This window comes from Lathyrus oleraceus, chromosome 5 (assembly GCF_024323335.1).
Source record: "Lathyrus oleraceus cultivar Zhongwan6 chromosome 5, CAAS_Psat_ZW6_1.0, whole genome shotgun sequence".
Taxonomy (NCBI): domain Eukaryota; kingdom Viridiplantae; phylum Streptophyta; class Magnoliopsida; order Fabales; family Fabaceae; genus Lathyrus; species Lathyrus oleraceus.
The window spans coordinates 325,137,349-325,209,437 of NC_066583.1; the positions used below are offsets into that span (position 1 = coordinate 325,137,349).

Genomic DNA, 72,089 nt, shown 5'->3' on the forward strand with positions numbered 1-72,089 from the left:
ATACGATGTCAGATTCCTTAACTCTTTTACATCGGGCTGTCTAAAGCTGTACTTCTTTGTATGCCTCTTTGGTCTTTCCATGTCTGAAAATTTTGCAAATAAACCCTTTTTTAAGTTCCTCGAAAATCTTTTTTTTTTGTGATGACATGAATGCGGATGAATGCGTGAATGCATGAATGCAACAAACACACTCAAGGATCAAGCAAAGCACACCAAACAAAGGTCGTGGGAAAGCTCTATGTATCCCTAATATCAATCATCCATTTTGGTGGATTTAGGTTTTCACCTTATCGACACCCAAGTTCCATTGATATTAACGGTACATGAACCGGCTCGAACATCCTTAATATCAACCAGCCGCTTTGGTGGATTTTAGGTTTTACACCTGATCCGGGATCCATTGATATTAACAATGTTTGAACGACTCAACCACGAATCACGGGTTTGTTGAGAGTCACGATCATGGAGTCTCGGTTAAGAACCACCCAAAGGGAGTGTACTAGGGTTTAAACCTGCCAGACATGTTCTATCAGAGGTTCCCATAATCATCGTTCCATCTTTCGAATATTATCGGAGGAACGAATACTCGTATTCCAAGAATATTCTCAAGAGAAACTCTCATGAGTGTAGTATCGCGTGACAATCGTATCAGAACTGACATCTGAACGACCTCCGCACTACGGTCCTAAAAAATAGGCCAAGATGGGTTTGGTAAACTACGGTCCTTGGCTTCTGCGGCACATGATTGAAAGAATAATGCCTAACCACAAATGACTTGTGTGACATTATTAATCCAACATGACCTCCACCAAGTGAATGGGCTCGCAAGTCAACTGGCTAAGGAATACTCCACACCAGTCAACAGGACTATGCCATTCTCCTATCCTAGAGTGCACTCGAGTTCGGGTATAGAACTCATCTCACAGATCACCAAAGCAAACAACAATTGTATATCAAGCAATTCAAACATTACAATCAATACAGTCATCCCAAATTGTACAAAAAATATGTCAAATAACAGATAACAATATAGCACAACAAGGGTGAAAAGTAGGCAATACCACCAAGGATCGATATATCCCCAGCAGAGTCGCCACTTTTCTGTAGCGGTGTATTCGTCGCTATATGATTTATCGATTAAACCATAAGCAAAGCATACAATGATTTTCGAGTCGCCACCGCACTTTTATTTATCCAAAGGACTGGCTAAAAAGCGAACAAAAGCCTAAGAAGTTTTACACGTAGAAAACTAATAAAAAGATCAGAGAGTCTGGGTAAGGGGTAAATTACGCAATGGGAAGGTGTTAGGCACCCACTACGTCCTAGGTACTCCTAGGGAGCCCTTTTCACACTTGTTGTACTAAATTGTTATTTGTTATGACATAAGTATTGTGCAAACATGATTGGGATGATGAGAAAAGAATATACAATTTTATTATTGGGTTTGAACGGATGAACCCGCTGCCTACGTACCTTCCATCAAAGGTAAGGATCAAAACGCCGTAGTTCGGCTAAAAGATTTCAAAAAGGTTGATGGATTCAATTTTAAACAATAGCACTGAGGCTTTTCATTATCAATGGGAGAAAACTCGACCAAAACCAACATCCACCATGCGAGGATAGCTTCGACGTACTGGAGGGGTTAACCCTGTTTTTAGTACGGAAGTCTTACTGTCGACTCACTAAGAATAGGCAAGATTTACATCAACCGCAATGATAATTGAAACCTATGGCTAATGCATGAAAAGATTAACAATGGACAAAGCCAAAACAAGTGAATGGGTGAAGTTAATTGATTGTGATTATGAAAATGGAGTCAAAGTATGATTAAGATTAATTCAAATGAGTATTATGAAATGAAGTTTGAAAAAAGTCAAGGACTTGGGTCCAGGTTTTTAGTTTGGAAAACATGAAGATGTTTGCACAATATCTATGTTAAGTTTGAAAATTGAAGTGTGAAAAGGTTTAGGACATAATGAGGATGAATGGATGGATATGGATTGTAAAACTTCTTAGAAGGTTCACTTCTTGAAATCATATGGGAGATGATTCAAGTGTGTCCTTTGGAATAAGCAATAGGTAATAATAATGTAAACAAACAGGTGATACCGGATGCCACTCAATGGTCTTACTCCAATCTCACAAACAAAAAGCAAAAAGCGGACACCGGATACCACTCAATGGATTTATACCGCGATCCTAAAACAAAACTGGATATCAGAGGCCACTCAATGGACTTATACTAATCTCCTAAAACAAAATGAAGCTTGGATACCGGATGCCAATCTGTCTGGACTTATACCAATATCCAACATATGATCATAGGAAAGCAAATGCCAACTTGCAGGGACTTACAATTGCATCCTCACATAAACAAACGAAAGCAAAACATGGATGTTAGATGCCAATCTGTCTGGGCTTACTCTCACATACACAGTATGATCCTAGGAAACAAATGCCAACTTGCAGGGACTTACAGTTGTATCCTCACATACAATCAAACAATGCAACATGATCACAGGAGAGCAAATGCCAACTTGCAGGGACTTACAATTGCTTCCTCACAATCAAACAAACAAAACAGAAGATATGAGTGACCAATGAGGTCTTACACTCTATCCTTCCATATCATAGGAGCAAATGGCCAAAAGAGATGGGCTTACAATTGTCCTCAATGGGCAAACAACAATGATAGCATCACAAAAGTAAATGAGATGATCATGCATTAATGGCAATTGATGATGATAAATGCATAGCATACAGGCAAACAAGTGCATATGAAGCAATCAATCAATCAATGAATAACAAACAGCACACTCTATAGCCAAACAATGGGGGGCTCACACAAGAGGGTTTGACTTTGAAAGTCCACTGTAATAGGTGAAGGTCGCTCTTAACCTTGCCATTGAGAGGCTAAGGTGAAGCAGATGAATAGGAGATGAGGGGTGTGCCTCATTGCTTCTATCTCAGGTCAGAGAGAGCATCAAATAATAGAAAGTGGGGGAGTTCAGAAAGATGGAACTCTTTCCCCTTTATTGACTCTATAGATCTTGGGTATTTATCTCAATGCTTCAACCATGTAATGGGAGCAAGGAGAGGACTCACTGAATAGTAGGGGATAGGTTGCTTATCCCTTTGATCTACCAATTGCCTTACTTGAAGGACTTTTCCTGCTTGGGACAATTTTAAACACACACAAGCATTGCCTCTTAAGGAGGACTTCAGACAGTTTGCCCGGTCAAATAACAGACCGGGACTCCAGACTACATGAAGAAGAAAGGTTTATACCTCAAAGCAAATGCTAAATAGCAAAGCAAAGCAAGTTCAAGGAACTTAAGCAACTAAAGTACCTGAAAAAGTCAAACTTATTAGTAGACAAGTTAACAGTTCAAATCAAAGGAAAATGAAACAATAGTCAACCACAGAGGGACCAATTGTGCAAGGCACAAAGACTCAAGTTACATGAGTCAACCTACAAAACAAGGGTTAGCACATGATAAACAATTCAACTCAATCAAATTTGAATGATCTTTGAAGCACTGGTACTTAACCTGAAACAATAGCTCAATTGTAAGCTCAGAAGACCACTAGGACTAGCCTAGGGTCAAGGGTGAAAGAAAAGAGTCAAACAGCAAAGGAAAGTCAACCCAATTCATGTTCAAACATTTAAGAAGCAATCTCAATTGGATTCATAATCAAATCATGCATCATTGTCATTTCATATGCAAAAGAATGCAAAGCATGGCAAGAAAGAGCACAAATAGGTCAACAGCAAGACTTCATCCAAAAGTCAACCCAAACAATCTCAAAAATTATGAAATAAATCACATTCAAACCTAACATCTATCATGGTAGACATGTCAAATTTCATTGCATTTGGATGAGAGGAAGGCAGTCAATTAAAATCAAGAAGTCAACAAAATTCAAGTAAGCATAATGAAAGTCAACAAGCATGGGTCAACTTCAAAAAATCATATCAATTTGAAAACAGAAGAGAAATGAATGAGGTTAACACCAATGCAAAGGTCAAGATGTCTAGTTATCATATATGAAATTTCATGGTCATACAATAAGATTTGAGAATTTCACAAAAGATTTGGCAATGTGTATCACATAAAGTCCACAAATGACTAAGCATGGAAGAAAATTCACAATCAAATGGAAAACAGCATGATTAATTCCAAGAAAATTCATACACAAACTAGACATGTGATAGATCATTCATGCAAAATTTGAGATCATTTGGAGGCCAGGAGACATGTGAACAAAAATTGGGAAAATGCATATCATTCATGTAGCACCAAATGTAACACACAACTTCAGAAAATCATAACTCTCAATCCACAAATGATAAATGCACAAACTTTATATGGAAATGAAGGTCAATGTGTCTAGTTTCACCAAAAACAATTTCAGGCTCATTGGATGCATCATGACAATTTCACAAAAGGAATGGCTCAATGTATCATTTATGCATACATCTCAAGAAAATAATTATCAATTAAAATCCAACCAGTGAAAAATTAATTAAAAATCACAATCAAATACTAGACATCTTTGTGATCATCATGCAAAAAATTTCAGGATTTTTGGAATTAAATTGAAAGAGAAATTAATTTTGCAAGTTGGAGAACAATTGGATGAAATATGAGCAAATGGCATGGAGAATTGGTCAACATGGGGGTCAACGATGGCAAACTGGTAATTCTGCGCCTCACTAATTGAAACGGCGTCGTTTCAGGGCGCCCCAGGAAATGTTCTTATTGGCTACTAGCCAATGGAACAGTGACAATAGCAACAACAGCCAATCAGTTTCGAATTTTCTGGGTTTCAACCATAAACCCTTAGGGTTTAGAACAACAGCATGGCATTGCAAGCAATCAGCATCATGTAATCATCACAAACAAACTTAAGCAAGCAACATGGCAGTAGTAATGTTCTTCATGCAAACATGTTATACACAACAAAACCAAGACAAACATGAGAAATTTCTGGGCAGCTAGGGTTTTAGAAACAGCAGCAGGGTTTTAGCAGCATCTTCATATTCATCATCCATGTTCATCATTTAAATCATCAACACATGAATAACAGCATCAACCAAAAATCGTGGCCATGAAATATCATCATTAAGCAACATTAATCAACAACAAAACACACATAAACATGGGAATTCTGGGCATGGCATAGGTTTGAACAGCAGCAGCATAAAACTCAACATCATCATGCATCGAAATTTCCATATGCCCAGAAATTGAAATCAAAGGTACCAATAGCATCATCGTACACCAAGCATCACAAATATGGTGTTCATTTCCATTAAAACAACCTAAACAAACCAAATCGAAGGAAAACATGTTCATACACACAAATGAAAATCCAGATTTCTTGGCCATGACACCACCATTTTAAGCATGCTTTAGTTCTCTAGAATCAGCATAAGAATATCTTTCATAAACATATTCTGGCATGGCAAAAGGAGAAGGTCGATTACTTACTTGTTTTGGAAGAAAATCGAAAACAGGGCTGCTTTGATGGATGCAAGGGCAAACAGGTGAAGATGATGCTTGGCAATGATGAATCCTTGAGGAAAATGAGCTCGATGATGCTTGGAAGCTCCCACGATTCAAACTGCCATTTGAGCTGCTTGGAGAAAACAGGTTCTGAAGATGAAATTCTAGCTAAGATTTCATACTTGGAACCAGCTCATAATGATGATGGATAATGAAGAAATGCAAGAGAAAGCTCGAGTGTTTTGGAGGATTTGACAGAAATTCTCAAAATGCAAAAATGCAAGAGTGAGAGAACCAGAGGATTTTTGGTCTGTGGCTGCTGCTTCTTTTGTCTCTCATGACAGAAACATGATGGTAGATATGGTATTGAGCCAAGCCAACTTTTGTTCTCTTTGGAGTTTTACAGAAAATTGGAAAATTGCCACAAGCCAAGTGAATGTTCCTATGAATGAGTTCTGTTGGTTCTTTTTTTAAGCAAAATCTTGCAGTTTTTTGTGGAGGTCCATGCCAAGTGAGAGAGTGAGTATTTGTGTATCAGTTAGTGTTTGGTTTTGTGTGCTATCTATTGCTGCTGCCAGTCCTCACAATGACAGAAAAATCCTGCATTTGCTGGACAGTACAAGGTAAGGTGTGGAAGCATGGAGGATATGGGGTTTTTTTACAGCTTTTTTCCAACAGTCCCAAAGCAAGGTGGATTAAGATGAGTGAAAGAATGGTTCCTGCTGTACTGCTACTGTCCTCAATATGCAGAAAATATGATGAGGAGATAGGTTGTTATGGTCATGGTACAAGTATGGTTGTGGAAGCATGGTGAAAACATGTACTTTTTGCCCATTCTTTGGCAACTTGGCAATGCCTTTGTTTTTGCTGGTTTTTTAGGCTGCAACATGTTCAATTGACAGCAAAATGGCCTTCTAATTTTCTGTTTTGAGAGTACAAATCATGGTATGGTGGATGGCATGGACAATTATGGTGAAATTGTACTTTTCTTACAATTCAAGCAACCAAGCAATGGCCTCATGTCCTGCATAATTTGAGCTTGCAAACACACTTAAAATGATATTCTTGAGCTGTTCCAATTGGCCAAATGTTAGAAAAAGGTTTACTTCAAAAAGTCAACTCTTGGTCAAACTTGCATTTAAATGAGAAAAGTCAAAATATGCCATTTTGATTGGTGAAGTTTTGGCTCATGAAATTTATATTTTTGGAAAGGGGGGATCAAATGTGACTTGTAGGAAAAAACCCCACCAAAATTGGCCAAACGGTTTGGGAGATATGGCCCTTTGAAGTTCAAGATTTTCTGAAATCGATTCGATCATAACTTGCCAACCACACATGGGAATTGAGAGTTCTTGGACTTTTTGGAAATGGGAGAACAAGATCTTCAACTTTCATGTTGGGCAAAAATTCATTTGAAGCTTTTATCATGATGTAAGTTTGAGGATCAAGACTTTCCATTTATGGCAGGTTTCAGTTACAGGTCCAGTTTCCATTTCTGGAAATTTTCTGTTTGACTTCAAATTCTTCCATGATGAGGTTGGACATGATATATGAGGCTTGTATAGACATGAATGAACTCCTTCAAATCAATTCCATCCATCAAATCACTGATTAAATGGCCAGTTGACCAAGTTTGACTTTCTGTTGACTTTTCTAGGGTTTTGCATGATTGAACCACTTCTGATGAATTCCAGACCCTAATTCCTTGAGACCTTGATTTCCAATGATGTCCCAAGTTGTGTGAACTCTTGATTATTGGTCATGGTGCCCAAATTCTGCAAGAATGGCCATCATCCATTGCTTTGACTGACTGTTGACTGTCTTTGACCTAATTGCTGATAATTGCTTCAACTGCAAGCAACAAGGTTAGACTGACAATATTTTTGTACTTTTTGGATGATAAACATATGAAAAGCAATAATATACAAATGCAAAACATGCTTGGTGATCAAGAACCATACACACAAGGCAACCTATCCACTAGGAGGGAAGCAAAGGCATGCAATGATCCTTGAGGCTATGATATGAGATGATATGGGCCATGAGGGATCTTAGGGCCAAAATTGGGGTCTTACACATTTCATCTTCATTCTCATTCTTTCCCATCCCTTTCGTTGACCAATGAAATATCAATATCCTAAGGCTAATTGGTTCATCAATGACTTTGTGTCAGATGAACCAATACAAGTATGGATGAGATAGGTCCATCCCTTGTGATCTTTTCTTTTAGTGTGTGGTATGTTTTAGGAGTTTGGTTCATTATATCAAATCTCTAACATGCATTAGCACCTAAATTTTTATTGCCTGGCCTAAGATAGTTGTGACTTTTACATAAGTCCAATTACAATTGCTTAACATATAACTAAATTTGATCCTAAAGGCATATCATTCTAGTAAGTGAGATTGTAACTCTCCTATCTCTCACGGTATTGTGTGGAAACTTGGCCTTTTTTCCTTCCTTTGGAATATTTCTTGGTTCAAGGATCCATGCTTGTGAATAGATAGTTGAGTGTTCTCTAAAGAATGACTTAATCAATTGAAAAACAAAACACTACTAACATTTAATTAACTTTGACTAACATTTGACTAAGTCTTATTAATATTGTTTTACTTTCAAGTCATTTACTTTATGCAATTTAATTCCAAGTCATTTACCATTCGTCGTCATTTACATATCATTCACCTTGTTTATGTTTATGCCATTTTCACTTTGCTCATTTGAGCCATATATTGTGTTTGTATATATTTTTTTGTGTATTTTCTTTGTGTTTATGGTCTTAGGACCTTAAAATACCTAATAAACAACAAAAACCCTAAAAAATTATTTGATGGACTGTTTGATTTGATCTGAACTTTTGGACTTAGGATTAGGCAACATTCCATATGCAAAAGGACTTGGCCAATGCCAACATTTTGAGACCAAGTTATTATGATTTAAGCTTTCATCTAGTGCAAGTATTGGGATCTACTTGAACTTATCTGCTACATGGTCTTGATACAACTGTTATTTTGATCTTGTGTCTATTGCCTTACTCTGAGTTAATTAAGGAGTATTTCATCTGATACATGAGAAGACAAAGAAGACTGCTAGCTATGAAGTTGCTTGCTTGGATGTGGCTATCTTTATTTGATGCATTGATCTTCATGATGTTTAATATTGCTAATTGCTTGCTGACTATTGCTTGATCCAAAGTCCAAAGGGAAAATGGGTTTTCTATATGACATTCTTGTCTATTGGATTCCATTCCATTTGGTCAGATCTTTTCAACTCTTAACTTTTAATTTTATGCTTAGGATTAGTCTCTTCATCTTCTCCCACTTAAATTTCAAAATCTCCACCCCTTTTCAAAAACCTTCTTTGTTTGTGATTTCAAACTTTGACCTTATTTCAAATAGAAACTTTTGCCTTATGCCATTGAATTTTCAAACTCTTTTCTCAAATCAAACTTGTAAATGAACTTAACCATATTTAATTTAAAATTTAAAAAGACAAAAGGAACTAACACTCATTCAAATATTTGGCCCTTTTACGTCTCTTTTAACTTAAATTTTGATTAAAAGCAATCCACTCATTTTGAAATTGTTACCACAAACTACGAGGTTTTGATCCCTGATTTTTATGTTAGTACGTAGGCACAAGTCTGGAGGTCTTGTCAAACACAAAAATAAATATAACTAATAAATTTTTTTCTCATCCCCACACTCTATTTTTTTCTCAAAGATCATTTTATACCAAAAACATATACACACATAAAAAAGGGATCCCTATGAGTACCTAGGACACTTTGGGTGTTAACACCTTCTCTCTGTGTAACCAACCCCCTTACCTGTAGTCTCTGGCATTTTAGTAGTTTTGATTTGAAAACTTCTTATCTTTGGGTTTTGCTCGTGCTTTTCCCTTTTCCTTTGGAAACAATAAAAGCGCGGTGGCGACTCTGGTTTTATTGACGTTAAGCTCTTCCATATCTTGATGGTCATGAATTTACCGCTATACAAGAGATAAGTTAGTCAACCAATTATCAAAAGAAGAACCGAAAACTGAAAAAATCATCCATGAACACTTCCATATGCTTTTCGAGCATGTTAGTGAAAATGGATGTCATACACCTCTAAAATGTAGCTGGTGCATTACACGGCCCAAATGGCATTCTTCTGTAACAAAGATACCATATGGGCATGTGAATTCCATATTCTCTTGATCTTTAGGAGCTACTGCGATCTGATTATACCTTGAGTATCCATCAACGAAACAATAGTAATCGTGACTAACCAATCTCTCCAACATTTGATAAATGAATGGCAAAGGAAAGTGATATTTTCTTGTTGTAGTGTTGAATCTTCTATAGTCAATGCACACTTTCCACTCTGTAACATTTCTTGTAGGAATGAACTCATTTTTTTCATTCATGATAATGGTAGTTTCTACCTTCTTTGGTACCACATGCACGGGGCTTACCAATGAGCTATCATATATAGGGTAAATAAGACTCGCATATGATAACTTCACTACTTATTTACGAACCACTTATTTCATGGTGAGATTAAGTCTCATTTATGGTTGTATGACCGACTTGTGATCATCCTCCATCAGTATCTTGTGCATGCAAATTATTGGTCTAATACCTTTCAAATCTTTTATGGCCCATCCAATAGCACTTTTGTATATTTTTAGTACTTGGATGAGTTTCTCCTCTTGGAAAATTTTGAGACAAGAATTTATTATGGCTGGGCACTTCTCTTTAGTGTCAAGGAAAACATATTTGAGATTCTCAGGGAGCTGTTTCAACTCCGTCCCTTTTTAGATTCTTGCTTCTCTTCTGATGATTTTGGGGGTCTTAAATCTTCCCACCAGTGTGGTTTAGATCTAATCCACAGAGGTTGTACTTCTATCATGGCTAGCACTTCTGAATCTTTCTCGACCCTATCTTCATTACTTTCAAAGATTGATAGGCTCAAGACCCATTCCAAAGGTAACTGTGGTGTTTTGATCGGACTACCCTGAGAAATCACTTGATCTATTACTTCTATTGTATGACCCGTACCAACATCATTTTTGTAATTCATAGTGTTTCGAACATCAATTTACAATTCTTTATCATAGACTTTTAGAGTCGTCGTACCTTTCAATCTATTGGGAAGACAAATATTTCTATCTCTAAAAAAGGTTTGCCTAAAATGAGAGGAATCTCTTCATCTTCATGCATCTCAAGAATCATAAAGTCTATTGGGAAGACAAATATTTCTATCTTCACCAGAACATCTTCTACCACTCTATAAGGTCGCTTAACTGAGTGATCAACAAACTAGAGTGACATCCTAGTGTCTTAGATCGTGCCAATACCAATTTTTTTTGTAAATAGATAAGGGCATCAGGCTTACATTAGCTCCCAAATCAATAAGCTCCTTTTTGAAGGTCCTATTCCCTATAGTGCACATAATAGTAACTGATCATCTATCTTTCTTCTTCACTAGTATCTTTATTCCCTGCAAAATAGCACTACAGGTTTCAGTTAAAAGAATAAGTTCAGTGTTAGTGGGATGCTTCTTTTAGACGATGTCTTTCATGAATTTGGCATATAAGGGCATTTGCTCCAAAGCCTTTGAGAAAGGAATGTTAATTTCTAGTTTCTTATACATCTCCAAGAATTTCTCGAAATTTTTCTCATTCTTCTTCTTCTTTGTTCTTTGGGATATGGAAGTCTGATGGTTGGTTTAAGATCTTTAGGTTTCTCTTTCTCAACCACTGGTAACACAACATTCTCCTGTTTCCTTTTCTCATGATCTCTAATTTATAAATCCACTTCCAACAACTTGTCTTCTTCCACTTGTTTATTCTCAGAACACCTAGCAGACTTACCACTTCTGGTCACAACAACACTCACATTATTACGTTCTCTAGGATTTATCACAGTTCTACTAGATAGTGTACCTAGTGTTTGGGAATCGGCTAGTTGTTGTGCTATTTGTCCCATTTGAACTTCAAGATTTTTTATAGAAGATGTGGTGTTTCTCTGATTATTTATGGTCTCTTCTTTGAATTGAATAATGTGAGTTGCAATATTTTCAATGTCTATTTCCAAATCTGCTTTCTTAGGAGCTTGTTGTTGTTGTGGTTGTTGAAACTGATTATGGTATTGACCTTGACCATGTTGTTGAATATTCCCTTTCTGATATTTCCAGGAGAAGTTATGATGATTTTTCCACCATGGATTATACGTGTTAGAATAAGGGTTGTTCTGCCTCAAAAAATTTACCCCCTCTATTCGTTTTGTAGTTGTAACACAGTATACAGTTGAATGAGGTCTGCCACAAATTTCACAACTAACATTCTGGGCTGGCTGAATTTGAGCTACCTGTTGTGTACCAATATTCATTGCTTTAAGTTTTTTTCCAACTTCTACAACAATTGTGTCTTCAATCCTTATTTTATTTGTTTCAAGCTTCAAATCAATAACCCTTTCATGTTTTCTTGAACACTTATCATACAACTCCAAATGCTCATTTGCAGTTATTGCCTCAATGATCTTTTTAATACTTATGGTGTTAAAATGTTTGATGAGCCACCAGCTGCTGAACCAATCAATTGTTTTATTTTCAATCGAAGACCATTGAAAAACATATGCATTTGCTCAGTCTGATCGAAGTTGTGTGTAAGGCAAGCAACAAATAACCTCTTGAATCTCTTGTATGAATCACCAAGTGATTGACCCTCTTTTTGTTTGAAGTTCATGATGTCGTATCTTTTCTTGAAGAAACCTGAAGCTGGAAAATACTCATGCAGAAAAGTTGTTTCCATTTGTTCCCAAGTGGTAATACTCCCAGCAGGGAATGAGTAAAACCATTCTTCTGCATCTTCAGATAGGGTAAAAGGAAACATTCTCAACTTTTTTGCTTCTTCAGTGTGCCCATCTATCTTTAGAGTGGTGCTCATAGTCAGATACCTTTGTAAATGTTTATTTGCATCTTCGTTGATTTTTCCTGAAAAAGGTCTCCTCTCAAGTTGATTAATAGTGTTGGGATGTAGCTGAAAGTTAGGCATATTAACCAGTTGATTCACAATTATTAGCCTACCACTCGATGCATTTGCCATCCCATAGTCACCTAATAGTCTTTCTGGTGGTGGTGTATTTTTACCCATTGTTTTGACCTCTTTCTCTAAATCTGAGTTTGAGTGAATGTAAGGGTGCTCTTCATCTAATTCTGGTCTCGTTAATTTAGCTTGTGTGAGTCTTGCACGCAAAGTTCTTTTGATTTTTGCGTCAAAAGGAAAATTAGTCGAGGTCTTACCTCGCATAAAAGTATCAGAAACTGATTAGTTGATAAAGATCGAAATAAAAATAACAAAAATTAAATTTTAGTTACAAAGCAACAAAATTTCAATCGAGCAGAATTTAAACTCTCTATTTTGGCAGTCCCCGGCAACTCTCTATTTTGACTGCATATCAATAATGAGTTTTAATTATCGTTCAATCGAACAAAAACTAAAGTTGAGATTTGTTGTGCGAATTTATAAAAATAATTACAAATAAAATAAATAGATGATTTAAATGGTTTTGACAGATGTGAGCATCATGCTAGGGAGAGTGTATGATTCTTTCTTGTAACAACTATGAACCATCATTGCAATAACATATTTTACGTAATCAACACCAATTCTTTAAGTTGTTTTCTCCTAAATCCTTAGTGAGAAAACCTTTAATCATTCATCCCAAATTACTATGTTCATAGATAATTACTGATAAAATTAAGCATTATTATATCAAGAATTATCTAGTTACTATAGGGTAACCATATTCCTAGGAGATATCTACTATAACATATTCTCATGAAAGCATTACTACCAGTGGTCCAACTTAGTTGTTAATCATACATCAATCTCATTTTTTCTGAAAGAGAGAGCATTACAAACATCAAGATAATAATTTAATTATGAAAAATACATTGTTATTCCAAATATATAATCATAGTCATTACATATCCAAATCAGGGACCCCCCCCCCATCATTCGAGGGTTTAGCTACTCATAATATTCAATGAAAACAAAATACAAAGTTTAGACATTACAGGTACTAAGATGAAATTGAATCTTCAATCACTTTCGTTCATGAAAATCCGTCTTTCACCAATTCTTTTGTGTTCTCCAATCCTGTATTTTTTTCCGTTCAATAAGAAGACCTTAAATGTGATAGTAATCTCGCTTAAATAGAGAAATAACCCTTTTGCAGATTAGGTCTGAAAATAGCCCAATCACCAATAATTTCCAAATCTGGCCTAAAAAAGGAAAGTTTCTGAAAATCACAAGCATGTCTTCTACGGCTAGTAGCCGATGTTACGGGTGACCGTAGCAGGCCACTGTTTCTGGCTTGCCAACTAAAGTTATGGGTTATGTCTGCTACGGCCCGTAGTAGGTGCTACCAGTGGCCATAGTAGACCACTATTTTCTGTTCCTTTTCCTTTTAAATAGGGGTTTCAACTGCTCCTCTTCTACAACCCATAGCAGGTGCTACGCCTCGTAGCAGCCCACTATTCCTTGGACCATACTTTCCGATTCTTCACAGTTTTTAGCCGAAACCCTTCTTGAATATTTATTTGATCCTGAAGACAGTAATAACACACAACCCAAGCATAAAATGCGGAAAATGGAAAATAATTGATGAAAAACAGTGAAAAGATTAAATGACTTTAACGGTAAAATATGGTGCAAAAACCACTTATCAATTGCTAACTGTAAACAAGTTTTTGTAGAAGTTTGTGAACATCTTAGCTATTTGATTTGGATCCGCTACCCAAACTCCTGCATCATTTTTTATTATTATAATTTTATTTTGGCGTCTCTGTTGGACAACTTTAATATGGTAGTACTTTGTGTTCCTTTCGCCGTCATTGAGCCATTATGCCCTCGATCTTTAGAACCAAATCAATTCTTCCTTCTGTAAGATATTATCCATCTCACTTTGGATTTTACGTTTAAGTGTTGTTAAACCTCTTATATCACATCTTGACTGCATACTCCTCTGGATGCCAACAATTCTTTTAACCAACTCATTCTTTTTTTCTTGTTAGGACATGCAGAGTTTGGAATTTCCACTTGGTTATACCTTTTTTAACATTCTCCAAGTTACTCATAATGTTCTCTCTCTACCCAACTTTCATAATCATAATACCATAAGATTCTTCTAGTGTCCGAGAACTTTCAAAGTGAAAAGTGGAATGAATCACTTTATTATTTGTCCCATTTGGGAAAATTAATAAAGGGTGGTGATCCGAGAAGTCCAATCTAGGCAACACCTTGACAAGCACATCAAGTTAATTAATACGCCAGTTATCATTGCAATGGGCTCTACCCAGCCTTTCATAAATACATTGTCCACCATGGTATCTTGGCCCTTTCCATGTAAAATGAGCTCATATCGATCCAATGTCTAGTAACCCACACTCATCAATTCTATCTTTTAAAATACTACATTTTCGCTGAGATGCAGAAACTCCTATTTCTTTTCATGAACATATGATATATCATTAAAGTATTTGAATGTGAATGTATAGTCTATATTTTCGATATTATGTGAATGGAAAATAAAATTCTCATATCAATAATTTTTTTGCATATATTATAGACAAATAAAAAATAATTTCGTCTTTACATGCACGCTTATTAGATTGTAAAATAGGTGTTTCCATTTCTGTTGTAACTAAATTTTATTAGTGTGAAAATTTAGTTACAACCTAACACTTCTTTGTATTATATAGATAAAACTAGTAAAATATGTTATAGCTGATGAAGGACTGTGCAAACAGACTAGTGTCAATTTTGATATTGACAGCAATCTAGTGAGCTTTAAGAGTATGAGCCATAAACTGACACACCTTGTTGACTGCATAAGTGGTTCCAGGTCTTGTGATGATGGCATATTATGGTGCACCTACCACAAACCTATACATGTAAGGATCTGGAAGAGCTTCAGATCCAGTTTTAGTGACTTTGCAAGCGGATTGCATAAGAGTGTTCACAGGGTAACAGTCAAGCATATTTGTTTTCTAAAGAAGATCTCTGAGATACTTGGCATGTGTTAAAAGAATAGGTTCAGTTGAGGCTTGATTGAGCTCAATTCCAAGAAAGTAGTCAATATCACTTAGGTGTTTAATTGAAAATGTTGAATTAAGCTTGTTTATAATCTATGCCATAAGTGGTTTGGAGCTACCAGTCAGAATGATATCATCTCCATAGACAAGTAGGTAGATAGAGTGACCCTTGGAGAAGAAAATGAAGAGGGAAGGATCACACTTATTATACTTAAAATTCATCTTGATTAAATCCACTTGAAGTATTTCAAACCATTTCCTAGGGGCTTGTTTGCGACCATAAAAGGCTTTGTTCAATTTACACACTAAGGAAGGATTTAAGCTGAGAAACCATTGAGGTTGCTCCATATAAACTTCTCCATCAAGTAAACAATTAAGGAATGAATTATTAACATCAAGTTATTGGATGGAACAATGATGTGTGATATCAGTTGTGAGAATAACTTTGATTTTTATGGGTTTAACAATAAGGGAGAAATTTTAAGTAAAATCAAGCGTATGCCTTTAATGAAAACCTTTGGAAACTAGTTTGACCTTATATTTGTTGACAATGCCATCGGGGTTTTCCTTGACCCTAAAAACCTATTTGAAACCAATAACATTTATATAAGAGGGTAAGGGAACAAGAGGCCAAGTATTTTTCTTGAGCAAAACATCAAATTCAGCTTGCATAGTTGCTTTCTAGTGGAAGTCAATAAGAGATTTCTTGATGGACTTGGGTTTAGAATGATTAAGAACTCTATAGTCAAAAAATCATCATAAACATTAATTTCCAAGTTTTCATACTTTTTGTTTGATAGGTTTTTTGACACTATAATCCCCTTCAGCCATTTTAAGATACATGATTGTTCCATACTAAAACCAGAAATATATGCGGTCACGGAAGCTATGGTGGAGGAGAGCTTCTTGTGTAACAGAGCGGGGGCGTACCTGTAAGGTTAGAACTCCAACGCTCAAGTAATTATGTGAATGTAAGAGAGTATTAGAGATAGTATATAGAGGAGTTGAATAACTAACTTACTAACTAAGTAGTGTAGAATACATAGGATCGTTGGATGTGTTGGAGAGATAGATCTCCTGCTTCCAGATTACCGAAGGCTCAATAGTTAGAAGAATGTTTCAGAAGCTTTAGTATGTACTTGAACTGAATCTGGGGTATTACACATGGAGGTGTCCGGACTAGAAAAGGAACATGCCTGGACGGATTAATTCGAGGAGTTCTTTCTCTATGGTGGTTAGATCTCTGGGGATGGGCCGAATTGCCAAGAGTATGGATGGCCCATAATGGTTTCCCTCTAAGCCCCCACGTTTAAGGAATAAATGTGAGGGTTTACAGGATTCTTATAGATCGGTAACCAGCCATACTTTTTTCTCTTTAACCACTTTGTAATTTCAAATGTCTTTTAGAGGATAGATTATGATCTTTTTAGAGAACCGAATCACTCAAGTATTATGTGTAATGGAAGTGACTGATAAGACACCTTTCTCTTAGTAATGCCAGTTCATAGATGTGGGAAGAACTAAAGTCACTTTTATATTAGGTTTTTCTTCCCCCTTATTTTTGAATTGTTTATATCTTCTTATCCTCTAAAGTGTCTCTTTATTTTTCTTTAATTTGTTTTTGTCATATGGCAAGAGACCTCGAAAAATCGTGAAAAAAAATATTGTAACCCATCTTCTCCGTGGGAAGGTTCAGTATTTTCTTCAACCATCTCAGTTTTTACTAAAGAGGGGAACTTAGATGAGGCCTTCTCTGATGTTGGCGAACTGTCGCTTTAGGGGCTTACCATTCCTAGGGACGAGGAAAGAATTTGTAGTGAGTATGGTAACTGCACCATTCCTCTGTACGAGTTTCTATTTTCGTCTATGGGGGTTTGTTTTCCTTTTACTACTTTCGAAGTAGATGTTCTTAACTACTTGATGGTGGCTCCATTTCAACTTCATCCCACCAATTTGGCGTTTATTAAAGCTTATCAGTATTGGTGTGAGTATCTTAAGGGAAAACCTTCTACCATCTTATTCTTTCATCTTTTTCGCTGCGGTCAAAGCACTTTGTCCCAAACAAGAGGACAAAGTTTGGTTCTTTTGGTGCTAATGGTACGAATTTTTGAAGCTTTCCCTGAACCATTCTCTTTCATGGATCGACTCTTTTTTTGTCACCCCTTAACCCTGAGGCTCACGTAACCGTCTACATGGTTAAGTCGGAGTGGAGAGAAAATGTAAGCCTTTATTTCCTCATTGTTGGTTGGTCAAGCACTTTCTCTTGGAGAGCGGATCCTATGTTTATAAAGAATGAGACTTTACCGATGATGATTCTTTTAGAAGAGGAACTTGTTATATTTTGGAAACCGTATGGGTTATGTTGGTGGTCCGGTCCCTTCTAAAAAGGATAAGAAGAGACGTTGAAAGTGTTTGATAGATATTTCTTTGATGATGGAGTCTTGTTCTCACGAAGGTCGTCGGACTGCCTTTGGTAAGTTCAGAATTTTCTTTATTCCTCGCTGTTGAATTTCCTTTGTTGTGTTTATCTTGGAATACATATCATATTTATTTGTAGATGTGATGGAGGATGAAGTAGGGGGAGGGGTTTTAAGGCGGGGAATCTAGCCACCTAGTTCGACCATAAATCTTCTTCCTCTTCTAGTTTACAGGTGAATTCTGACTCTCGCCCTGGCCCTTATTATGACCTTCGAGATTCGCCCTTTGATAATGGGTGGGAATTTTTTGTTGGCCTCTCCAGGAAGTCCTTACGGGAAGATCTATATGCTTTGGCTTGTTTCTCTAAGAGGACTTTTGTCGTTTTTTTCCTGGCCGGATCCAGTTGTGGGGAGCTCTTTGGTCCGACCGGGTGGGGGACAAAAAATTCAGGCTAGAGAGGAGTGTGGATAGTTTTGCATACCAACGGGATACTTATTTAAGGGAACTACAAAAAACGCATGCTTCTCTACAGAAGGTATGTGAAGCTTTAGCTCTGTTCGGTCTTCCTGGTACAGTCAATGGTCAGGTGATGCATATGTGAAGGATGTTGGGCGAAATGATCCAAGCTCTTGAGTCTGCTCAGAAAAAGTTGAAGTTCTTACACGGACAAAGAGCTTCCTTGGCTTGACAATTAAAAAAACACGTCTCTATAAACCTTGGGGTGGTTATGGAATCTTTTTAAAATTCGCTACAACAAGTGGAGCATTTTCATCACCCGCTGACCATTTCAATGGAGCAAGTTCACCTATATCAAGTTTTTTAAGATGGTAAGATTGTTTCTCTCCTTGAGTAGAGCTCTCGTGCCCCCCCCCCCCCCCCCCCCTTTTGCATGTAATGTGACTTCATTGTTAGTGGGGTTATCCATTACCCTTGTTTAAAGTGTTTTTGTTCTGCTTAAGACGTAACTTTACTTTATAATGTTACGATCACCTCATATGCCTTAAATTTATAATTAAAAAATCTGTTATAAATTTTTTCAAAGAAAAGTATCAAATCATACATAAACTCGCATGGTGTTGGATATTTTGTCTCCAGGTGGCTAGCGTTAGGAGTTGATCTATGTGTCGGAGTGCATACTTCAGATTGTGTACTATTAAGATATGATATTGTCTCGACAGGATGCCAAGGTTGTGATTGCACATAAGCATTATTGTTGTTTGAAGTGTCCGTATGTCGGATCAAAACTAATGGAACATGATATTAGGTTTGAGCGTTTATGCTCTTAGTGTTACCTAAAATTATTTCATGCCCAACCATCTAGATAAGACTATGCCTTAATCATGTTTACATGGATAAGGCATGAGTCAGGTTAACCATGATGGGGTTTCAAATTATACTTACAGACGAAGGGCATGAAGCCAGCTATATGCGGACATGCTTTAAAATGCGCTCCGCGTCATAGAGGATATTTCCTGACCAAAGGTAATGGATTCCCGTCCCTGCCCCCGAGGCTATAGCTCGGATCGATATGGACGTCTCTAGGCTTCACCATGCTCACCCTCAGATTGGCTAGATCATGAGGGGGTGCGCCAACTACGCGGGAAAGCGTGTATTTCTTTGACATGGGGTATTTGAATGTTGTATTCTGACGTGTAAAGCATCTCCAATAGCACCCATTGGGAGATTGGTTGTTGTAGTCGGACGTGCAACGCGTCTCCGATAACTCCCTGGATTCCGAAGGCGTATGAGGCAATGTGGGAAGTTAATTTTTGTAGTTGAGCACTTGAAGCGTATCCAACAACACCCCTGGATTTTGAAGGCGTACGAGGTTGTGGGCAATTGATTGTTGTAGTCAGATGCTTGAAGTGTATCCGACAACACCCATAGCTTCTTGCTTCGAGCGTAAATTGCATCGATTATGCCTCATTTTTTATGTTACTGGCTATAACCACAAAGGAACAAATAGTTTATACTTTTAGTGATTACATTTATAATGGAGGATCGTATGCTTAGGATACATCCAAATTTATACATGTGAAATTTCATATACGAATATGATAAAGGAATAAAATGAAACATAACCAAGCAAGTATCCTGCTACTTATTTCTTGTGATGGGATTTTCACTTCTTAGCTACGTTTTGGAGTACAAATGTTCAAATTTTGAAGTTGCCCCACAAAGGAAGTCACTTTAATCTCCATAGAGGAATTCTCTCATTGATCCCGTTGGAGTGTGTAATGTATCTTTTGGCTACTTCAAGATCAGCGAATAAGACTGTTGGCTCACCGTGGAAGCTACGGTACTTGATTTTGAGGTTCACGGGCAAGGCCACAACATCCAATGCTATAGTGAAGGGCTACCCAAGATGCAACTTTAAAGGCTTCTGCACATGATGACTAGGAATCAGGTATTGATAAATTGGATGTCTCTACCATTTCCCACAGATACCATCAAATCTATATAGCCCCAGGGACGAGTAGTCGTCCCATTAAATGCTTGAAAAATATGAATTATCCTATGGTATAAAGCTTTCTCATTCCAGGCCCATTTTCTCGAATAACGATGACTAGAGGATGTCACACGAGCTTCCTTAATCTATCACGATACGTGAGATGTAGAAGTGTCCCATAATAGTTGTAATCACCAAGGGGAACAACTCATTGGGGATTTCTCCAACCTTTTTGGTCTCTCAGAACCCTGGCATGGGCCGATTTGAGGTATTAGGCAATGAGTTGCCTCCGCCCTTGTAAACGACCATGACCATTCTTTCAGCGATCTTAATTTTGATCATTCCTTTAGAAGGGGGATTTGTGTGAGGTGCTCTATTAGTGATGGCAGCAATATACATGTGTTTCCCCATGTTAGTTTCTCCCTTCCAAGCGCCAGGGTCGGACTTGGGAACCCTCACGGGAGATTTAGTTTTAGCGAATCCTTCTCGGTCCTGTTTTCTTCCTAAAACATATTCGGATAGACGTCCTCTCTTGATCAAAGATTTGATCGCGTCCTTGAGCTGAATGAAATCGTCGGTGTTATGGACATGTCCCATATGGAAACGAGAATATATTGATCTATCTATTTGTGCGGATTCTTGCACGGTGTTAACAGGTTGAATCTCTGCTTTTTTGAATTAAGTATTTGCACATTCTTGGTATATTCGTCCTGGGGAAGTGTTTAGAGGAGTATACATATCACATCAGTTGTACGTCCCTTTATCGGTATCCTATATTCGCCTACAGGGATCCCTTCCCACTAGGTGCTCTAGATGAATATTTATGGATGAAGTCGAATTATCAAAGTTAGTGCTCAGTTTCTCCTCCAATGTTATATATGGTTGTGTCAGGTTTAACATCTCTTAATTTGTTTTCAACTTTTTCTTTCCTAGTTTTGTGTGAAAAGAATGGTCACGAATGAGGCATTTCTTGAAGATCCAACACTGAGATTCTTATGCTCCTTCGACTTCTATTGTGACTTGAGTGAGTCGACCTATGTAGGATCATAAACCCTCTTTTTATCCTTACATGATACGATTGAAGGTGACTATGGTGACTGGTTATCATTTCCGTGCAGCAAAATATACGGTAAGTCGAACACAGAAACCCGTCCTTGACTTGATGCAACTGTCAGGAAGGTCGTTGACCCATAGTCGTTTCGGTCCGACTAGTATTAACTCCAATACCTTGCATTTGGAGGCACTGTCAGCATAATAGTAGTTGAGTTGGTCGTTGAAAAGTTGCATGTGCTCGTTAGGTTCCTCTTTCCCATTGTATTCCTCTAATTTGGGAGGCTTTGAATGGATTTAGGAAATTTTCTCTCAAAGATTCGAGCATATAAATGATGTTTAGGTTGCGCTTGGTTTGGTTGACGCTCATCACGGTCCAGGAATGGAGTGTAACTCCCTTGGTCTCCTCCCGGACTCATAGGGGGAGAATTACGCTTACCGCCTTTGGAGTGTTCTTTTGATTTCTGGAAGTTTCCTTCTTTTTTTGTTATAGGTGGTTTCGGTTGTTCGGGCCGATTTCTTCTCAAATAGACTTCTTGCACTGTATTTTCCTGGGGTTGACCGTGTTGGAGGCTTTCCTCCAAACGAAGGAACATTTCTTCCACCACCTTGGAGTTTTGTTATTGAATGATGTTATATATTTCGTTTATTAACTCATTCCCACCTTGAGATCCAAGGTTTACTTCAAGAACTCCAAAACCTTGTGAGATCTTAGGTTGTTCCATTGGAATTGGCGATGGAATCTGAAGCAACCATGTTTGGATTGTTCTTACTCGTGGTGAAGGGAGAATCATGTTTGGTCGTTAAAGTGTATTAGTATTTATGTTTGCCTCGCCAACTGGAAGAGTAGTATTCAGTTGACTGGTGGTTGATGGTACATGTTTATAATTGTTTTTTGGTAAATCAAATTATAAGGTTTCATTCACTTAATGGATTAAACTCGAAAAACTCCCATGGAGAGCTTGTGCAAAACAATTTTATGAAATGTGTTTGTACTTGGGTATTAATGTTTGAATGTAGAGAAATTGGATAGAAATCCCAATAAGAACAATGCATAATTATTCTTAGAATTAACGTAAAACAAAGAAACAATAAAAGTAATTAAGTAAAAATGCTTGGATTAAGAAATTAAAAGAGGAACACAAATTTATACATGTTTTCTCACAAACTCTTTTCTCTCTATGACTTGGATACTCAAGGTCTATAGAGAATACTAATAAAAAATTGTGAACCGTTATTACATGAATGAAATCTAACTATATACTAAACACATCAATAATCGTCGATAACAGTTACTTTGTACAATGTTACATGGAGTTATGTTCTTTGCTTTTCTTCCAGGTGTATTCTATTCTTGAACTATTTATAAATTTCACCTAAGTCGGCAAGTGCCCTTAAACTTCATAATTACTTTTGTTCAAGATGTCAAATCACTGCAAACCTTTTCGAGATTCTGGACTTGTTTTGAAGAGAAAGTGATCCTAATCTTGAGGATCTATTCACGAGATTCCTCAAAACCAGTCTTAATGGGTCTCTAGGTCGTCTAATCCTTGAACTCAATAATACACTAAGTCCCAAAAAGCACTTGGTAGGCGAGTTTAACTCACCACCTCAATCGAAGTAATCAATATGTAAAAAATGTAGGTAAATCATTTCACACTTAGCAATCTCATACCTTTGTATCATACTTTCATGTTAAAAATGGTAGACTAAAATTCATAGGCTAACAGAACCCCCCCCCCCCCCCCCCCCAATGCCAATTTCGACCAGGTTTACGCAATGGAAGAAAATTATGTTTTTAGTAAACTTTCTAAATGGTTCACCTTTGTCTGTATATATCATCGTCATCATGACCATTTTCACCAAATCGTCATGTCAAGAACATGCGTGTAAATTGTCATCATGATTTCAATTTCCTAGGCCACCGTAGGCCATAAGAATTAACCACTTTAAAATCATTCAATTAATTTAAACTCAGAAAATCAAATGTTAGTGAGTTTTAATTTAGAGGGGGAAACTGGAAAGTTCCACTTCACAAGCTATATATAGATTCTCATTCTCATCTTTCTTCTTTTTCACCACTTCTCTTTCTCTGAACCCTAAAAACTCTCATTTTTTCTAAAACCTTCACCACTCTTTTCACTTTTAAAGTTAAGAGAAATTACTTCTACTTCATGTTTGAAAAAACAACTTCCAATTCCATTTGTTGTTGATCTTCAAGAACCTATAATCAACACACAACACTTATGTTCCAGAACTTGCAATGAAGAAAGAGAAAGTCGCTATATGGACTTCCCAAGTATTAATCCTTTTTCCCTTACAGGTATCACTAATGCATTTTTGGGTCCATTTACCATATCCCTTGCAAAACCCAATAAGTTGGCAAAAAAAAATCATTTGTTATCGCTGATGCAAGCCTAGTGTGTTTGAAGACAAACCCTATGAGTTAGGTTTTATGATTTCACCCCTACGCATGTTCCGCTCTTCTCCTACCATCAACAATGAAGCTTATATCAATTGGTTGGATAAAGTAGAAAATAAGAAAGAACAAATTTGGAAAAGTCGAGGCATATATCACTTGATTCAATTATCCATAATTGGCCCCAAATATAACACCAATATGCTCATTTTAGCCCTTTACTTTTGGGAAGGCTCGACTAACACCTTTCAACTGTGTTGTGGAATGATAACACCACATTTCTCTACGAGGCTACTATTATTGGCCTTCGACCAAATGGGGATACCTTTGACCCTTCTCTCAAAAGCAAAACCAAACCCAATTTTTCTTTTACCCGTGCAAGTTTTAGAAATTATATCGAAGACCAACATGATGACCACCATGAGGAAGCACTACTACAAAATAGACCTTTCATAACACCAATTTTATAATGGTCATAGTGGTAACCATAATAATAGTTTATTTCTGGGTGCTTTTTATTTACTAAAGGACATGTCACAACGGTCAAATGAAGCAATCATAGTGAAAGGTACATAAAGTGAAATGGTTTGAATCCCAACGCCAACAATTATCCATTTATCGTGATAAAAATGTGATTGACAATGTATATCACCACAGTTTTCATTACCAACCATGATGAAAGGTGATACTTATTTATATATAAGCGAAATTATTTATCGCTTCAGTACGTAACAGTCGTCTCTCTCAAAACAAAACCCTAACAACTATTTCACTCGTCTCTCTCCAAACGAAACCCTAGCAACTCAGTCACTCATATCTCTCATATGGAAACCCCAAAACGAAACCATAACATCAAATTATAACTAATGGGTATTTACATGTTCATTTTCTCTATAGTTTTTTTTTCAAAATTTGTTTCAATAGCTTATTTCATGATGTATGAACTTTCTTCTTGTTTTGACTTGTAGGTAAGGACGCTTGTTCCAATAAAGAGGATGAAGCTAAAGATAATGTTGCAAACTTGTAGGTAGGGATGTTAAGTTCTCTTCTCTAACTTTAGCTTCATCCTTATTTCATTGTGGAGACGCCATTATGGGACATGTATGGTACGTTTATGAGTCATTCTATGACTTGATATGTTGTATTTGTTGTTTATGGTTTATTGTTGATGAATGTTGTTCTTAATGTTTATTTAAAAGATGATTTTATTATATATTATGTGGTTTGAGTGTTTTTTCAATCCCTTACCGAAAACTACATTAGAAAGTTATAATATGATAGATAAAGTTGTATTGGAAAACAAGTACACCTTCAATTCTTGACAAAAATTCTTCACATTGTTAACTGCATGTTGTTCTTTGACAATTAGAACTTGGTTTAATGATTTTAGGTCTTCAACCACCTCTCTCCCCACCTCTAATATTATTTACAAAGTAGATAATGTTTTACAAAAAATACTAGAGGTGAAAGCAAGGGCGGTTGAAGAACTGCAATCACTAAATTAAGTTCTTACTGTTAAAGAGAAAAATGCGGATAAGGAGTTGAAGATCAATTCTCAAGCATTGAACTTGAACTTGTTCCTATAATATAACTTAATTTTTCATATTATAATGTTCTAGTGCAGATTGAAAGGTTATATGTTTAGTGAGCATTGGCGAAATAAGCATTCCATATAATTTATAATAAACTCAGGTCCATATATCACAATGGTTGTTTAGCATAATTCTTGTTAAATATGTTGCATTACAGGATATCACAATGGTTGTTTAAAGTAACCGTTGTAGTAGGTAGCATGCTACGTGGATACAATCACAGCCACACATCCTTGGTGGAAAGCATCATATATGCAATCACACCTTACCTCACAACGGTTGGTCTGATATGGTGGTATCCGTTTTTCAACCATTATGATAGGTGTTTTTCATAGTAGTGAAGTCTATGACTATGAGCACATTTCTTTCCTCCCTCTTAGGTTATCACATTTTGTGTTCTGCTCTGGTTCTCTACAGATAGCCAATAAGTTCATAGCATTAGCAACTAAGATCCATGAGGGGCAAAACATTTATCTTAGCAATATAATATTGGGTTCCTTTATGAATCTATAGGGCTTGCTTATTTTGGACTAAAGTCTATAACCCATCCTAACGACAAGCTTTTGGTCTCTCTCCCTTTTTGGCTTCTGCAACTTTGGCTTAATGCCGCTTTCAAACCCTCTCTAAAGGTCTACATCCCATCTTACTTAACAGGAAGGTCAAAGATAGACGAGTTAAAGGAACTAGGGTTGTTCTTCTTACTCTAGAAGATATTGGTCTTTTGACCGAGGAAGCCTTCAAAAAAATTATTTATGTATGCATACTGTGATACATTTGTCTCCTTCATATCCCCCTTTATCAGTCGAAGTTATGGGCCATATTGGTTTACAAGAGAATTTCCAACTATTTCCACTGAACAACATTCTGAAGCTCTCGACATTTAAGTAGCTTTCCTCAAACCCGCTGCTTTGTCGACCAGAATCTCAATGGATAAAGGTGGTCTGAGACTTATGGGTTATCAACCAAACTTGGTATCTAGACAAATTAGCTTTAGCCAATTTTTACCAAAGTCTCTTTATATCCATAAAGATAAAAATTTGGCTGGCTACTAGTGAACTGTCAGAGGAAAAATATCAAGCATGTTTAGACTATCATGCCAAAGAATTCATTACTCTAACCCCTTTTAAATTTAAAGCTTGGTATTTATGCATACAAAAATTTGAAGAATTGTGGTCATCTTATCTTCTTGACGTCTCTGTCGATCACTCGACACTTCTACAATGTTTAACATACATTTTTTCCTCTCTACAGAATAAAAGTCAAGGTATGCACATCAAGGAAATTCAAGCTTTTCAATGTTACTTTGAAATTATGTATAACCCATGTCAACTTAGTTGAACTATCTATGATGCAACCCTTTCTTTAAAACACAAAGTTATTGAGAAAATACCAAAACAAAAATTTCCTCCTTATGTAAAAGATAGGTATGATTTTGTTTTTGAATTTTATTTTTCTAAGTTTCCACCATTACCAACCTGTGAATTCGGCTTGGCTTTTTGGCCGCCAATTCCATACTAGTTTACTTGTGGGTCTTTCTCAACTTTAAATAATGAATTGAAAAAACCTGCCCAAAGAGTAGTTTCGACTAAGTGCAAGATACACAACTTCCCTCTACCCTTGAGAACTGATCTTGATCATGTTCAATTCATATACACCATCCAAGAAGGTGAAATAAAAGTACTTGTGGAACTTACTAACTTCACTTTGTGTTTTCACCTTATTTATTTGTGTTGAAACCTTGCAGTTGTGCCTCTTGCTTCAAAAGTGTTGAAGAAAAGGAAGGAAGTTGAAGCACTCAGAGACAATGAAGAACCTAGCCAACCCAAAGAATTAAAACATGTCTATTTTTTGAACCTTTGTTTTTTCTTTTGCTAATAGGTCTTTTTTTCTCCCTTGCTTATTTTTTTCAGGTTCTAAAAATATGAAGTGGCTCTACTACTTCCACATCTACTAACAAGAAGACAAAGAAAGACAGAGGTTGTCGTTCTTGATAATGAGGAAACACAATTTATACCTAGTTTCTACATCATTCAGAACTCGACTGAGATGATAAATGGATCTTTAGAAACTATCATCATCCTATTGGGCTAACATACTTCATATTATCAATTTAGATGCAAAAATATACAAACTCAAGGTCTATTTCTCATAGGAGGTAGGATAATATGAGGATCCATCAAATAACTCTTAATTTCCTCAAAGGCTTTTTGATGTTCTGGATCCCACTTGAATCTATCTTCCTTCTTCAGACGCAACAGTGGTGAGAATATTCTATCCTTTTTTGTGAACCATAAAGCCCAAGAAGTCGCATGCATGGACACCAAAAACAAATTTTAATGGATTCATTTTCATTCCACATTTCCTCATCCTTTCCAAGGATTGTCGAATATGGTCTAAATGATCATTTTTTGATGGAGATTTAACAAATATATCAACAATGTATACCTGCATGAAGGTCTCAGTGAAATCATGAAACATATGATTCATTTACCTTTGATAATTTGCACCAGCATTCTTCAAGCCAAAAGGAATTATCACCCATTCATAGATTCCTAAAGCCCCAGGACATCGAAATTCCATTTTCAGCACATCTTCTTCTGCAATGTAAATTTTTTTATACCCATAATAAGCATCTAACAAACATAAATACTCAAAACATGTTGATGAATCGACTAGCATTTATGCTACATGAATTGGGTATTCATCTTTTAGGCTAGCAACATTTAAATATCTAAAATCAATAAAAACTCTAAGAGACTCATTCTTTTTAATAACATGAACTATGTTTGCTATCCATTCGACATACCTTGCAGTTCATATGAATTTCTTCCTCAGAAGCCTTTCAATTTCCTCTTTAATCTTCAACATCACTTCTGGTGAAAATCTTTTGGGCGTATGCTTCACTAGCCTCTTGTCTGGTCGAATTGGCAGCCTTTACTCCACCAAGTCCCAACTGAGTCCTGGTATTTCATCATAATCCCAAGTGAAGTAGTCTTTGGGGAGTAACTCGACCATTTGGATCTTTAGGCTTAGATCAATATTTACGCTTATGTAAGTTGGTTTTTTTATTGTTCCATCTCCCAAGTCAACCTCTTCCAATTGATCATGCATTTGTATTCTCTTATATGAGGCTAATGGATCTTTCTTGAATCCCAAAGACGCATCATCATAAATGAAATCAGGCCTCTGGACATCTGAAATTGGACTTTCACTAATCTCACATGTTTTAATAATTTCATTTTTATTGGCTTCGAAAGCCATCCTTTGTTGAGATTCGGTATCTAAGGTCGCCTTTATTATATTTTCATCCATATAAGCCGAAATTCGAGCAAGTGTGCTAGAATCAGTCATTGTTATCTTCTGTCTCTGACTATCCAGTACCTCTGATGGTCTCATACTCCCACATGAACCCATGTATGGGATGTAACTTCATGGAGTACAACACACACACACTTGTAGGGAAAACCTTATCCCATCAGGCATACATGGAGAAATGTTCGCCAATTGTCTATAAAAGTTTTTCTCATCTATATGGTTAATTTCAGTTAAGTAATAACTTTGATTTGCCTCAATGTTTTCTACAATTTTGTCATGTCTCCAAATCAATACCCTCTAGTGGAGCGTATAAGGTATTTCTTCTGCATCATGGATCCACTCCTGACTAATCAATAGGTTATAATTTTCCTTAGTCGAAATGACCACAAATAATGTTGGTTTTACAATGGTCCCTACAACAATATCAACTAGTAAGACCCTTAAAGAGTAACGCATTATTTCCTCATAATTGGACATAACCATGTTATGGGGTTTTAAATCAATGTCAGATAATCTAATCTTCTTTAAAAATAAGTGTGGAATTAGGTTAATAGCCGCCCCTCCGTCTACTAGGACTTTATTAACCCTTACATTCTCAACCTTAGCCCATAATAAAATGGGCTTCAAGTGTTGTTTCATTCCTAAATCGGTCATTTCAAAAATGACTGTATCTTCATCTACGCAATCATTATTCATTTCATAGTAACACAAAGGCTTATGGTTTGCTGATTCTTTAACAAGCTCATTCTCCTCTTCTGTTGTTTCCGTAGTGACCCTATAAAATTCAATGGGCAAAACATAAACGACATTACAAATAACATTGAAATAATTCTCTGATCCAGAGTCGAAATTGTCTGCCAACATTTATTCATCTTCATCTGGAAAGGAATCCTTGCCATTTGGTTTAACTATTATTGGAAAAGAAGGGAAAAATATTTCCCTCATGGGCTTCTTTGCCATTCTATCCTCCATTAGTGTTATGTACTTTCCATTACTACTGGACCCTGCAGCCTTCATAGTTGCATTCTTCTTCCTTTGGTGCCTTCACCATTGAGTTTTGGTCATAGCCTTTTACTCAAATAATTTCCATAACCATGGTATTAGTTCTTTGACACTTGATAATTGTCTTGATAGGAAGAAACAACGCCAACTTCAACTACCCTTCACTTCTGTTGATCAGAGTTTGGATTGACTGTTAGTCGAATCCATTCACCAGAGGGAACAGTAGTAGATGGAACGTAAGTTTTCCTTTGACTTGACAACTTGTTTGAAGACTCTTGGTATTTTTTTGCAAGGGACTCCTCTCTTGTCAAAAGAAAGTGGTGGCCTTATATCACTCTAATTGTTTCTCTTTGGTTCTTCAGGCCTTACATTGTTTCAGGTCTTTGGTGTCCTTGTCAAAATCAACATTGCAACGAGGGCACAACATAACTTCAGAACCTTTCAGCTTGCAACAGTTTAGGAAATCGATCAATTCCTTTCCAACATTTAGATATACCACCTTAATCTTCTCAGTATAGTCCACCATACTTACTTCTTCGACCTTCTCGTTGATATCCATGGGAGTTTCAACCATCAAGATTTCAGCAGGCTCCGCCAGATGTGCTTCTTGGACTTTGAGAGGGTCAGTGTCAATCTGCATTGGCTGCTTGGATTTGTCTCCAAACTTCAACCTTCTGTCTTTCAAAGCATTATGTAATATATGCTTAAAAAGAACATATTAAAAGGTTTTATGACCAATAAAATTATGATACTTACAAAAACCTTTTTTCTTTCTTTGTTCCCATGGTGGTGTATTTAGGACTTCTTGCATTATGATTTAACCATTGGTGACAAAAAGATAAAAATTTCCATCATATTTAGTTACATAAACATATAAGTTTCTATAATGAATTTTTCATTTTTACTAGGTTCAACAAGTTTTTTTTCTCCATTTGAGGGTCTTAGGACCTTACAAACATATGGAGGTCCTAGTTGCAATTATGTTTGGTTAATATCACTTTCTTCAACATATTCATAAAACATGTCAGATTCTTGATCGTTTTCATTTACTTCTACATAAGCCCATTTTCCTTTTTGAGGTGTCGACTTGATCTAGCCTTTTCAGTCTTCAACTGTTTGACTTGTCGAACCTTGCTAATTGGGCCATGTTCCTAAGGTATTGAGTATATAACTTCTTCCTAATTGAATAGTCTAAGCCACTTGCAGCCGTATCGACTAACTCATGTTCAGGCACTTGAGTAAAACATATTGCCTTCATTAACCTAAACCTATTGAGATAATCATCTATTGACTCAGAATTTTTTCTTTACACTAGCTAATTCTTTCAGGCTGATCTTCAACTAAATCATGTAAAACTGCTCATGGAACACCCTTTCTAATTTACTCTAATTACATATAGAATTTGGAGGTAATATGGTGAAGCACATGAAGGGATTCTTGATCAAATAATTAGGGAAGTATTTCATCTTTACAATTTTATTATTGGCCAAATATCCAGTCTCTGCTTGATATCGAGTAATGTGCTCGACAGTAAACTCATAAGTATCTCCTACAAACTTAGTGAACTTAGGTATTTTCTAACACATGGAGAGTTTAGTCTCTAATACATACTCAGAAAATGCAGAAACAAAGTTTTGGGTATATTATTTTTCCCCCTAAAATTATTTTGTTGGACTCTCCTAATTAATTGGTATGCATTCTGATTGAGAGGTGCTTGGGAAGCACCAAAGAAATTAGCAATTCGACCCATTTGGTGCACCAATTATTGGTAAGTATGGTTTGTGTTTTGTATTAGAGGATTAAACACAATACCAATTTGTTGTGTACGCATGTTCACCACATCATGGTTACTTTCATCCTTTTGTTGCCTCACAAACAAATGGGAACTAGTAGTTAAGGGTGACATAACTTAAGGGATATATCCCAACCCTTCTTGAGGTTGTACCATTCTACTAGGATTGCATATAGCAGATCTTAATGCTAAGTATGGATTAAGAAGAGATGCAATAGTCATTGCATTATCTGCATATGTAGATGCACTTGTTTGCAGTCACGTCATTGTTGCAGTTGGCATGCCATAAGGGTATTCCCTACTACTAAGGGTTAGCATAAATCTTGGAAGAAAAAACAGTATAGGGTCTCCTATAACCGTTTGTGTGACCTTAGGATTAGTTGGAATACTCATAACTTATGGTGGGGGAATCACTACCTCTAGTAATGTCGTCGAAACTAACATTTGGATTATAACAAGAGTGGTTACTCCAACGGAGGTTGAAGTTCTTGCACCACAAATCGTCATTCCAATTGGTTGCTCTTTTATATCTGGAGCATCATTTTGGGGAAGGGAATAATTTTATGGTCGTGCCATATCAACAAGAGTTTTACCATTCCTTATACGCATAAACATTCAGACATTGAAAACATTTCATGTATGAAGAACAAAACAAATAATAATAGCACAAAACACTCTTTCGCAAAAGTTTAAATTTCTTGCTAAAATGGCTCCGTTGGGCGTGCCAATTTGTTTACCGTTGTTTTTTGGTAAATAAAATTATAACTTTTTATTCACTTAATGGATTAAACTCGAAAAAAATCTATGGACAGCTTATGCAAAATAATTTGATGAAACGTGTTTGTGCTTGGGTATTAATGTTTGAATGTAGAGAAATTGGATATAAATCCAAATAAGAATAATTCATAATTGTTCTAAGAAGTACCGTAAAACAAAGAACACAATATAAGTAATTAAGTAAAAATGCTTGGATTAAGGATTAAAATAGGGACGTAGATTCGTACATGTTTTCTCACAAACTATTTTCTCTCTATGACTTGGATACTCGAGTTCTATAGAGAATACTAATAAAAATTGTGAACCTTTACTACATGAATGAAATCTACTTAAATACTAAACACATTAATAATTGTTGATAATGGTTACTTCTACAGTGTTCAACACATACACTGTTACATGGAGTTGTGTTCTCTACTTTGCTTCCACGTGTCTTCAATTCTTAAACTATTTCCAACTGTCACCCACTTCGACAACTTCCCTTAAACTTCTTGACTACTTCTATTGAAGATGCCAAATCACTGCAAACCTTTTCGAGATTCTGGACATGTTTTGAAGAGAGGGTGATCATAATCTTGTGGATTTGTTCCTGAGATTCCTCCAAACCAGACTTAGTGAATCTCCAGGTTGTCTAAACCTTGAACTCAAGAATACACTAAGTCCTAAAAAACACCTGGTAGACGAGTCGAACTCACTACCTCAGTTGAAGTAATCAATATGTCGAAATTGTAGCTAAATCCTTTCACACTTAGCAATCTCATACCTTTGTATCACACTTTCATGTCAAAAATGCTATACTAAAATTCCCATGCTAACAATACCATACCAGCGGCCTCCAGGGAGGCTTCACGTGCGGTGGTGGAACGAGTGGTTCTCGATCCAGTCATTTTTGCAGTTCAACGAAGTTCTGAAGTGATTTAAAACAAAGATTTGAAGAATTGGTGTATCTTTATCAATGTCGAACTCGATTTTGTCAGACGCAACATTATTTTCTTTAATCAGTTGAATCATCTAGTTCGAAGTTGATGAGAGTCCTATGCTAAAGGAGTGTACTTAAAAATAGAGAATCGTGAGGTATGCAGGAATGATAAAATCGATTCCCACAGACAGCACCACTGTTCCATACCAGAACCAGAAATATGTTTGGTCATGGAAGTTGTGGCGGAGGAGAAATTTCTATGCCACGGAGCAGGGGGTGTACCTGCAAGATTATCACTCCACACTCAAGTCATTATGTGAATGATGGGAGAGTATTCAAACTGTGTTCGAAAATTGTTGCATGAAATGGTGCCTTCCTCATATATAAAGGAGTTGAATAACTAACTTGTTAACTAACAGACATAAAATGCGGAGGACCGTTGGATGCGTTGGAGAAATAAATCTTTTGTTTCTAGATTACTGAAGGATCGGTAGTCAGAAGAATGTTCCAAAAGATTTAGTATGTACTTGAGTTGGATCTGGGGTGTTACACCTGAAGGTGGCCGGACTAAAAAAAGAACATGCCTGGATCATATTACTTCGAGGAGTTCTTTCCATATGGTGGTCAGATCTCTGGGGATGAGCCGAATTTCTGAGGGTATGGCCAACCCTGAATAATGACCTTATTTTTAAACTTTGTATCTTTCGAGCGAGATAAAGCTTCTGCTATTTTTCGAGGAAGTCTAATTTTACATCTGGACTTTTATATTTTACATACAACAAATATCTCCTAAAATGTTAATTCTCAAATGTATTTTAGAATTTACATTTTAAAATGGTATGTCAAACTTGTGTAACCTTTAGATTTCTTTTGATGACTATTTATTGCTAGATTTAAAATTTCCTTATGAATTTTATCAAACGACATGACGAAGCTTACACTGTAATTGCCCCTACACATTGAGGTAGGCTATTTGAAATATGTCATTAAGGTAAGTTATTTGACAGAAATTTAAATTACTTCTTTTATTTTCACATTTTAACTTTCACCTTGTTGCAAGTCTTTAAATACTTTTTACGCGCCATCATTTTATGATCTTTCTTCAATAACTTTATGTCATTTGGTGCAAATAACATGTCATCTTCCAACTTATTTCTAATAGAATTTCAAAATCCTAAATTAGTCATCAAATATGGTTTGAGATATTTATCTTATCTTGATGAAGATGAAGTGCAACGATCAATTTGAAGATATCAGGTGCTCACCCCTTTCATCCTCGACCATCAGAGTTTAGTGTTTATTAGTCCTCTCCCATCTTCAAATGTCTAAAATATATTGAATCACTTTTTCCAAATCATTCCACGTATCCTTTCATTGCTTTCAGGCCTTCCATTAGATATGTTTCCTTAAAACAATTATCAATGCATTTAGGTCTATGTTTGGTCATTTCAATGCACCAATTGTAGGATATATACCATCACATAGAGCAACCATTTTATCTAGCTCAAAAGCCAAAAAAAGGAACAGTAAGATAAGATAAGTACTCTCCTCTTTAGAAAGGGTATAAAACGTCACAGTATTCAATTGCGGGTGATTCACAAAGGATTTCTTAAATTGATTAGAAAGTAAATTAACCACCTTCTGCCGAATCTCTTCCATCCCTTGACCCAAACTATCACCTACCTTAAGAGCAAGGATCAAATTTCTTATGCTCATACTTTTCACACTACCATGAAAAACCTCCCTCCTCAAGCCACGTAGATTTAAACCTCTAAAAGCTTGAAAATAATTAATTTTAAGAAAAAACTAAAGATGTATAATAGTTTTTTCTTAAGATTAATTATTTTAACCCCTATTAAATTTGGTCTATTTTAACCCCTCTTCCAAACAAGAAGATAAATTTGGGCATAATAATGAGAATGGTATTTACTATTTAGCCCTAAGAGTTAAAGCAAGTCAAGGTTTAATTTAATTTAAAGTGTTGGTACATGTGATGAAGAAATAACTCTCTTCCTAGGATTCTGATAAATGCACTCACAGCCTCGAGGCACCGTTTTAAACTCATTTATACATTTATTCATAAGAAAGAAAATGTATACATATCTTTAATGAGTAAAATGATTTAATAAATCAATATTACAAGGATAAAAAGTATAATTAATTTGGTAACTTTTTTAAAATTAGACATCTTCTATACACAACTATAAAATAATCCTTACAAAAATTAATTAGTTTTTTTTGACACAATAATAAAAGTTTTAATAACTTTAATATTATCCGAATATTCTTGAGTCTAATCACTTAGTAAATACTAGTAATAATAAATAGTTTTAACAATTTTGAATTAAATGAACTTTCAATGAAGTCTCAAATTAGTCCTTACAAAAATTAATTAGCCCGTATTAATCAAAAATCACATTTTTCATGCTCTCTTCTTTAAATTCTCTTAATTTCTGTCTCTCACACGCTATTAATAAAATAATTTATTGATTCATATTTTTTACGACATGATTTATCATTTATCATGCTGTCTTCTTTAACTTCTCTTAATCTTCTCTCTCACGCTTTTAACAAATAACAATTCAATACTAATAATACTAGTAATATTCTAGTGATAATATATTACCATCTTTTTAAGAAAAATAATATTGTAAAAGCAATATCAATATTAATTCTAAAATATTAATTATTATTATAGTCTTGTTAACCGGTATCTTTTAAACATTTGTTAGAGAATTTTAAATACACAAAAAATTAAAAATAATGTATGTCCAAAAAAATAAATTTTAAACATTGAAATATCAAATAAACAACTTTCAAAAATAATTTTTAATTGTACATTTTCTTAAATAAACAAAATAAAAGAATAAACACCTAAAAGAAATAGGAAGAAAATTGTAAAATAGTCCTTCACTCTCAAATTATAATGCATTTTATAAAAAAAATATCCCTTAAAATATACGTCATTTTATAATATTAATAAAACATTAATATTTTTTGTCACATGATTTATCATTTATATATCTCTTAATTCTTCTCTCTCACGCTATTAGTAAATCAATTTAATTTATTTTTAATTAAATTAATTAAAAATTTTAACTCACATAAAATCATAAAAATCATATCTAATATATAATTTGAAACAGTAGTAGCTTTTTATATACACTTTCTGTTTCTATTTCTTTTTCCTTGATAAAATAAAACCAAACTTTATAAAAAAAGTGATGATAGATAATGATGTTACTTGCTCTGTCTTCTGACCTCTCTCACATCACAACCATCCAATAAACCCTCATGTCTCAATCTTTCACTTACCAAAACTATACTCCATCCAAAAAATTTCACATGGATTAATAAACATAAAGATATTATACTTTTTTTTAAATTAATTTTATAAATATGTTAAAAATAATGTATATAATAATAATTAAAATATATAATTAAAAAAATAACTATATTTAAAAATGATAATAAAACAAACGGATGTAATAATATATTATTAATAAATGAGAAACTAAGATAAAAAAATAATATTCAACTTTTTTTCTCTGTAAAGTCCATTGAAGGTCAAGAAAGAGAAGGAAGTTGAATTGAGGTCACTATCCATTTTTCATTTCTTTATTTTATCTTTAAACAAAAAATGGAGTCACTTTCTTGAATCAAATCAAGGTACTATTATCTTATTCTTCATTAAAAATTTGTTTTTTTCTTCTCTCTTTCTTCACTTGTCATAGCTGTTACCACATTTTTTCTGTGTAGCTTCAAATGCTCCTCAATTTCATGTAAATTTTCATACTTTATTGGTTGTTACCAATGTCATGCTTCTTTTCAATGTAACCCACTTCTACAATTTCAAGCATAACCACCTTCACCATTTTCAGTTTCTTCTTCAGAAATGCTACTTTAGCTTGTTTTTCACTTTTCAGTTATGAATGCAAAGACTAGATTTTGAATTCTCCATTGTTTCATTTCAGGTTATTGCTCATTCAAAACTCTATCTTTCTCTCACTATGGTACAATTAATTCTACATGCAGATCTGGGTTGTTTCAATTTTGTTAAAAAAATATACTTTTCAATATTAAGAGGACTAGAATTTGCTTCATAGCATTTTTGGGTTTTTTTTTTCTGATGATAAATTGTTTTGTTTGGGAAATTTTAGGCTGTTTATTTTTTTTTAGGATCTGAAAAATACTTGGAGAAAAGTTATTTTTTTTATAATTGTTTTCCTCTTTTAGTTGTTGAACTACTTTGAACTGTTTTTCATCTTGTAATTTGCTTCCTAATTCTTTTTATGGAGGTGTAAATTTGAAGAAAAATTTGTTCTTTTTTGTTCAATAAATTCATTGTAGAAATTCAGCTTGTTCTTCTTTTTAATGTTAGTTGATGTTGGCTTGAAAATTATTTGACTTTTTTCTCACTTTCCTCTTCTGTCAAAATCTATGAATTCCTTTTGTTGTTCATGAAACAATGTATCTTTCTTTTAGCAGCAGAAAAACTTGATTCTCTTTCTAGATTAACCTTTTCACCTGTTTCTAGTACTTTTGAAACCAAGCACTGTTCCTTTCTTGCTTAAGCTTTCAACAATCATCATTTTTCACCTTAGGTTACTCTTTGTAATTGCTTTGCACCTATGATTTAGGTTTAGACATGCTTAAAGTAGCTGTTTTAACTTTATTGAGTAATCTTATTTGTAAAGTTCTCATTTTTTAATCTGTACTTCATTATTCTGATGGATCCTAATTTTGATTTATGTTCATGTTGCTAAAACAGGAAAACATGAAGGCTAGGAAAGTTCACTCTAAATTTATGTCCATGAAGTTCTATTCTGCTTCAATGGCTTCTTTCCTTTTTGTCATAGCTATTTTTTTCTCTCATGTTAATGCGGATCTTAATTCCGACAAGCAAGCCCTTCTTGATTTTATCAATGCTGTGCCGCATCGTAGGAACCTGATGTGGAATCCATCCACCTCAATCTGTACATCTTGGGTTGGCATCACTTGCAATCAAGATAAAACTCGAGTTGTCAATGTCCGGCTCCCTGGAGTCGGACTAGTCGGCTCGATCCCGTCAAATACACTTGGAAAGCTTGATGCCGTGAAAATTATCAGTCTTCGTTCCAACCTTCTCGGTGGAAACCTGCCTGCTGACATTGCTTCGCTCCCGTCTCTTCAGTATCTCTACCTCCAGCATAATAACTTTTCCGGTGATATTCCCACCTCGTTGTCACACCAACTAGTTGTTCTTGATTTGTCTTATAATTCTTTCGCCGGAAGAATTCCAAAGACATTACAAAATTTGACAGAATTGAGCAGTTTGAATCTCCAAAACAACTCAATATCCGGGAGCATACCGAATCTCAGTGTTACTAAGCTTCGTAATTTGAATTTAAGCTACAACAATTTGAGTGGACCTATCCCTTCAACCCTCCGAATTTATCCTAATTCATCTTTTGAAGGAAACAAAGGTTTATGCGGATTGCCTCTAAAGCCATGCTCTACGGTTCCACCTCCTCCTGCCTTGACTCCTACTCCATCATCCGCTCCGGGAAAAGGCAGCTCCAAATTGAGTAAGGTAGCTATCATCGCGATTGCGGTTGGTGGAGCCATGCTGCTATTTTTCGTAGTTCTTGTTATTGTTCTTTGTTGTTTGAAGAAAGACGGTGATGATGATGGAGGCTCTAGAGAAGTTAAAGCGAAGGGTCCTAGTGGTGGCGGTGGTGGTGGTAGGGGTGAGAAGCCGAAAGAAGAGTTTGGTAGTGGAGTGCAAGAACCTGAGAAGAACAAGTTGGTTTTCTTTGAGGGAAGTTCTTATAATTTCGATCTCGAAGACTTGCTAAGAGCTTCAGCAGAAGTTCTTGGAAAAGGTAGCTATGGTACCTCATATAAGGCTATATTGGAGGAGTCAATGACAGTAGTGGTGAAAAGGTTGAAAGAAGTTGTGGTTGGCAAAAAGGAATTTGAACAACAGATGGAAATTATGGGAAGAGTTGGACAACACCCGAACGCTGTGCCGCTTCGCGCTTATTACTATTCAAAAGATGAAAAGCTTTTGGTTTATGACCATGTCCCTGCTGGCAACCTATCCACACTCTTGCATGGTATGTAATTTTTTCTTTTCCTCTAACTCTTAATAGTTTCATAAGTTTACTTTATTTCTGGTAAGACCTCTAAGATGTTTGAAGCAATGTTTTAAAAACCGTACCAGACGGTTCAACCGGTTATACCGCGATCCAACCATGTGTTTAGATTGGCTATTTAGTAGTTCAACCACGGGTTAGTCTTGGACTGAGCGGTTTAAAGCAATTGAACCATGACATGGAGATTTCTCCGGTTTTGATGTCTAGTTCGGGTTTTAAACATTGGTTTGAAGTGTTTTAGGATAATTTCGCAATCTAATCATAGTTTGATTGCCCTTACTAGAGTATATACATAAGCCAGCTGAAACACTTCATTTTCCCTTGATTTGATTACAGGCAGTCGAGGAGGTGGAAGAAGTCCATTGGATTGGGATTCGAGAGTAAAAATATCCCTTGGAACTGCGAGAGGAATCGCCCACATTCATTCTGTCGGCGGTCCAAAATTCACACATGGAAATATCAAATCCTCAAATGTCCTCCTCAACCAAGATAACGACGGCTGCATTTCTGATTTCGGCCTAACATCACTTATGAATGTTCCTGCAAACCCTTCTAGAGCTGCAGGTTACCGCGCTCCCGAGGTGATTGAAACCCGAAAGCACTCTCATAAATCAGATGTCTACAGCTTTGGTGTCCTCCTTCTAGAGATGCTTACCGGGAAAGCGCCTCTTCAATCTCCAGGACGCGACGATATGGTCGATCTCCCTAGATGGGTCCAATCCGTCGTCCGGGAGGAGTGGACAGCCGAGGTCTTCGACGTTGAGCTAATGAGGTACCAAAACATCGAAGAAGAAATGGTGCAAATGTTGCAAATTGCCATGGCATGTGTGGCGAAAATGCCTGATATGAGACCAAACATGGACGAAGTGGTGAGAATGATCGAAGAAATCCGGCAATCTGACTCAGAGAACCGACCATCTTCCGAAGAGAATAAATCTAAGGACTCAAATGTTCAAACTCCATAGATTGATTAACTATGATCTTTTTTTCTTAACATGGAAGTGACATTAAATGGTATATAAGAGTGCATGCTTAGACATGATTCATTTCAAACCTTTTCTATGTCCAATTGTTCAATATTTCTCATAGATGGAGTTTCTTTAGTTATTTATTTTCTTTGAATGAATTCTTATGTATTAATTAACATCATGATTCAATTGATGATCTTGATTCTAGTACAATTGTTGTTTTTTAGTTCAGTGGATATGTTTACTGCATCATCTTATCATGCCAAGGCATGTTAATAGTGAAGATATAAGATGTCACTTTTTTTAATCAAGATTTAAAGTTTTATTACATATTCTATAGCAGTCTTGTTATCGCATATTATCTGCTTCTGTGCTACTTCTAGCCACAAAAGATGTCTATTATGTTTTACTGGGATCTTTTCAATGCCTATAGCAGTCTTGTTATAGCATATTATTTGTTTCTGCCACAACAAATGTTTTCTAGCTTCTCCAAGTTACCATATTACCTCATACAAATGTGCAGTTTCCTGTAGTCAATTTATTGTCAAATAAACATACTATCCAATCTGAATCAGTATAGACTTCACTATCTCCTCTGATTGAGTTCTTTTGGAAATAGAGTCATCGGCCTAGTGTGTACCTTTCAAGTACTAGAGAATTTTGTTCACATTTTGCATGTCAGTTTAAGTTGGGTTTGACATATAACGACTAGCCATGCTTACATCAAAATCAATCTCTAGTTTGGTGTAAGTTTGGTAGATAAACTTTCCAATTAGACTTTGATATTTATCTTTTTTAGTTTTCACCACCAATATCCGGTCCACTGGACCGACTAATCTGGTTCGGGAGTCAATTCTGGCATCTAGTGGTTTCAGTCCCCTCCTGATCGCAATTGCAGGAGATCGAATTGTGGTCCTCCCTATCAAGTCCAACGTCAATCACCACTGGACCAACTAACGATTGGTTTTATTAGTTGGTACATTCTCATCTTCACTCTTTTATTGGTTATTGGTCTTATGGGAGTATTGGCAGTTTGCATCCAAGCATACATGTTACTTGAAGTAAATCCATAGTGTACAAAAATTGAAATATCATTTTTTATCCATGCAACTTTTATCCCTAAAAAATACTTAGAGTGTGCTAAAATCCTTTAACTTTAAATTCTTTGGCTAGAAGTTTCTTTAGCCGGTTGACTTAGTTCATCATCATCTCCCATAATTATGATATCATTAACATAGACAATAAATAAAGTTATCTTCTCATCCACAAAGTGTTTGATAAACATTGTATGGTATGTTTAACAAAATCATTTTGTTTGACAAATTGTCATTATGTCAAATCATGTTCTTGGTGATTGTTTGAGTCATTTAGAGATTTGCAAAGTCGGCACACCATGTTGGAGGTCCTAGGTGATTTAAGTCCGGAGGAATTTGGATATATACCTCTTCTTTTAACTCCAAATTTAGAAATGCATTATTTATGTTTAATTGGTGTAGGGGTCAATTTAGATTTCCTGCCAGATATAGTAAAACCTGAAATAAATTAAGTTTCATAGTGAAAGTCTTTTCATAATCCACCCCATATGATTGTGTGAACCTCTTAGCAACAAATTATGTCCGGTACATGTTTATACTTCCATCTACTTAATTGAAAATATCCACTTAATTCATATTGGTTTCTTCCTATGTAGTATAGTGGTGATTTCACATGTATCATTTCTTTCAAGTTCTTGAACTTCTTCGATTACAGTTGATGTTGCTCATTCAGGTTTATGCAATGCTTCGTCAATATTATTTAAAATTTCTATGTTGTCAACAAATGTTACATAGGACATGTAACTTTGTAAAGTTTTTCATATGAGACATATTTTTTAATAGGGTGTATGTATGGTTGCTTCCCCTTAATACCAGTTTTGGTGTAATAGAGTCTATTTTAAAAGAAGGTTACATCCATAGTGTGGTAAAAAAAATGGTATGTCGAGAGTAACGTCTATATCCCTTTTGGTGAGCAGAGAAACCAAGAAAAATGCATTTGATGGATTTTGGTTAAGGTTATGGATAACAGTTGAACATTCGAATATTTTGAATGGAATGGAGAGAAAAATTGGTTAGGAATAGGTTTGGAAGTGTGGAGAGTAGGGTTTTGAAGTTAAGGATTCTGGAGGGTTTCGATTTATAAGATGAGTTGCTGAAAGGACATATTCTCCCTAAAATTGTGTGGGATATTTGTGGACAATATGGTTGATCTGGTCACTTTTAGAATATATTTATTCTTCATTTTTGATACTCTGTTCTGTTGGGAAGTAACCACACACGAACTTTGGTGAAAATTTTCAACCTTTTTGTTGTAAAATATTTTACTGATATATTAAAAAGTGATTCTTACATGTTACATCTACATGCTTTAAATAAGAGAGAATAGAAAACCTAATGGGCTTTGACTAATGGGCCTCATTACTAATAGAAATAATTATTATTTACAATCTAATATTTACAACACTCCCCCTCAAGCTGGTGAATGGATATCTATCATTCCCAGCTTGCAAGTAAGTTGCCTGAATCTTTCTGTTGGTAAGCCTTTTGTTAACACATCTGCCAGCTGATGCCCGGAAGGAACGTAAGATGTAGTTATCAGTCCACTATCCAACTTCTCTTTGATAAAATGTCGGTCAATCTCAATGTGTTTAGTCCTGTCATGCTGAACAGAATTATGAGCAATACTAATAGCCGATTTATTGTCACAAAACAATGTCATAGGACCTTCACATTGTATCTTCAAGTCTTCTAGAATTTGTTTCATCCACAATAGCTCACAAATTCCTAGTGCCATAGCTCTAAATTCTGCCTCGGCGCTTGATCGAGCAACTACACTTTGCTTCTTACTCTTCCAAGCTACAAGGTTACCACACAGAAAAGTACAATAGCCTGACGTAGATCTTCTGTCACTCACTGATCCGGCATAATCCGCATCAGTGTAAGTCTCCATAGTTAGGTTTCAACATCTTTTAAACAAAAGTCCTCTCCCTGGAGTTGCTTTAAGATATTGTAGAACGCGGTCTACAGCCTGAAAATGTCTCACCCTCGGATCATGCATGAATTGGCTCACCATACTGACTGCATATGCCAAATTTGGTCTAGTGTGTGCCAAGTAAATCAATTTTCCCACTAATCTCTGATATTGACCCTTGTCAACTTTGTCACTTTCCTCCTCAAAGCTTATCCTGTGATTTTGTTCAATGGGAACACTTGCAGGTTTGCATCCAAGTTTGCCAGTTTCCTGCAAAAGATCAAGCACATACTTCCTTTGAGAAATAAAGATACCTTGCTTTGAGTAGGCTACCTCAATTCCCAAGAAATACTTGAGTTGCCCAAGGTCTTTCATCTCAAACTCTGCTGATAATTTCTCTTTGAGGAAATGTCTCTCAATCAAATCATCTCCTGTAACAATAATATCATCAACATAAACAAGAAGTACAGTTAGTTTTCCTCCTTGTGAATGTTTAAAAAATAAAGTGTGGTCTCCTTGACTTTGCTTATAGCCCAAATACATCATTGCCTTTGTGAATCTTCCAAACCATGCCCGAGGGGACTGCTTTAGTCCATATAAGGCTTTCTTCAATTTACACACCTTGTTAGCTCCATTTGTTATGCCAACACCTGGTGGAATCTCCATATACACTTCTTCCTCTAAGTCTCCATGCAAGAACGCATTTTTAACATCAAACTGTTGCAATTCCCATCCACATGAAGCAGCAAGAGATAGTAAAATTCGAACAGTATTCATCTTTGCCACTGGGGCAAATGTCTCCTCATAATCAATACCATACGTCTGAGTATAACCTTTTGCCACTAGTCTTGCTTTGTACCGATCAAGTGTACCATCATATTTGTACTTTACAGTATAGATCCATCTGCATCCAACTGGACTTTTGTCTCTTTTCCTTTCAATAATCTCCCAAGTACCATTTTTTTCAAGTGCTCTCATTTCCTCATCCATAGCTTGGATCCAATTTCTATTTTGCAATGCTTCTTCAACAGATGATGGGATTTTCACAGAATCAACAGTTGCAATAAAACTTTGATATTGTGTGGAAAGATGTTTAGTGGAGACATATTGAGAGATAGGGTGTCGATATAGGGAGGGACAAGATCTTTTATCCTTCCTCAAAGCAATGGGTAAATCAACTGGATTAGTGTCACAAGTATCAGAAATGACACAATCATCACTAGAGGAATCATTTTCAATACTTACCTCCGGTTCAGGCGATTGAATTTGTTTCTGGAGAAGGTCAGGTTTACTTCTTCTCTGATACACTAGAGTTGGTGCTGGAGGTGCTGATTCCTGTAAAACAGAAGGCCTTGAAGGACCAGGAACACTTACTGGCTCAGATTCAGGTGTTGAACTAGGACTCAAACTCAAACTAGGTGACAACTCGGGTTCAAGAGAGGGAACACTGATAGGTGTTCTAGGGAGGCTAGGACCAAGGATCAGAAACTCGGACTCAGACTCTGACTCTGACTCTAAGTCACTTATGTTCTCCCCCTGAGACTGAGAACGAGTGAAATATGACACATTTTCATGAAAGGTGACATCTTTGGAGACAAAGAATTTTCGACTCGGAGGATGATAACATTTGTACCCTCTTTTGTTGGATGCATAACCCAGAAAGATACATCTGACAGCACGGGGATCCAATTTGTTGCGATATTGTTTGTGAACATGAACAAAAGCAACACAACCAAAAATGTGAGACTCAAGAGTGTGTAAGATAGGAACAGATGGAAAACGTGAAAGCATAAATTGGGCAGGACTTTTATTACCTAACACTCGAGATGGGACCCGGTTAATCAGATAGGCAGCAGTAAGAATTGCCTCACCCCAATAAGAGGTAGGAACAGACATTTGAAAAAGGAGAGATCTAGCAACTTCAAGTAAATGACGATTTTTTCTTTCTGCGACACCGTTTTGTTGTGGGGTGTCAACACATGTGAATTCATGGAGAATGCCATGTTTACTAGTGAAGTTGGAAAAGGTATGATTGTCATATTCTTTACCATTGTCAGAACGAATTCTTTTTATGCCTTTCCCAAATTGCGTTTGTACCATATTATAAAATTGGATAAATATTTGTGGTACTTCGGATTTAGTATTCATCAAGAAAATCCAAGTTACCCGAGTACAATCATCAATAAATGAGACAAACCATTTTGCACCAAAAATATTAGAGGTAGGGGCAGGTCCCCAAACATCAGAATGAATCAAATCAAAAGGTTTATCACTTTTATTAAAACTGGAAGGAAAAGATACACGATTGTGTTTTGCCAACTGACAAACATCACACTTAAAAGACTCAACAGAATGGTGTAAGAACAACGACGGAAACATAGACTTAATTATATAAAATGGAGGATGACCGAGACGCTTGTGCTGAAGCCAAATTTGTGAGGCTGAAGAGGAAGACTGAGACTGGAAACAGGAGGACAACACCTTTGGATAGTCATCAGAGAAGTAGTATAACCCTTCCTTTTCCTTAGCAATTCCAATCGTCTGCCCCGTGGTAAGGTCCTGAAAAACACAATGGGACATAGAAAAATTACTTTACAATTCAGATCACGGGTAAGCTTATGGATGGAAATTAAATTGTGGGAAAGTGTGGGAACATGAAGCACAGATTGCAACTGGAATGGAGGTTGCAAGTCAATATTTCCAGTGCCAACAACACAAGCATGAGAGCCATCAGCAACAGTGATATAAGGAATACTCGAAGGTGTGGTATAAGAGCATAATAATGTGGAATCAAATGTCATATGATTAGTAGCACCAGAGTCAAGAATCCACGCATTCTTAGGAATATTACCACAAACAGTAAGAGATCGGGAACACAAACTTTTACCAGTAATCTCAGCCATTGAAAGGACAATCAAGAGAAAACAAACCAAGAAACAGGATGGGTTAGGGTTTCAAAGATGAGTGAACAAAAACAAGAAGCACGATGTGCTACAACACAAAACAACAATGACCCAAACACCCAAAAACAACAACAAACTGCAAACTACAGTAAAAAAAAAAACTCCGCTACAAGGCGGCTAGGGTTTAGGCGGAAGCGAATCCCCCAAAATCGGGAGCTCTTGATACCATGTTGTAAAATATTTTACTGATATATTAAAAAGTGATTCTTACATGTTACATCTACATGCTTTAAATAAGAGAGAATAGAAAACCTAATGGGCTTTGACTAATGGGCCTCATTACTAATAGAAATAATTACTATTTACAATCTAATATTTACAACACTTTTGAAGATAGGAATTTATAGCAAGGTTATAATACTCACGATCACTTTCATATCTAAGCATTTGAATCTTGATCCGGAATTATGTTTGTATCATCTTATGATAATTTCAAATATACTCCCTACTTCTAATTTTTCCTTCATTAGAAACACCCAAGTAACACGTGTGCGATCATCAATAAAGGTGAGAAATCATCTCAAGCCAGTAATATTTTTGACTCGCGATGGTCTTCATACATCACTATGAACTAATAAAAAACATTTGGATGGTTTATAAGATTAGGGTGGTAATGGTTTTGCATATGTTTGGACAATTGGTGAGCTTCACATTGAAAATGTTCCTTATTTTTATTGAATAAAAAGGGAAAAAATATTTCCAATCACATTAAATTTGGATGGCCTAATCTATAATGCCATATCATTACATAATTATTATTATTCGAAACTGCAGTTGTTACATGGTAATGATTCTTGAGTTTTTCTTCTAGTTTTTTAACTTGAAAGAGGTAGAGTCCAACACACTCTTTAACATTGTCAATTGTCTTTCCCGACTCCAAAATCTAAAATTCACACAAGTTAGGGAAAAATTTAGTAACACATTTCAAATATTTTGTAATCTTGCTAATGGACAACAAGTTGCAATCAATTTTATGCACATACAAATCAGAGTCAAGTGTAATATTTTATGAAATGATAATTGATCCATTACCATGACCTTAGATTGTGTACCATAAGATATCAGAACAGTATAGTTATAATACATGAAAAATAAATACTAAACAAAGTAAAATCTCCATTGATGTGATCTTAAGCCCCTGAGTCAATAATTTGTGACTTTGTTTTTTCCTTACTAGTGTTTAAAGCGTGTAAGTAATTACTTCTTTGAATCACTATGACAATACTACCTTTTTCTGCGGTTAACATAGTATGATGAAAGAGTTTTTGAAGAGTATTCATTTGTTCTTTTCTAAAAAGAGATGAGTTAGAGTATACATCACCTTCTTGATTGTTAAATGTTGTGTTACGATGACATGTTGTCATTGCACGTCATTTAGCAATAAAAAATGGATAAATCGGATTAAAAATGAGCAAGTTAGAAGCAAAATTATGGAAAAAACATGGAAAGTGACAAAGGATTAAGAAAATGACTCAGTGTGAAAATTGGTGAAAAAGGAAAAAAAACATTGAATCCACTAGAATCAACGTGAGTGAACCACTTCAGAACGTGTTTGCATTTACGCCATCATTATACAATGCACCCACGTTGCTCCTCAGCGCGGTCACGTTAGGACGCTTTCCTAACACCCTTTTGGGGCTTTAAAAGGAAAAAGCGGAGAACAAAAAAGGGGTTCGATTTACGAGATAGGAGATGGCATATTTGGGCGGTTTTGGAGTTTGTGGGGATCATTAGAGCCATTAGAGAGCTTTTTCTTCAATGATTCTTCATGAATATCGAGTCTACGCTTATAGTATTGATTAATTTTAACATGAGTAGCTAGATTTCTCTTAGGTTAGGTGTTATTTGATGATAACATATTTGTATTTGATTGGGACATATGATCGGATGACATTAATGTAATTGTATTGGCTCTCTATTATTATTCAATTATATATTATGATCATTGCATATTGTTTGTTACAGTATTCAATTTGATTTGTATAAGTAGTGACTACTGACTCTAGGGTTATTTATCTGAACTACTATAACTGTTGAATTCTATAATTAACTAGAAATAGGATAATTAGGAATTGTGACTTAGGGACTAACGTGTTATCTTGCCTAGTCTGACGGTACAATTGACTTGAGGGATCAGGGAATCGACGCCTAGACTAGTGAGTTGCACGCTAAGGGATTGGATGTAGTGGTATAGTTAGTATGTTGTGTAACTCTATAGTCATTGCATGTCTATTAATGCATTTTTCATCAATCAAGTAGAAATAGAGGATTCTGATAATAAGACCTGACAACCTCAGTCATCATTGTTATTAAAACTTATCTCTTGTGTTTTTGACCAAACAACCTGACACCCCCCCCCCGGTATACTGTTTTTATTTATATCGCACAATGTACCTTGTTCTAAATTCTCAATCCATGTGGAGACGAATTTATTACTTCGATTACAATGTTAGTACATTTGCTAGCAAATTGTCATCAAGTTTTTGGCGTCGTTGTCGGGGATTGTTGATATTTTCAACAAGGCATAGTATGCGACTTGTTTTGTTTTAGTTTGTTTATTTTAATTTATGGTATTTTATCATTTATTGTTCTATTAATTTGTGTTTTATAATTTTGATTTTTGTTTTTACCCTGTTGAATAGTGCTACTAAGGTATTGTTTTTTGTGTTTATACGAGGTCTTAGTTCCACGCTTGTACCATTGGATTTAGAGCTAGAGAGAACCACGCGAACACTTTGTAAAGCAAATATTGAAGCCTTGTTAGAAGCTAAAGAGCGAAAAGAGGAACCTAAAATGGCAAATCCACCTCGCCAGATGTTGGGGGATTACTATAGATGGACTGATGCTAGTCAAATCTCATTGGGATTCCAATAGGTGAATCCAGTGAGTTTTGATATTAATAATTTTGTGTTGCATGGCCTAAGAGATAACCCATTTGACGGCCAAGTCATTCGTGGCCCATGGGAGAACCTTGTTAAGTTTTATGAGACATAGTCCGTGTGCTAACCAACAGATGTAACTGATGACCAAGTAAAATTGTGTCTATTTGGATTTTCATTAATTGGTAGAGTGAAGGATTTGTTGAAGTGTCTTCCCAATGGGACGATCCAAACATGGAAGGGGTTAGAAGATAAGTTCTTAGAGAGATATTATTCGAATGCACAGTTTGTCGAAAGAAAAGCTGCAATTTCAAATTTTAGTCAGGAGGAGAGTGAATCCTTGTCGGATGCATGAGAGAGATTCAAGTTGTTACTCCGCAAGTGTCTGAACCACAACATGAATTCTATGGAACATGTGACACCCTTTATAAGTGGATTGACAATGCCCACCCAAATGCTTCTTGATGCCTCAATTGGGGGTACATAGAGAGTAAATACTAATGAAGAAGTTAAGATACTCATTGAAAATATGTGTCAAAACGAGTACCACTCGAGTGAGAGAGCTGTGAAGGAAAATGTGTGTTAGTTGTTGACACACAAGCTGCATTACTAGCCCAACTTGAGGCTCTCACCAAATAGTTTGCTGCTTCTCAGTTCACCCAGGCTAATGTGAGCCAAATCCAAACTTTGAGATGTGATTTTTGTGGAGGTGAGAATTTAAATGGTAATTGTGTTCCAAACGTGGAGAATACGGAAGTTCAATATGAAAACTTCCAAAGAAATAATTTGTACTTTAACTTGTATAACCTTGGGTGGAAGGATCGCCCTAATTTCAAGTGGAGAAACAATAATCAAACCTTGAATGCTGGTTAAGATGCACCTCAAGAATCTCAAGCGCCTTAAACCGTATATGTTAGAGGAAACTCTTAATGGGTTCATGCTTTCAACCCAAGAGATTTTTCTAAAAGTAAGTCAGGCGCAACAAGAGATGATGCAAAGTCAACTGGCCACAAACAAGAACGTAAAGGCTTCCATAAAGAATTTAGAGGCACAAATTAGGCAGTTGTCTAAGAAAATAGAGGCTTGGGCTAATTTGGGAGGGGGTTAAATGGTAACACTATGGATAACCTGAAGAATGAAAATTGTAGTGTTATTGGGTTGAGGAGTATAGTAGTAGGTACATCCACACAATCTATTTGGGAGAAGAAAATAAGTGGCGATGAGAAGAAATAAAGTGGAAAAAAGTGGTTGTAGAAGGTGATGCTGAGAATAAGAAAATGAGGGAGTAGTTTGGTTCCAAGAATCCTTCCATGAACTCCATCTAATCATTGTTTAGTCCCAATAGGAATTTGTAAATCCTATCTTTTTTCGCCAGTTCCTTACACTTCTTTTTATCTTTTGTACAACATTATGTAACCTCTTCATATATGTCTAGTTACTGTCAATGTTTGTTAAGAATGTTAAAATATTCAATAACGGAAGATTCTCCTTGTCGAAGGTCATGAAGAATGCTTTTTATTTCAAATATGGAATATGTGTTGTCGACGTTTGAGTATGTTTCCTTCATTACATCTCATATCTCTTTTACAATGTCACAGAACATGAAATTTTTACCAATTTCATTTGTAATAGTATTAAGCAACACTGAAATTACTTGGTTATTCTCAAGTTTTCATTTTTGAAAGTTTTTGTCTCTTTTCTCAGAAAAGTAGAATTCCATATGACCTTAAACAGACTTCAAGAGCATGGTTTGAGAAACTTCATGGTCAGTTTATCAAGTGTGGATTCCAAGCTAATGGGTGTTATCTTTCCCTCTTCATTTTCTATCATTAGGACACTTGTGTTTTCATGTTAGTATGTATTGATGACATCATAGTCACGTGCAACAACTCCTCTTTTATTTGACAGATGGTCATCCGATTAAATTTTTCCTTCTATCTCAAAAAACTTGGCAACATTGATTTTATTTTGGCATAGAAGTAAATCTATATCCAAACATACCTTACTTTTGACTCATGGAAAATATATTATAGACATTTTTGCCAAGGTCAACTTGCAGGAATCCAAGCCTCTTTCCATGGTGATTAGCTCCCAACTTTCTAAAGATTGATCTAAATTTTTTGATGACCCTACCATGTATAGATCCATTGTGAGGGCTTTGCAATATGCCACAATCACAAGAACTAACACATGTTTCATCGTGAAAAAATCATGTCAGTTCATGTCCCAACCTCTTGAGTCTCATTGGACTAGAATCAAAAGGATTCTGGTCAATTTCAACATAGCACTAATCTCATATTTCCTTTATTGTCGTATTATTATGGAGACTCGGGCTCTGACCTTAGTGACAGAAGATCAACCCTGTTTGCTTGCATTTTCATAGGCCTCAATTTGATCTCTTGGTGGGCTTAGAAAAAACCAGACATCTCCAGATCAAGAACTAAAGTTGGATACATAAGTCTTGCACCTACAAACTCATAATTTTTAGGGGTTTAGTCATTTCTCAATGAAAGAGGTATTCCCTACTACGTTCCTCATATCTTGTAGGATAATATGAACACTATCACGCTTTCTAGCAGCCATGTCCTCCATACTTGCACAAAATACATGGAATTTTATTTCTTTTTTATTAGGGAAAAAGTGTCCATCAAGAAACTCAAGGTCACTCACTTACTTGTCACTCTCAATGTGCTGATATTCTCATCAAATATCTTCATCCATTTAGATATGAAGATCTCAAATCAAGTTCAATGTGTGTGACTCTACTCAACTTACACTTAGTGTGTCTTGAGCAGTACTATTAAAGAAGTATATTATAGGCTTATAACAACTAAGTTATTTCCCTCATAATCAATGCATGTTGTGCAACTCTTTTGGGATTCAATCTATCTAGTTATCAGTCATAATGCCTACAATTAAACCACACAATCATTGTATAGATGAAACACAATGAAATAAAGCCAAACAAACAAGAAAAATACGTAAATGCATTTTCGGATTCTAGAAATCAAAACGTTTAAAAAATATGGAGACGCATTTTTGTAATGTTCTGCAACTCAGAGAAGAACGAAAATGGCAGAAATGCAATTGAATCTAACATCCAAAAAAATGCATTAATCATTTAAACAACCTATTAAACACATTGTTTGTTTAAATAACATATCTAGACTACCTACTACAAATGTATATTGAAATCAAAAAGTAAAGAGAAATCAAAAACTTACCAGATGTGAGTTTAATGTTGAGCTCTTTGATCGATTAGAAGTTGATGGTAGAAATTTGGACGTGAGTTGAATGAGTTTGAGAGTTGTGAGTTTGAGAATTGAGAGATTTTAAGGATTTGGAGAGTTTGTGAGTTGATAGAGTACTTAAATGAGGAAGGAGAAAGACGTCGGTCCGTATTTGATTAAAAGTATTTGAAGATGCGTCTCTATAAGTGATACAAATATGGGTGTTCGTTGTCTGATTTGGTTTAATTGAATTCGATGCTCAAACCGATCAAAAATATATGAAATATTTCTCAAACCGATTGAAAATATATGAATTATTTTTAATTGGATTTACACATTTTTACGATAAAGTCCAATCCGAATCAAACCAAAAAACCAACAAGTTAATTTAGATTAGATTAATCAAATAATATGTAAAAATATTTTAAAATAATATTTAATTTATATTTACTTATTATCTATAATAATATAAAATAACTATCTTTTTCATCTCTCCATAAATCCTTAATGTCAAATAGAATTTCATTTCTTCTTCTTATAATTTTACATGATAATAATAATATAAATAGAATTAATTCTTATTAATTCAAATAGCCAGACTCGCATGTCAAATTATTAAAATTTATTGGTCAAATCAATTAACACTGAATTTTATTGATTTGGTTCAATTATTTTCCAAACTAAAGAAAATGTTCAACCCAAACACTGGTTTATTTTGGATTTTGGTTTGGTTCAATTTTTATCCAAACAGACCATTTCATTGATTTGGTTTAATTTTGATCCGAATTTAACCTTTAGAAATCTAGGAGTTAAATGCTTATAAAAGAGCAACTCAACCTTCGTTGGCAAGCTTAGAGATCGAGAAGATACATATAATTATATAGATAAAGCGAACCTAGATTTCCTTTTCTCATCCAAATTATATACAATAAACTCAAATTGACTGCCTTTAACGAGAAACAAATTAAAGGTTGTAGTGAGAAACAAATCAGAGTTTCAAGTTTTTTAAAAATACAAAAGGATGCAAAGGGCCTCTTTAAAATTTAATAATTAGCACAAATATTATCCTTTTAACTGAGACAACTGCAGATGTAGTGACCCCATTTGACCTCAAGCTCTACATGTCTAATCAAGGATGTATTGCACTACCAACCTATGGAGTTCTTTGACTGCTGCAACTTCAGATTATAGGATCTTTCTATATCCTCCTGCAATATTCATTATCAGCGACAGTTATGATAGATATATACTTCTGAATCTTATTCATGTTATTGTCAAATTATTAAGAATAGAAGCATACTTAATGTTTGGAAGAGCTTTATTTACAGAAGCTAAACTAGCATTTGAGCATATAAAGGTGTTTTTCATCTTTATCAGAGTTTATTATAGAAACTATATAAAAATGATCCATACCTTGCAGGCTTTCTGCAAAGGTTCCAAGAATGAAGATCTGAAAAGCCTGACAGAATTTCCAAGAGAAGTTCCACTCCATTCTGCTACCAAACAAGATGCAATTAGCATTAGAAGATGTGTGGAGATGGCAAAGAAAATGTTTTGCAAAATGAAAATCTATGGGGTCAGTTTACTTTGTTTCTTGTTTTTAATTCCACTAAAAAAAATTAGAAAATACATTCTAAATATGTTTAAATTTGTATTTTTTGAAAAGTGAAAACAGATGAATACTAGTAGAAATTGGGAAAATATCAAATAACTATTCTCGGTGCTTCAGAGAGAAGCAATCTCCCTAGTAGGCTGTTTAACTTCTGTCACAATTTATGTAATAGCCTTCCATTAATGGCATGTTCAAATTAAAATAAATAATGATTTTAGTAATCAAACAGGATTGTTCAAGTATAAAATTAACATACCACCATTAACATCAGCTCTCAAGCCTTCATTATTAATCTCCTCTAGAAGCTGAAATGTTACAAATCAATATATCAGGATTTACATAAACATAAAATGTCTAGTAAACAGTAACTTAATGGAAGATATTGTTAGGATATAGTCAGGTCAAATGAGAATTTATACCCATTATAGGTATGCCCAAGGTTATATTTTCCTTTTCAACACGATACTATATAGGAGTAGGGGACAAGTGTCTTTATGGAAGTGCATCTTACTCCAAGTAATAACTTAAAAATTTGAGCCTGAGGGAAGCTTCCCTCCCTCAGTCATTGCAGATCATAAAAATTATTGTTGCATAATAAGTTTACCTGGAAAAGGGTGGGTACTGTAGTAGGATCAAACTCGTCACACCGATTTGGGTCAATAGGGACACAGACACGACCTAGAACAAAATAGAATTACCGGATAATTATCATAGACAATCAAATTAGCTAATAAACCTGTCTGACAATTTGTAGCAAGAAAATGGACTTATTATTATTTTCTATTCAAAAAATTATAAGCAAAAGATAGTGGTATATGATGCCATCAAAACTTTCAATATAGAAAACTCCAACAGCTTCTTTCAATATAAAAGTTTGCATCACATTTGATATTAACCTGTTTTTGGATGTACACAAAACGGTGCTTTAAGCAAATGATTCATATGTTTTGAAACCTGAAATAGAATTAAATGCACAGAATCAAACTACAAATAAACGTTGGTCTTCCGTATATGGAGAGACATGTGGGGGAATTATGAATGTGTATAAATGAAAGTAGCCTAATAGCATGAAAAATCATATAGAGGCCAGGAGAAAAATGGGGCCAGTAGATACAGACCTCCATATCTAGCCTGGGGTAAGTAAAGGAAAACACAATTTCTTCAACACATCTCCGCAACCCCTGTGCCCACAAAAAGGATTAGGATAGACAATAACAATAAATAGAAGCTCAACAATGCTTGTTTCAGCAAATTTTGCATGATTTCCTGCAATGAATAGCACAATATGCAACCCTCCTATATAGCATAAGCATGTGAGCAGTTTGTAGGTAAGAGCAAGAATTTCCATATTGTTGAGATTACGAGGATTTAGATAAAATGAGAAGAACCAGGAATGTGATTATGGAGTAAGATAATTGATGACAAACTGATACAAAAAACAAAACACTAACCCTATTTATAGAGATACAAGACTACTCAGGTTAAATAAATAAGGAAATCAATATGCAGATTATAATAGTAAACAAGTAATGTAGAAATTAATCTTGAGATATAATCTAAGATTAATGTAAGATTAGAAACTGACCCTACGGCTACGTGATAAACTAAGAACCAATATTGCTCGAGTTCTAGGCTCATTCAATTGTTTTCAACTAGTTGTACAACTATTGCAGAGAGAATATGTCCTTGTTACCTTGAGATATTCTAAATTTTCCCAAAAGGAATATTTAATACCTTATGCTTTCCAGATTGCAGCAACTGCTTGCACTGTTCCCATCGCACAACATTAATATCTTCTTTTGCACTAGAGGACCGTCTATTATCTTGCCATCTTCCCCTAAGTTCAGAAGCAATAGCTGCAAAGGTAAAACATGTACAGCATAAGATAAGCAGTAAAATGAATTGATAAGGACCATATCAGGAGAACAAAAATAATATAATGTACATTCATCAGGAATCATGCTTAGGATCTTCTCATATCTCTCCTCAGTAGCAAGTAAGTTTTGATTTGTAAGCAGTTTTTTCTCAAAATAGTCCTTGAGGACATTGGTGTATGATGTCCTGGAAATAGAAATCACTGATTAGGATATGAAATAAGTATCAGAAAGGAAAAAGAAAGTTAGTTAGTCATTCATCTTAAGACTTACGCCAAGAAAGGATGAAGAGCGCCACCAGTCAAAGAAACCTTCTTCTGACTATTTTCATTGCCCTGGACAAAACATGAAATCAAAAAACACGAATACAAGTATTGACAGACAGATTCAGATTGGGTGTAGTGGAGTGTATCTATCAATCTATATCTTGTATATTATCTTTTTTTATGGAAAAAGCAATCTAAGGTTGAAAGTGTGTGAAAGATATATCCAATGGTTGACATTGTTGTGACTGCATCAACTATTGACTGCACCTAATCCTAGTCCTAGACAAACCCACTAGTTGTTTCTAAGTATACCTTGTAAACACGATAATATTCAGCAATAGCAGATCTTTGCTCATTTGTCAACCTGCAATAGTAAAATTAATAAATTGAAACGATGCCTATGTTACTACATATAGGTTAAGGAAACATTAGAACTTTTGAGAGTCTAAGACCTCACCTTCTTGCCTTCCCATCACACACCCAACAATGAACACCTCTACGTCCACTATAGACCCAGAGTATATGCTTAAAACCAAATTCATCTGAAACAGTAGTTCCAAAGCAGAAATCAACACAACAGTCGGTAACACTTGATGGAGAAGATTAAATTACTTAAACGTCAAATAACACTAATTTCATATATGGTGTACAATGAAATCAATGAACATATAGGCTCAATATTATAAGTTAGTATTGATGATTTTACGGCAAGTTGAATATACTCTACACCCTTCCCCGTGTATTTTAACCATCTTAGTTTTAGTGAAGCATCTGAGTTTGAAGTTTAAAAAATGAAGGCCAGTACATGCATCCAGTCAACTCTAACAGATATATTGGGCATTGATGAATTGAAGAGATGTTTCCCAGCAACAACAATGATTCAGGTAAGTCGGATGCTGAAATATACACACAACCGAGCCTACAACTATTGTCCTATCATAAATATTCAGATAGGAATCATGTATCTTTCTGCTTCGACACAGTAAATAATATACAATGATGAAGAATGACCATATACAGTAAAGACGGAATGGTAAGAATTGGGAAAATCATAGGTGAACTTATTTTATTTTAGAGTATTTCCTCTATCCTGTTCAATTTATTTCATTGATATAAAACTAATTCCATCATGTTCAATGCACAGTATAAATGGCAGGCATTACACCATCTATCCACGTCATATAAGATGGAAATTACTACCTCTTAAGGAAGTATCAATCACTTTGATGGCTATGGTCATCAATGGCCAGCAATCCAAGCAAACATCAGCACCCTCGCAGCAGTATCTAACATCATCATAATCTGTCATATCCTACAGCCCACCATGAAAAAAAAAAAGAGGATAACAAATGTCAAAAGACCAAAGTATCTAAAGGTTTCAGATGGAGACTCAAGTCAAAAAAAAAAAACTTACTATATCAAAAATCAACTCCCTCTCAACTGGAGTGAAGACATTATTACCACCCTGTGCATAGGCATGCCTTTTTGCAGGCTGAACCACATAAAGAATGATTAGGCTGAAGCACCACCACCACTACTACTACTACTACTACTACTACTATCACTACTACTATTAATTAGTAAATGCAGCATGAATTATAACTAATAATGAATTATAGGGAAAGAGGAGAATTCTTACATCAACTGTGTAGACAGGTCCAATGTCAATCTTTAAAGGGCATTTGTCTTTGATGGAGTTTTCAAGTTCGGCGGCATTGTTGTAAGATTGGAATCGCAGATAAATATCACCTTTCAGAGTGAAGGAAAATTCCCTTCTTCCAAAGTAGGACTGATCACACCCAGGATGTTTCCCGTCTACAATAATTTTAAACCAACAAAAATTCAGGAATGCATACTCATTTAACATTCTCATCAAAAAAGTAAGAGTTTCATAAATGCTACCATGGCCATAAGACATCCATTTAAAGATATCAGCAAAAGGAAACAACTTTCCTGGTAAAAAGAAGAGAAAATGAGTAAGTGGTTAAAACCCAATAGAAATTACACTGATTATGATGGGAATTGGAGGCAACTAACCATAATAAGGTTTGAGAGCACCAGAATCAAATTCCGATTCTTGTTGAGGGTTCATTATTATGAAAAAATTAAGATAATGTGGGAAATGAACGAAGAGAAAGTGAAGTGATGATCTACACGAAGACAAATCGAAGATCAGACAGCAAAAATCAAGGCATGAACAAGCAAAATTAACACAAAGTGAATCATGAAGCAATCAAAATCACAAGGAACAGGAGGCGAAATCACAACAAAAAACAGCAAATCAGTCTAATATACCTGAGTTGCAGAGCGAAGAGAGAAAGAAGATTGCAACGACAACTGTGGAAGATGCCACTGTGTAAACCCTAAAATGTGGATGTGATGTTTTGCGCGCCAAAAACAACCCGCCACAAATCTCACATTTCCTAAATACATAAACCTCCAATTGGGGAATAAGATATAGAACCCGTTTATTTTAGATTTCAAAAAACAGTGTCTTTTTTTTAAGTTAAAATATTAAAAGTTTTTTAGATTTATTTTACATTAATTTATAAATTAATTTTAACATTCATTAATATAAACATACATTATTAAAAAAAAGACTAAAATAAAATATATATTAACGATTAAAACAAATCACTTCAGCATAAGATGCACCTAAAAATCCGAAGTTACAATCCAAATTTCTGAAAAAGAAAATGAAAAAACGGCTTACATAATATTGATAAGCAAGTTAAAGGATTTAATCTCAGAAGTGATAATCATAATCGAATGTAATATGTTTTGACTTTAACCACCAAAATGGCTAAAGTTTTACCCTCTCAAATAATGTATGCAAATGCTTGCTTTATTTTTAAAAAATAGGTCTATTTCGCTCTTTCCAAATAACACAAATCACATAGAGCCAAATAGTATTAAGAGTCAACTGATATTTTTTTGAAAAATCACTTAATCCACCAAATTATAAGAGAGGGTCCTATAACTTTCTTTGAGGTGTCGTTGAGAATCCTAACCAATTATAAATAATAGGTGAGAGTCTATCGAAAAATCACATTTTACAAACAAATTATCTTTGTCTTCATCCATACCACAATTCGCCACGCATCTTTGATCAATCATAGCAAGAATATGTCGCCTAGCCAAATTGTTCTTCGTCGAAATTCGATTCAATAACAATCGTCAGACAAAAATCGAAATCTTGAGAGGTGCATTCTTCAACCATAAAATTTGGGAATTAGTTTGATTGTTCTTGACGTCAAATTCAGAAGAAAAAAAATTATAAACATTGTTGACCATGTAGCAAGAAGATGGAGGTAAATTACATATTCACTGATCTTCTACATCCACCTACAAAACAATTGAGGTTAACCACTCAATACATTATTAAATATTAAAATATATTCAACGTTACATAATTTTTCAAAACGAAGTATCTCCAAAATATATTTTTATTAAAAAATATTTAAAATCACTTTAAATTTAAGTAATTTAATATATATATATATATATATATATATATATATATATATATATATAATATATATATATATATATTATATATATATATATATATATATATATATATATATAATATATATATATATATATTAAATGGTTCAAGAGGAGTTTTTTTTTTTAAATAACCATAATTTTCAAAATAAATTCTAAAATAATCACTTTTAAAAAAAAATCTAAAATAACCATATTTCAAAACAGATGCACCAGATGAACTAGCTCATCCACTTTGAACCAAGAGGAGGCACCGGCTTGAGTGGCGCATGCATTGGTTAAGCCATGAAAAGGTGTCAATGCCTCTGACGCATGCTTATTGCATGTAGTGTATGCGTCAATTCATCTGGCGCATACATCCATGTATTTTATTTTATTTTAATTTTATTTTTTTTATTAAATAATAAAAAATAATATATAAAAAGGTTTTATTCATGATATAATAAATATTACATGGGATTGACAAAAATTTAATGACCGACTCGATTGAAACGTCCCCATGTTCCACATCCAGGTGCGTTAGTTTGTCTTCGAGATCTCCCACGATTTTCCTGAGGTGTTTGGGGTCTTTGTGTGCTGACCTAATCGAATGATGGTTGGTGTGAAGGTTCGGCGGAAGTTCCAGCGGTATTTGATAGATGTGTCATCATTTGTTCTCAATATCTAGGGGCTCTGGCCAATGGCGCTTCCGTAATGGAGTTCGGTGCCCATGTCGTCGTAGTTAGGTCGATGGATTGGGTGGATTGTGGACGGTATAGTTGCCCGAATTGGGACATTGAATCATTTTGGAAACGAAGCAATGGTTCTTGGGTATATTATAGTTAAACAATGGTTGTGTGTTTTGGTGATGGGATGTTTGAGTGGTCATTGGTGGGGGGGCTAGGATGAAGTGACCCATATGAATCATTTGGGCTATAGAAGGTTGTGGTTGAAGCGTATGGTTGTTGGTGGGTAGGGTTTGATTATTGGTTTTGTGGTTGGGTAAGTGGCATGAATGGATTGCGACGTTGGGTGTTTGATTGTTGGGTGGATGGCATGAATGGGTTGCGAAGTTGGGTGTTTGGTTGTTGGATGTATGTGGTAGGTTGATGGTGTGAGGTTGGTTGTTGGGTTTGGGTGGTTTGACATTGGTGTTGGACGAGGACTTGTTGTTGGGCGTACGATGACGAAGCTAGTTGGCGTGGAACAATTAAATACCGCGGCTCATACACAAATTGTTGCATTGTCACCGACCTAAACCATGTCATCTATTATTGAGTTAGTCTTGCACCATGGATGACCAGTTCATTTAAGATGTGTTGTGTTTGATTCCTCCATTTACGACACATCTCTTTTGCAAAGTCTCTCCAGTCGGAATAATCCCATTGGACATCAACTCTTTTTTTATGCCAATTCCCCAAACACATCGGAGGTTCTGGAATCTGTTGTTGCATGTCAAACTGCTGTTTTACCCGGTCACTCAGGTGCATTTCCACAGTAATGAACCGGATAATTGGTGTCGTTGTTGTTCAAACTGCAACATCGTCATGGTTAACCTGATGATCAAGACCCATATATGGCCTTCAGATAAATTGTACAACAATACGACATGATAGATGATAAATAATTTGATAAGTATTTTTAAATAAAAATAGAATTGGGTAGGAGTATTACATTGTTTGGTCCAATGTGGTCCAATAGATTGCGATAGACTACTATAGCGTGTTTCAGACACCTATTGTAGTTCATCCCCCTTACTGGCCACCTAGATAAAAAAAAATTGAAAAATATTATTTATAGTTAATTGTAATATAAAGTATAACTAATTAAATGGTAAAGTGTTAAACTTACTTTGTTGTAAACCGGAACATGAATGGGTTCTCGTTTACCGGAGCGAGTGACGACATTCTTGACCAACCCCATGCTTGTAGCAAATACGCACATGAATAAAACGTACAAGTATTTTTTTGGTATTTTTACACATTGCACTATATAGATGGGCCAACACAGTTGAACCCTAACTATAGGTGATTACCTTATTAATGTTGCGTAACAGCGGTAAATACATAATATTTACTGAGTTACCTGTACTTTCTGGAAATAAAATATTACCAAATAAAATCATAACATAACACCGAGCTTTAATTATTTTTTCGTACTTGGTTGATTCTTCGAACAATATTATACTCGCACAATATTATTTAAGATATTTTAAATTTATACCTTGCCCCCTAGCTTGACCGGATGACTTTCCCTCAGTTTGGTCGTCACACAAAAGGGCACCCAATAATTCGTTGCAGATAGAGTTGTCCTGGTTAACTCTATCATTCACGGTCTTACCATCTATACGGAAACCCAATAACATGTATACATCCTCAAGTGTGTCAGTACACTCACCGAAAGGAAGGTGAAATGTGTGGGTCTCGGGTCTCCATCTCTCCAACAAAGCAATAATGAATTTGTAGTCCACCGAGTACGAGACTATGTTTAGGAGATTTTCAAATCCGCATCCTTTAATATATGGTTCTATCAAAGGATCGTGGGGTACATATTCATGTACACAACATCGAAAACGCTTTGGGTCCTAATAACACATAAGTAAGAAATACAATAAGAAAAAGTAATATATAATATAAACATAGATAAAAAAAATATATACAAAATAAATATGAAATAAGTAAAAAGAGAGTGATAACATACAAATGTCGAGATATTCTCGAGTATTCTTCTGTGTTCATCACCCATAATCAACAGAGACATAATGCTGTAGAGGTTGAGTGTTGCAGAGCTTAAGTGTGGCAGAGAAAGAGTGTTGTAAAGAAAGAGTGTAGATGATTAATGTTGCAGATGCTTTGATGTTGTGATTTAAAGTCTATTTATAGATGAGGGAGTCTTACTGGATTTACAACCTACGCAACATGTGATTGGATGCATGCGTTGCAAAATGTAGAGTAGCCATAACCTTAGGCGCGTGTATGTGAATATTCACATGCAAGGAAGAGGCGCTCATGGTCTTGGCGCATGCATGTGAATAATCACATGCAATGAAGAGGCACTCATGGTCTTGGCGCCTAGGTATTTTTTTCATGAAGGGGCACCCATGGTCTTGGCGCCTAGGTTGCTTTATGCGTCTAGGGAATGGGCGTCTGTTTGGACTATTAGGGCATAAATTCTTGTGAGATTCCTTGTCTGCAAGCGCATGCTTTGTGTGTGCAGAGATTCTACCAGGCGCATGCATTGTGTGTTCTTGTCTCTGCATGCATTATATTCTCTACATGGTAAAGTCTGTGCAGATGAATTGCGTGATCAATGCATTCAACGTTTATGCTATTTAAGTGCATCAGAATAACATATCAATGCATTCAATTTCAGTACCCATACAAATCAAAAGAAATACTAAAGTTAGATTTAAAAAAATGTCTTCCTCACAACATTACATGATACGTGCCCATATCGGAGGTGAAATATTTGAGCATCAATTATTCGGTTTTTGTTCTCGCAACATAGAGGTAACTCAGTTTACAATAAATCGGCGATCAAATTTTTCACATCTGAAATAAAGAATAGAAAATAAATTGCAGTGCAATCCTGTGGGCCAAATCATCTATAAAAATCCAGTTTGGTTGCAGAAAACCAGGTGAAGTTTTATCAGAAGAAGAATCGAGTTGATGACGATGTTCATCATATGTTTGTCAGTCACGAATAATTTGGGTCCAACGATATAGAGTTGTATATATTACCACAATAATAACAAGTGTTTCAGTTTATTGATCATTCACAAGTGTTTTGTAAAACTGATGACGAACAAGCTAGGGTGAATGTTGTAGATGACGAAGAAGAAGAAGACGAGATCTTGGTTGATTCAATGGTGAACGCTGATGAGGAAGAGGAGCCATTACCAGCTACTCATGTATATTGTCCACCTCAACACATGACAAGGTTTAATTTGGGTTCCGATGAACCTTAATCGGATATATGGTATAATCCTTATATGCAAATGCAAGGATCTTTGAAACAAGGAGACACATTTTGCACAAAAGAGAATTGTGTAAAAGCCATTAAAAAATTTCACATGAAACTATCAGCTGATTTCATAGTTGATAGAACTAATGCATTGAGGTACAAAATTTATTGTCTAAATGAGCATTGCCTTTTCAGGTTTTCAGCTTCGTACCAGAAGAGGAACGATTCTTGGGAGATTGGATCCATGGGTCCAATTCACACATGCATGCTGACAAACCCAATGCAAGATCACCGGAAACTAAGCTCTCAGCTAATATACAATGAAATATTGTCTGACATTGGCGACAATCCGTCGTTAAAGGCGAGTACAATAATCTCGCATATTGTAGCACAATACTAGTACACTCCATCATATAGGAATGCATGGATAGTTAAGACAAAGGTTGTTGAAAAAGTGTTTGGTAATTGGGAGGAGTCTTACAAACAACTTCCAAAATACATGTTGGCTCTAAAACAGTATGCTCCAGGGACTATTGTCAAGTTGGAAACGTTACCTGCGTATACACCAGACGAGACGTGTGCTATTGGAAATGGAATATTCCACCATTTCTTCCGAGTGTATCAACCATGCATCTTAGGTTTTTCTTTCTGTAAACCTATTATACAAATTGATGGTACATGGTTGTACGGGAAATACAAAGGAACGTTACTGATGGTAGTGGCACGAGATGACAACAACAATATTTTTCCAATCGCCTTTTCCCTTGTTGAAGGGGAGACTGCTGAGGGATTGAGTTTTTTCCTAAGAAATCTCTGATTGCACGTTGCACCTCAGCCTAACTTATGTTTGATCTCCGACAAACATCCTTCAATCATCGGTGCATATAATAACATTGATAATGACCGGTAAGATCCTCCTTCGACGCATGTCTTTTGTATTAGCCATATTGCTCAGAATTTCATGCGGGAAATCAAAGATAAGACGTTGTGGAAGAATGTTATCAACGCAGGTTACACATTATCATAATCTTTTTTTAAACACTACCGCGAAGAAACAAGATTGTCAAACACAAATGTAGTATGATGGATCAACAGTATTCTATTGGAGAAGTGGATTAGGGCATACGACAACGGTCAACGTTGGGGTCACATGACAACAAATCGCGTGGAATCAATGAACTCTGTCTTCAAAGGCACCTGTAACCTACCTATAACCACTTTGGTGCAAGCAACATATTTTAGGCTAGGGGCACTGTTTAAGACTAGACGTTCCAAATGGAGTTCAGTGTTGCAATTTGGGCAATTGTTTAGTGATGCTTCAATGAAATTCATTAGACATGAAGCTACCAAAGCAAACATACATGTGGTCACGGTGTTTGACCGCACTAAAGGTTGATATAATATTGCCAAGTCCATGGATCAGAATAAGGGCATGCCAATGAGGAAATACATAGTCGAACTAGATAGAGGTTGGTGCGACTGCGAAATGTTCCAAGCCTTTCGTATGCCCTGCTCCCATGTCATTGCGGCATGTTCAAAGGTTCGAAGGGACCCATCCTACTTGCTATCTGACGTTTACAAAGTCACCAGCCTGTCAAATGTTTATAAAATTAGTTTTTTCGTAGTGGCAGAAGAGCATTACTTACCAGAATATCAAGGGGACGTCGTCTAACACAACGAAGTTATGCGAAGGAAGAAAAAGGGTCGCCCAAACAACACCCGCATTCGAACCGAAATGGATACGGCGAACAAAATGGTTAGATTATGTAGTTCATGCTGTCAGTCAGGTCACAATCGTACTAACTGTCCTAGTGTTGGAACGAGCACAACCAGATAAATTCAAATGTACCTCTGTTGCAATATATGAAAAACTAAATTTATTTCATATTATAAGTTTGCGAGGAAATGTCATTACATGAACAACAACACAAACAATTAAAACAACTACAATACAATAACTAAGCGATTACAACCATCAAAACAATTTTGAACATGTAATGCATCATCCTATGAACATCTCGGTCAGTCTTAATATTCATCCATTCACGCACTTTTCCATTTTGGTTTAACATGGACACAAGCCATTGGATTCTTCTATTCCTTTCACCATCCCAAGTTTCTCCATCTAACCAACTGTTCAATGTCCGATTAAGACGTTTAAACGAATCTATATTCCAAAGTCGAATCTTTATCGGAGATGTAACGACGGAAAATACTAAATTGACATTTCGCTTGTGAATATATTCAAACATTGTTAAAACTAAAAAACTTGAAGGAGATTGAAGTTGAATGAAAGAAAATATGATTGTAGAGTAAGATTTGTGTGAAAAGTATTGCATACAGGGCGAGACATTTATACAAAGGAGATAGAAAATGCATGCGTCAAGAGGCTAGGCGTCTGACATGTCAAGACATGTAGGCGCCAGAGGCATTGACGCCTATTCATAAGCCAAATGCAGGCGCCATAGGCATTGACGCTTCTTCATGAGACTACAAATGCATGCGCCAGAGGCATTGACGCCTCTTCATGATGGAAATTTTATGCGCTAGTTCATCTGACGCATCTGTTTTAAAAAATGGTTCTTTTGAATTTTTTTTTGAAAAAATAATTATTTTGAAATTTAATTTGAAAATTATGCTTATTTAAAAAAAATCTCAAAAGGAACCATGAGTAACAACGATGAAATAAGAAATTCTACTAAAATTTATGTTACACTTTTAATCCTGAATTTTCTCTCAATATCCAAAATAAATGTAATAAATACTTCTTTTTCCATTTAAGAGACATGTTTCTTTTGATTTTAGATCATACAATAATTTTCTGCCACGTTATTTTCTCTTCTATGTAAATATCAATTGCATCATCCAGTTGAAAGAAAAGAGATAAAAAACCTAAAATAATTTTTACCATAAACCCTATAAGTGGAAAGAAAGAAAGGTGATAAATAAAAAGGAATAATTTTTACAATAACTCGGATTGATGAAATGAGAAATTTGAGTCAAATAATTTATATTTTTGGGTTGAATCACAACACAAACAAGTAGACTTATTTAGTAATCTTATAGTTTAGTAATCTTTAAAAAAAAGTTGGACTTGTGATAGTAGGAAATGAGAGGAATAATTTGTCAGTTAATTTTTTTTTTTTTGTAAGAAGTTAAAATTTTTCAAGAAAATAAGAGAAAACATGGTTGTCATGGATGTGTTGTGAGAAAAAGAATTTGATAGAAAGAGAGAAAAACACTAATATTTGGGCTCAGGGATAAAATGAACAGGTAGAGATGAATTTGAGTGTGATAATAACATACAAAATCATATATAAATAATATTCCCATGGATATTTCTTCTCATTTAGTAGAGATTAAAATTTTTTAGGAATAATTATAAAATTGATTTAATTTAAAATTATAAAAAAATAAAATTAAAAAAATGTGAAAGATAGTGAAAAGTTATAGTTGGTTAAATCTATTTTCATGGGAATGTTGTATTCTCATCCTTTAAGCATTGGAATAAAAATAGAAAATTCATGTGGAAATAAGATTCCTACGAATAAAAGGTTCCTTGAAATAATTTTGTAAAACTTGAATCAAAAATGAGAATATTGCATTTTCATAATCATATTTTTGGGAATATTTTTTCAAACCTTGAAACAAACACACCCTAAATGTTTTTCACAATAGTTCGTGGATGAGAGATTCGATAGACCACTATTGACAAACACACACACACCCCCCTCCCCCTCAATTTTTTATTTAAAATTTAAAAATAAAACTCGTTGTAATTTATTTAAAAACAAAAATATGTATCATCATAAAAATAATTTTTTTAAATGAACAAGGAGACCTATAATATCTTCATCTTAATCATAAAAAAGTTTATGTTTATAATAGTTAATTGTCTTGTATTATTTTACGAAGAGCATTAACTTTTACTAATATGTTTTATTTGTTATATATCCACGCACTCAAGTACTTGTGAAACTCAACTATTTCGTTATTTATATTAATTAAGATATATACTAAAAATTATTGAGTAAGTCTGATAAAGTTTTATGGTACGGCGGGAAGAGTTTTTAGTGAACAAAGAATGGGAAAGTATTTATAAGATTAATATTTCAATGTTCAAGTTAGTAAGTTATATAGTTGTTGTTGGGAGGGTTTTTCACTAGAGAACATTGAACATTGTGAGACTTCTTCTTTTAGAGCAATACATATGTGAGAGACACACCACATATTCATCCAAAATCTTAAGGTAATAAGTGGGTGAATCCTCTCACTTATAAATGCTCAAGTCTCCATGTTTCCAACCAATGTAAGGTTATTATTCACACTACTCACACTTGATACATTTTCAACACTCATCCTCAAGTGTGGGTCCATAATGTTCCCCCTCAAGTGAAAGTTCTTCTTACTTCCACAAACTCTTATACCGCACAAAACGTCTCTTATTCACCACATCGGCGTCGTTGACACTCTTTAACGGAATGTTTCTTATTCACCATATCGGTGCCGTTGACTTTCGATACAAGTAAGTCGATCCCTTTTCTCGAATCAAAGACTCATGATACCATTTGTTGGGGGAGTTTTTCACTATGGAGCATTGAACATTGTGAGACTTCTTCTTTTAGAGCAACATCTTTGTGAGAGACACACCACATATTCACCCAAAATCTTAAGGTAATAGGTGGGTGAGTTTTCACTTATAAATGCTCAAATCTCCATAATTCTAACCAATGTGGGACTATTATTCACACTACTCACACTTGATACATTCTCAACAGTTGTGACTTATAAGAGTGGATGGAATTGTATCTAGTAATGGTTTGTAATTACGCTTATATATGGACGACAATTAAAATTGCTCTCGGTGAACAAAGAGTGAATGTGAGTGATTAGTGGATTGAATTTGACAACTAAGATGAGAGAGTTACTCGGATGTGGTCCTATAAAAATTTATTACATGTTTGTTAGCCCACGGCAAGAGTATTTTAGATTGGGCATTTTGAATTGGATCAGTCTTATTACGTCGTTTGGTTGGACCGAAATTAATTTTCCATGTCATTGTTATTAGGCATGGACAGTGGCGGAGCCAGATAAAAAAATTTGGGATGACCGCTAACGTAAAATAAAGATTATAAATAAAATATAAATAGTATTTTAAATAAAACATTAAAGCTAAAATAAATACAAAGTTAATTACTAAAAATTTAAATTACATGACTTAAAACTACCTTAAAGTAATGTTTTACGCGTTCCGAGTGACTTGAAATCGTCAATAATTGACTCCAAACTAATGCTTGCACTAATATCCCTTTCAATATATACTGTCATGCTATCTCCAAGAAACCCACCATCCATCTTGTTTCTCAACTTAGTCTTAATAATTTTCATTGCTGAAAAAGACCTCTCAGTTGTGGTCGTAGAAACGGGAAGAGTCATGATAAGACGAAGTAGTCTATCAATCAAGAAGTTAGTTTCAGTCTGTCCAGATGCAACCAAACATGAACATAGTTCTTGAATAGTTGATAAATTATTCAAGTTTGATGCTTGACTAGCAACAAATAGAAAATGTTGGAGTTGAAATTGCAAATTATTCTTCTCTTGATCGCTGAAATCCATAGGATAATATTTTTCAACTAAAGAACAAATAGTATCAATGCTAAAAGCTTTATATCCATCCTTAGGAGATAAAGAACAAGAAAGAGTTAACAAATTCAATGCCTGCTCACTAAATTTGCTATTCAACTCTTGTAACTATTTTTCAATGGTAGTGAAAAAGATTTCAACTTTAAAGTAATGTTGAATTGTGACTTGATTCTCTTCAAGACGGGAGCGTCCAAATCTTGTTGTTGAATGAACATCATTAAGATCAGGAATCTCAATACCATGCTTTTCACAAAAACATACCACTTTAGTAAACAATATATCCCAACCATTTTCTCTCAAACCTTGAATAAGATGTTTTGTTGAACGAACCAAGTTCATAGCATTAACTACATCTTGATTTTTTGTTTGTAAGGCTTGACAAAGCATATCTGTTATTCCCATGATTTCTTTCATCAAGTGCAAAATAAATATAAAATCAAATGCCTTCAAGTAATTGTAACAACTATCTGCATCCCCACGTGTAGCATAACTCCCTCTATCTTTTGCATTTTTTTTTAAATTAAACAAGATGCTTCATACATGTTTATCAACCTAGAAATTGAATCGTAATGTGATCCCCAACGAGTATATCCAGATCGTTTCAATGTACCAACTTGATTTGCACCTTTACCAGTTACAATCTCATCAATCTCTAACAAATAAGCAATTTCTTCTAATTGGACAGCTTGTAACTCGTCATGACGCTTTGTAGAAGAACAAACAACATTCACAACAAAGATCAGCTTCTCAAAAAATTTATGAACAGGTTTGACTTCTCTTGATGATGTAACTAATGCAAGTTGCAATCGATGAGCAAAACAATGAACATAGTATGCATAAGGACAATCCTTCATAAAGAGGGCTTGTAAACTATTCCATTCTCCTCTCATATTGCTAGCACCATCACACCCTTGGCCACGAATGTTAGAAACATCAAGGTTATGTCGAGAAAGTATTTCACATATTGTTTCCTTAAGAGTTAAAGATGTGGTGTCTTTAACATGTGCCACATCAAAAAATCTCTCTTGTATTAGACCAACTTTATCAACAAATCTTAATACAAGAGCCATTTGTTCCTTTTTTGACTCATCACGAGCTTCATCAACAACGATACAAAATTTGGAATCACCAATTTCCTTACGAATACTCTTTTTCATCCTACTAGAAAGAATTTGCAAGAGCTCTTTTTGAATTTGATGTGAAGTATACTTGCAATTTTGTGGAGCATTTTCCAACACAACTTTTGCAACTTCATCACTGTAGGATGCTAAAAGTTTCATTAACTCAAGAAAGTTACCTTGATTTCTTGATTTGCTACTTTCGTCGTGACCCCTAAAAGCACAAGCTTGTAGTGTTAATCAACGAATAGTGTCAATTGAAGTCTTGAGTCGTAATCGATTATTCATTATTTGACTTGAACTTTGCACTTGAATAACATTTCTAATATGACCATCTTGATTCAACAAGTCTTGACAAGCTTTCATTGCATTGTTGTGTGGTGAACAAGGATCCTTCCCTATGTGTTTAAGAAAAGAACAATGTTTTTCATTCCTAACTTTGTTCCAATTTCTAAAACCCATAGAAATAAAGACAAGTGATCCAGAACATCCACTTAGTTTTTTGCTAAAAAGGTAACATGGTAAGCAATATGCGGCATCTTCAGATGGTGAATATTCTAACCATGATGGAAATATGCTAAACCAAGTATGTTGAAACCTTCTCGGATGATCCTCGTTACCGGACAAAGGATAGTTTTCTAAATGAATTTGATATGGACCCCATTTTAGATAAGCTCTCCGTATTGCATCCACTTGATTTGGTGGATATTGCCAAATCGGAGGACGCTTTCCAGGATCGCGTTCCAAAGAATTTTCAAAACCATGATGCTCTTCAATTGTTGGATTCTCAAGAACTGTTTCAAATTCGGATGTCGGGATTATAATTTCTTCATCTCTCTCTTCTCTTTCAATTTCACATGCTTTCCTTTTGAAAAAAAAATCAATTTTCCTATTATTCATCTTTACTCTTCCTATAATATCATATCATATCCAAAAATCAATTTAGAGAACATAAAAATTAAAAGAGAAAAAAATTAATAAACTTAATTAATCAACTTTAATCCGTTTTCAAATACCGGTAACTTCACTATTAGAAATTAGCAGCAACAATGATTAAATAAACCTTATTACAGTATATAACTATATTTGTAAATTACAGTGTTATGAGTTGGCTTAATAAACCTCATATAGATTATTTTAACACATTAAGAAAGAAGAATCCTAAAAATCTCAAAAACACAAATCAAGCCATCACTTTAATTTGTTACTTTTTATAAAAGAAGAATGAATAAAAAAATTTACCTGTTAGATGCCGATCACTTTAATTTGTTCCGATTCCGGTGCCGGTAGCAAACCCATATGAGAAAGAAAGGAAAGGTATGAGCTTTTTATCTTATCTGTATTTTAACCTAACTTTGAATGAAAAAGAAAAAATAAAAATTAATTTTAATTTAAAATAAGGATATTTTAGTAATTTAATATATATGAATTAAAAAATAATAAAAAGTCGAGGGGTGGCCGTGGCCTTCCCACGTCCCCCCAGCTCCGCCACTGGGCATGGAGTTGATACTGGTATATAAGTCTTCAAATTGGCCTCCAAAACGCTCTTCTTTGTCATTTCAAGACCTCTAGGAAATCTTTCGAACCGAGGAAGAGACCGGCGGTGTACTCAATGAAA

At 35.2% G+C, this 72,089-nt stretch overlaps 3 protein-coding genes across 7 annotated transcripts; 1 reads left to right on the forward strand and 2 right to left on the reverse strand.

Moving 5' to 3' along the window:
• Positions 1 to 11,299: 11,299 nt before the first annotated feature.
• Positions 11,300 to 12,648, reverse strand: LOC127080440 (uncharacterized). Its single transcript, XM_051020759.1, has 2 exons — positions 12,182 to 12,648; positions 11,300 to 12,077 (listed from the first exon to the last, which is right to left on the reverse strand). Exons 1-2 carry the CDS (start codon positions 12,646 to 12,648, stop codon positions 11,300 to 11,302), a joined length of 1,245 nt encoding a protein of 414 aa, XP_050876716.1.
• Positions 12,649 to 36,859: 24,211 nt separating this feature from the next.
• Positions 36,860 to 40,644, forward strand: LOC127084366 (probable inactive receptor kinase At5g58300). 5 transcript variants are annotated; one of them, XM_051024796.1, is made up of 4 exons: positions 36,883 to 36,995; positions 37,301 to 37,339; positions 38,098 to 39,424; positions 39,800 to 40,644. In XM_051024796.1, exons 2-4 carry the CDS (start codon positions 37,337 to 37,339, stop codon positions 40,426 to 40,428), a joined length of 1,959 nt encoding a protein of 652 aa, XP_050880753.1. In that variant the 5' UTR covers positions 36,883 to 36,995; positions 37,301 to 37,336; the 3' UTR covers positions 40,429 to 40,644. The 5 variants fall into 5 exon arrangements, with proteins under 5 accessions (XP_050880755.1, XP_050880753.1, XP_050880750.1 ...); XM_051024797.1 differs by lacking the exon at positions 36,883 to 36,995 and adding an exon at positions 37,023 to 37,108; XM_051024798.1 differs by lacking the exon at positions 37,301 to 37,339 and having other exon boundaries at positions 36,860 to 36,995.
• A 12,723-nt stretch (positions 40,645 to 53,367) lies between these two features.
• LOC127084367 (uncharacterized) lies at positions 53,368 to 58,720 on the reverse strand. The gene is made up of 17 exons (XM_051024799.1): positions 58,557 to 58,720; positions 58,299 to 58,411; positions 58,164 to 58,214; positions 57,901 to 58,076; positions 57,676 to 57,753; positions 57,462 to 57,573; positions 56,719 to 56,803; positions 56,574 to 56,625; positions 56,269 to 56,330; positions 56,067 to 56,182; positions 55,856 to 55,977; positions 55,240 to 55,302; positions 55,018 to 55,075; positions 54,726 to 54,799; positions 54,378 to 54,426; positions 53,923 to 54,002; positions 53,368 to 53,717 (listed from the first exon to the last, which is right to left on the reverse strand). The coding sequence occupies exons 2-17, from the start codon at positions 58,351 to 58,353 to the stop codon at positions 53,655 to 53,657; spliced, it is 1,296 nt and encodes a 431-aa protein (XP_050880756.1). The 5' UTR covers positions 58,354 to 58,411; positions 58,557 to 58,720; the 3' UTR covers positions 53,368 to 53,654.
• Positions 58,721 to 72,089: the final 13,369 nt, after the last annotated feature.

What these genes read in the sequence shown, in the direction of transcription:
- LOC127080440 (XM_051020759.1), bottom strand. Translation starts at nt 12,648, where the DNA reads ATGGGTAAAAATACACCACCACCAGAAAGACTATTAGGTGACTATGGG. An exon ending in TCATACAAGAGATTCAAGAG is followed by an intron (nt 12,078 to 12,181) that starts GTTATTTGTTGC and finishes TTGGTTCAGCAG; the next exon opens with CTGGTGGCTCATCAAACATT.
- LOC127084366 (XM_051024793.1), top strand. Translation starts at nt 37,259, where the DNA reads ATGCAAAGACTAGATTTTGAATTCTCCATTGTTTCATTTCAGGTTATT. An exon ending in TCTATCTTTCTCTCACTATG is followed by an intron (nt 37,340 to 38,097) that starts GTACAATTAATT and finishes TTGCTAAAACAG; the next exon opens with GAAAACATGAAGGCTAGGAA. An exon ending in CCTATCCACACTCTTGCATG is followed by an intron (nt 39,425 to 39,799) that starts GTATGTAATTTT and finishes ATTTGATTACAG; the next exon opens with GCAGTCGAGGAGGTGGAAGA.
- LOC127084367 (XM_051024799.1), bottom strand. Translation starts at nt 58,353, where the DNA reads ATGAACCCTCAACAAGAATCGGAATTTGATTCTGGTGCTCTCAAACCT. An exon ending in TGCTCTCAAACCTTATTATG is followed by an intron (nt 58,215 to 58,298) that starts GTTAGTTGCCTC and finishes TCTTTTTACCAG; the next exon opens with GAAAGTTGTTTCCTTTTGCT. An exon ending in CTTTGCAGAAAGCCTGCAAG is followed by an intron (nt 53,718 to 53,922) that starts GTATGGATCATT and finishes TGAATATTGCAG; the next exon opens with GAGGATATAGAAAGATCCTA.